A 72,089-nucleotide genomic window follows, 5' to 3' on the forward strand; every position below is an offset into this window, starting at 1 on the left:
AATAGAAGGCCACAATATACTTAGAAAGCCACATTTAATGTAATGCTACTCTCAGATTAGACATTTTGCTCAACATTTGCAAAGCAAAGAAGACAGCAGACTACTCTAGCTGCAGCAGAATTATAAACAGAGCAGTAGGAGAAAAGGCGTCCAGAAAGAACAGTTTCAGAGGATGCTGCCCAGCTTTAGTGCAGGGGACACTGTAGCAGCTTGGCAGACCAAGCTGGTATCCAGGCCATGCTAGCTGTGTGACTTCGGTACATCTCCTAACCTCTCCGGGCTTCACTTTCCTCATCAATAAACTAGGTAAACAAAGGAGTATCACTTACTGAGCTTTCTCAGGATTAATTGGGTTAGAATTAAACCTGGAACATTTAGTATGTATACAATAAATGCCAGCTATTATAATTAGTTAATAAGTCAAATTTTTATCTAATACTTACTCTCTGCTCTAGGACCTGAGACAAAATAAGGCCCAAGCCAACTCTCAAGGTACTTAAAGTCTAATTTGGGAGAGCCGGCAATACAAGGTGTGAAAAAGTATTGTTTGTGAATTGCAAAAATAGCAGAGAGAACATGATTTTTGTTCATTTTGTTTTGAGTAAAGGCCTTATGAAGACTGGAAAGTGGACTTCTCACAGACAGTAGCAGCCTTGATAAACAGAAAGGGCCAGTGTAAAAGAAGTTTGATCTACAGGGCAGCAGACAAAACACTGTTGGACTCACGTGGATCTTTCCAGCCAAGCTAATACCTAAAACAAAAACCATCACAGGTCATAACATCTTCTAGGACTCAGAGGAAATATGATTATAGATAAAATGGATCAGGCTTTCTAGTGTTTGTTTAGATGCTATTTTTCTATCAGCAAATAACAGAAGTAATCAGGCATTCATTCAGTTGTTCTTATTCAGCATTTGTGTGATAAAAAAGGAATTGGGATGAAATTAAAACCCCAGAATATATCAAAACAAGTTGCTTCCAAAAGTAAATCCAGAGTAGCCTGCCTACATGGTATAGCATTAAAGGTGACCATAGGAAATGTGATCATAGGTACATTCAAAGATGCATTACTGTGGCAACCTGAATCTGGCAAGAAAGATCCAATTTATGTGGAATTTCATGTTACTGTAAAAGTGTTAGAAGAATATTCATTTTAATAAGACATTGCCGTGAAAGATATTCTAGAGAGAATATGTGAGACATTTCTTAACAAATCCTCTTAGGATGAATGAATTTATTTCTTTTCATGTAGCCATGTGCTTCACAGCAAGGAAACTCTATGATTATTTAATAGTTTAACTAAAGCATTTTTACCTGGGATTGCAATAAACATGTGATTCCCAGAATTCAAGAGAAACGGTACATTCAACCTACCTTTATTGAGTCTCTGTTATAAGCTTGACACTTACCAGGTACTGTAGGACAGGAATACAAAGTTTAAGATGAGGTTTCCGCCTTTAGAGATTTTCAATCTAGTTGGTGGGGTAAATTATACATGGATGAAGGCAAATAATCAAAGTTAAACAAGACAAAAATATAAGGTAACATATGATTTTATATATATATATATATATATATATATATATATATATACTAGATTTTAAAGGTTATATGTTATTATTCAGAGACCTGAGATTGTTAAGGCAGGACATAGACCAAAAAAAGAGGGAAAAATTTAATTGAAGGGGGTGGGATGTTGACAGGCATTGAACAGAATTAGTAGAGAGGAAGAAAGGGGCATTCCGGCAGTGGGAAAGAGAATGATCAAAAGGTATTCAAGAGAATCTATAAAGCTAATATTGCTAAAGTAGTGAATATTCAGATGGACCCAATAGAAATAAGAAAGAAAATGCCCTTTTGGGACAGATTGTTGAAGTCTTTGAATACCTGGATAAGGAGCCAGTATGTATAAGGGAGTACCACTTCAGGGTATTTGGCAGGGAAGTAAAAAGATGAAATGGGTCTGGCAACAGGAATGCAATAATTTGTATGGAGGGAGACAAGTTGGATGAGAATTTTCCAGAAAGTCAGGCTTGATGTGCCCAGGGTCTAAACTAGACTGACGGCTGTGAGTAGAGAAAGGGGAACGTGGAGGGGAAAGGCAGTTTTTAAGGAAGAAAGGAGAGCTTGGTGGTTATTAGGAAGTAATTGATAGCAATGTAAAAATGGTGAAAGTATTTTTCATTCCTAATGAAATAGAAAGAGAAAGATGGGGGTGGGGAGAAGTTTGACTACTTTTCAGATAGATTCCAAAGAGGAAAAACATTAAAAATTGTGAGCAAGATTTTTGTATCTTAATTTTCTAAAACAGTAAGCTAAGGCAAATGTATGTTTTTATTTTCTAAATAGCAACAAACTGAGAGGAGCTTTTTGACATTGTTAAGTTGGCCATTAAGACTCTTGGATTAACACTCCGCAGAGTTCCACTAGTGGTGCTTTTGGTAAAAGAATGGTTGACGACAAGTAACTAATTGCTTCATAATGGTCGTCTAAAGTTCCACCCATTATTGGTTCAAGGGATGACCCACTGTGTTGACAATTGCAGCACCACTGACTTTATAGAATACTTGCTGGAGCTTCGTTGCATTTCTGTGATTTTTCTGGATCACTCACATAGGCAAATATCAATTTACCATAAAATAATCTCAGTAAATAAGCCTACAGTAAACATCACGAATACAGAAAGAAATGGAATGCATGCGACAAAGTGGATTTCCAAGTGGGAAGGATGTGAAGCAGTTTGCACTGACAACAAGGAGTATTTAGGAAAGGATTTATTTAATTTTCCTAGACCACATTCCTTCATGGCCAGTAGTTTGTGAGCAATAATAGAAACAGGAATAAAATGAAAAATATTGGTATATTATCCATTGAAAAAGGGGTTAATTTAGCATGAGAATTAATTTATGCATGTGGCTTTATCAAATATATTCCCTGAATTACTTGCAAGGCATCTTCCCATGGATTAAAGGTTAACTTGTAACTATGATTACTATCAAAACTAGGCCTAACTGATGAGTCTCTCCAAATGTCAACTGATGTATTAAATAAGGAGCTACCAACATGGGGGGGGCAGGTACAATTTCGGTTCCTCTGTTAGGAGCTGTCTACTGAAAACTATCAGAAGAGTTAAATGGTAGAAGGAAGACTCACTAGAAAGAAAAAGAATGGGTAACTGAAGGAATGAATGGGTGAATGAATGAGTTCTCCTTGATGTAAGTTCTCTACAATGTGGAATCTGTACAATTTTATACTGTTGCTGGATATTGTGAGTTCACTCTTAAAGCAGTGCCCTTTCAGTTCTGATACAGATGACTGTAAAGCAAAATGCAGTGCCCAGCTGGGAAAGCAGGTGTAAAATGGCCCAACTAATTACAGCCTTGTCAAGTAATGGCTACAAGGCAACCAGCGACTGCCCTCCTAGTGAATTTTGGGTGATTCCGACCAATTGGATTAAGAAATAACACATAAGGGGAAAACATAAATGTCACAGAGAGAAACAAGACCAAGATTGTAATGTTTTTTTGATCTGAAGAGAGAAAGCATAGGAATTTTTAGGAAATGGACCATTAAGCCAAACACGGAAAGAGAAAGATGGATAGCTTGTTTCAGGGCAACCTCCTACTCTATTTTATTTGCTAGAACTACATAGTTAGACTTGATCAAAAAAGGAGCCCCCAGATGGGCAATGCAGCTTTCCCATTCATGATCCACACTGGTCAATTCAGCAGGCTTCCCAGCAATCTTTTATGAAACTATAACTATGAACACTTTCTGGATCACAACCGGAAAATAAACAATCTCTAGTACCCTGAAATACTCAGTGGCAAACAAAACTTGAATGTCTGGGACAGTAGCCACATTTCAATTCCCATATCCTGGGTCTTTTCTTTAAAATCTTCACAAAATGGAAGCAGACTGTAAATCCCAAAGGGAAAGAAAAGTTATTACCAGGATCTATAGGGCTGCTTACTCCCCATACTATGCTTTGCCTGGAGGCCAGGAATATAGCATTTTATCAGAGCCCTGCTCAGTGAAGTGGAGGACACATATCCAGATGGCAGAGTCACCTGCTTCTAGGCAATGCATAGAAGCAATTATTGTTGTTTGGCTTTAGTCCAGAGCAAAAATAAAGAGTTTAATATGTTAGGCCTAATAGCTATATTCCAGTTGATCCAGGAAGTTTTAGGAAAATAATATATTTTCAGGAAGGAGTTTAATTTTGAATTATGATGGTAGAAAAAAATACTTTTCATAATAATTGTGCTGGATTATTTTGAATCACATCATTCTTTAAAAAAAAACAACTTCAAATCAGTATTCTTTGGTAGTATTTTTAAATGTGTCTTTATGTCAACTACAAAGATGCCAACTACCACTTCTAACAAAAGAGACTGACCTGTAAGATAGTAAACATAGGTATGTTCACACTTGGAAAATAGGTCATTTCAGCTAGAGCCAGGGTTGCTTGAGAATAGTTCAACATCTCTGTAGCTGCAATTCTTGTTTTACTAACTTCATTAACGACATATGAGCTAAAGTTTTCTTAGCAGAAAATTATTTCTACTATACTCATGACCATAAATTGCCTATCATTTCTTACATCATGTATAATTTTCTAATTAATTTCATTTTTTAAATAAAGAAGAAAGATAGCCCTCTTCCTACCTTGTTCCCCAAAATACTTGAGGCATGCAAAAATATGTAGGAAATAAAAAATGAATAAACAGATGACGAAATTGAGAAGGATGACAAGAGACATTTCCAGGTTGTGCTTTAGAACTAATGATTCACACTTCTTCCCCCATTCTGTATCTTCCCTCTATTCTATAACTACCTCCATCCTTGGGGGGGAAAAGTGTGCCAAACATTATGTTTGTTTCTACCAACTACAGAAGTCTCTGGAGATTTTGGGTCTATGAGAGATATATGACTTGCCAGTATAAACATTAGCCAACTGCTTTCTAATACTCTCATGGGAATGAAAGTTTCCCCAGATCCAATTCACCAACATTTAGAATAAAAATATTCTTAACATTGTGTTACTGGTAAAGTCTTTTTAAAAATGAAGTTTTAAAAATATTTTCAGGTTATGCACAAACAATGAATCGTGGAACACTACATCAAAAACTAATGATGTAATGTATGGTGATTAACATAACAATGAAAAATTTAAAAAATATTTTCAGGTTAACTCTCAGACATTTTTTTCAAGACAATAAAACACTAAGCTAAAGTACTCTACTAAGATCCTTCCTTTCTCTTTTCTCATTTAAATCGTAGTCTCTTCCTGTCTACAACATCTGCTCCAAAAGTCAAGCATATATTTAGTTCCTGCACAAATGTCTGTTGAGTATTTAGTATGAATTACATACTAAGCTAGTTCAGCATTGTCCACTGACATAGGCAAGCAGATAAGAGGCAACTAATTATCTCATATTTTCTCTGTTTCATCCACTGACTCATTTTCTTTTTGTGACCTCCCTTTATAATGATTAGTACAGAAATTGAGAGACAAGGAGAGTTGGTAGTAAACGAGGGGCTACAGCAATGGCAAGTGGAGCTAGAAAGTTGAGGGCATGAAGAAGGTAGAAATCAGCATGTATTGCTCACTGTTTGCCTTGGGAACAAATGGAGAGAGGTATCAAGATTCATTGACAGCTTTTGCCTTTTACTGAAGATTCACTGACAGCTTTCTAACTTACACAACCCAGAGCATGGATGCCATTCACCAAACAGGAAACACCAGAGAAAAAAACCATTGGGAGATAAGGTGGGCAAAGGTGAGCTCAATTCTCCTTTCAATATGACATTTAACCTATATGAGAACATTTAAGTTAGAAATGTCTAATAGAGCATGGATGTGCTTGTATGGGTCAGAAGAGTGAAGGGGACAGAAGTACCAGATTGAGAGTTTTCAGCAATTATATTATGAGATGAAGCAGGAAGGAGAATGGTGAAGAAGGGTTCCAAGGTTGGAACCCTATGGAATACAACACTTAAGGAACGGCCAACAGAAGAACACATTTAGGAAGCTGAGAGTAAAACACAGGAGTGATCTGTCTTAGCCTTATTTCACCCAAAACTACAACCTCAGACAGTGCTTTGGTGCAGGTAGTTTATTTTTTTTTAAGATTTTATTTATTGGGGCACCTGCGTTGCTCAGTCGGTTAAGCATCTGCCTTCTGCTCAGGTCATGATCCTGGGGTCCTAGGATCGAAGCCCACATCGGGCTCCCCAGTCAGCAGGGAGTCTGCTTCTCCCTCTCCCTCTGCCTGCCACTGTGCCTACTTGTGCTCTCTCTCTGTCTCTCTGTCAAATAAATAAAATCTTAAAAAAAAAATAAAGATTTTATTTATTTATTTGTGAGAGAGAGAGCACAAAGCAGTGGGAGCAGCAGGCAGAGAGGGAGAAGCAGACTCCCTGCTGAGCAGGGAGCCTGATGTGGGACTCCATCCCAGGACCCTGGGATCGTGACCTGAGCCGAAGGCAGACGCTTAACCAACTGAGCCACCCAGGCGTCCCAGTGCAGATAGTTTATCTTGGTAAGTTTTCTAGAGAATAGGAGTGGGGACTGGGAAGAGCTGAACAAGGAGGAAGAGTCAATCTGAGGTGTCTCATTGAGCTCACCACCACTATGGGCAAAAGGGGTTCCATGCTGCTGGGTACCTCTAAGGAGCCATGTATAAGGCACCCCAAAATTGTGCACCCCAGAGGTCATAAAGAGGAAGCACTTATTCTTTAGTTCTGGTCCCCATGGTCAAGGTGTGCCCCTTGGGTTGTTAGATCTCTTGTACTTCCAGGTTTATGCCTGTTTCAGAATGACTGAAAGGGTTCACATAGGTATCTCATGAGGTGGTAGGAGGGAAGTCCCGGGATAGAAATAGAGAGATATATGAGGCGAGATGTTTTCATGTTACCAGTGTGTGCAGCTGGGTGCCATAGCAATACCTGGAGTAAAAAGGAAGGCCAAGAGGAGAAGCAGTGGGGCACATAGAGGTCTATTCCTTAACACCACTCACATCTACTCATGTACCATATTAAACACAACCAACACGTACTTTGATTTTGTAGCTGTTTGCAATCTTTAAAACAAAACAATATACAAGGGTAAGTGGAACAAGCTACAGTCCCAGCTAATGTCCTTTTAATGCCTCTATTAGTATCCATCATCTTTTTCTTCTACCACCCACTCAAGATTTCTCTCATCCTAAGTCAGCACTTAAGTGCGTGTAGCTTGTTCACTTGCCCAATGTGATGACTTCATCCATGAGGCGATGGAGCTCACAGTTGCTTGTTCTTGTTGCACTGTGACTGCTGCAGTTGCTCATTTATAGTTATCACTGGGTAGAAAGCTAGGTGTGCTCCTTGGGATCTGACAGCAGTCAACTTGCCACCAAGTGACCGGCTGGAGTTCTCAAGGGTGGAGCCTGAATTAAGTCTCTGCATTGGTTTCAGTTGCTGCTGAAAGAAAGGCATTCAGCAATGCCAGTAGCAAGGTCAAGCTTAGAGAGAGGGAGACCATTCAGTTGGGCCCCTGCATAGCTCTTTTTCCTGCGACCATGGTTTATTAGTCTGGGTCCAATTGGGAAAGATAAATCATACCATAATTCGAACAGGTAAAGTTTAATATAAAGAATTATTAACTACAGCTTGATTGTGGTGTTCATTTTACAATGTATGCATATATCAAAACATCAAGTTACACACTTTAATTATATATATAATTTTTATTTGTCAATTTTATCCCAATAAAGCTGAAAAAAAAAAGAATTACTAGCTGTCAGGGAGTATTTGAGTAATATGGGATAGACTAGTAACAAATAAAGAGAAATCTAAAAAATACAGGGATGGCAGATATAAGGAGTAGCCATGACCCCTAGGACTGAGATAGAGCACCCAAAGAAAAAGCCCCCAGATCCCAGGGCTATAATCAAGATCTTATTGATGAGAACACAGCTATAGCTTACTGGATGGCAGTAAAGTCACCATGATGTCAAGCCGGCAGAACTTGCTGGAAATCTGTGCTGTAATGTGTTGGGGAAAGCTGTTCATGGAGAAGTGTACCCCACAAGCACTGAGCTACAAAATCATTGGAGAAAGAGGAACCTATAGGCTGCTGGGTGCTGCTGACAGCTTTAAAATGCAGGGGCCAAAGCTGGAGAAGCCCGCAAACTACAGGGGTCTGGCAAATGAGTACACTGCAACCAAGAAGGAACACTTGCCAGGTCTCTCCCACCCTCTAAAGTAACAAGACTCAACCCTGTGCCATCTGGCAAAGGACAGATATTTAAAAGGCCCAGATTTGTTTTCACAAAGTAGGCAAAAAGGGTAAATTTGGAGCCGAGAGGCCGTAGTTCCATACCCAGCACACATGGCCACACTACTAATTCATGGGCTCATTGCACAAGCACTGGGTCTCAGAGAGAAGCAGGCTGACATTCACAGGACAAATCTACCCATGTACATTCCTTTTTAATGTCCCCTGTGGAGGATAGTCTCTGATACACATTAACACCATACACAAAAGTTTCCACACTTTGGGGCCCTTCCCAATTGTCCATCCACATGTCTCTTTCCCCAAGCTTCTTTGTTTCCAATCTTCCAATGTTGTTCCCTCCCATCTCTGGATCAACCAGCTCAGCCATTCTTCCCCACACAAGAGACTTTGTATATCTGTACCTCAGTCCACAGCTGCCTCTAAACAAGATGAGTAAATAATCAACTGCACAGCTTGCAGTTCTGCCCACTGGAAGGGTTGCCCTTTACCACTGTCCTTCGGGGTCACCTCTGAGTTGGGTTATACTGCGGTGACAGGGTTGAAATATCAGGAATGACCCATCTGTGAATTAGGCCTATGTTTTTCCTTCTCTGTGAATTGGTCATTGGGACCCCCACCATGAAGCCATAGGAACACTTTAAAAGAGAAGCATCAATGTGAGCATCATTGCAACTGCTATTGCTGCCACAGGAATCTGGGCTCCACGCTCCCAAAACTTGCATGTTTCTTCCAGACCTGCATCACTCATTGTATAATAGATTGCTATTACAATAGCCCAAACTTAGAAATTGAGAGATCTGCTAACCCTCCACTAGCAATAGTGTCTCTGATCTCATAGTCACTTAGTTTCCCACAGTGAAGCACTCAGTCTCTACTGATCCCCATGGCATGCCAAGAACTGCTTTTCAACACATGAGTAGTACTCTGCAACAGAGACCATGCCCCGCTCAGAACCCAGCCATCTGTACTAGAACTAGCCTTCCTAATAGGGTTCACCAAAGAGGCATGAGATTTTTTTTTCCATTGTAAGGTTGGATTACATGGCATGAGGCTGCCACTGATCACTGTTGCCATTGCTACAGTGAAAGAACCGAGAGGAGATAAGGTGGCACATAAAATGTGTCCAATGCAAGTAGGAAAGGAAGTACAGAATGGGATTATAGAAATAAAGGGACATAAAATATTTAGGAAAAAGAGGCCAACAGTAAATTCTTATTTTCTGCAAAATAAGGTCAGCAAAACATATGTTGGATAGCAAAGAAGTCTTAAGGGAACATGGGTGAAGAAACGTGTCAGGTTTGCATTGTAGGCAGAACACAGGTTGGCATGAGTTGAATTGAGCAATGTCCCTCAATTGTACCTCAGCACAGTGGTGAGCCCTGGCAAAGTTATGGGTATAATGTTATCGACTCTCTCAGCACTTTGGGACAGCCAGGAGGGGCTGGGGAAGGTGGATCCTCTGAGACTGTCCCCATACCCATTGACAGCTTTAGCTACTTATCATTTTCTATATGCACCATGGCATTAAAAAAAAATGAAAGAAAGAAACTATGAAGTACTGGGAGGTAGAAAGCAAATAGAGTGTATCTGGTAAAATCTTTTATAAATGATGTTAGAGAAGAACAGAAGGGAAGCACAAAAAGAGCCTGTGGAAACTCAGAATTTAAAGTTTGTCTTTTTAATATTTAGTATGAAGAGATTTGTAGTGTGTCTGTGTACTTAAAAAGAAAAGGAAGAGAAGGGAAAAGGGAAAGGTAGGGAAAAATAGCCATTAGGGAAGGAGAGGTGGAACTAGGAACAAGATCCAATGTGGGGAAAGTTTTCTTGGAAACAATCCAGTACATTGGTGAATAGATTATTCTTAAACACAATGAAAGATTCTTGGAAATTTTTCAAAGAAGATTTCAGAACATAATTTTTGGATAGTGCTCTTCATGTAACATCCAAAGGAGGTGCCAATCTTCAGGGGGTTCTTAAATATGACTTGACTGGATTAAAGACGTCCTTCATTTCTAAACTTTGAGTATTAATTAGAAGTTCATGGAAATAGTAGTTAAGGTGTCCCACTCAGCTGGATAAGAGACTGTAGAAGTTAACACAAGTTCCAATCATATCCAGGACCAACAAAGGTCTAAAAACTAGCAGTGATTTATTGAAGAGGTAAAGTCATATTAAGCCCACATAAGATGTTGATAAATCCAGAAAAAAACTGCTGTTTCTAACCTCAGCGGACATTCTATGGTGATACAAGATTATTCATTACCTGAAAACGTGTTTGCTGTTTCTGTCATCACATTAGTTTTACTTGGCTTGATTTTCTGAATTGATTGAGTTAATTGAGGGCTTATAGGCCATAATGCTATCCTATTAGATACTTGGGGGCTTTTTTCCTTTTATTGTGGCTATGTTTGCCTCTTAAGAAGTCATTACTCGGAAATTTTTTAAAAATTAACTAATTATTCTTAGTTAAAAATTAATAGCTCTATAAACATATTCCAAAGGCCTTCTCTGTAGTTTTTAAAAATCAGGGTGTATCTATTTTTATTAGCCGGAATAGATTCCATATGTGTATATATATGTATTTGTATTTATATAATCTAATCTATATATTATATTATATTATATTATATTATATTATATTATATTATATTATATTATTAGTATGTATCATACATTATTGCAAGCTTTTGTTTTCCAGTAGGCAGAGCTGCCAAAGGTTCTAAAGATAGGGGGCGCCTGGGTGGCACAGTTGGTTAAGTGCCCCCACTCTTGGTTTTAGCTCAGGTGGGTTAAGCACCCAGCTCTTGGTTTCAGCTCAGGACGTGATCCCATGGTCATAGGATAGAGCCCCAAGCCAGACTCCATGCTCAACACGGAGTCTGCTTGGATTCTCTCTCCCCTCTCCCACTGCCCTTCCCCCCTGCTCTCTCTTGTGTGCTTTCTCTCTCTTTCTGTCTCCCAAATAGGTAATTAACTCTTTAAAAAAATAAAAGTTCTGAAGATAGGACAATTTTGGCATTTTCGTAAGATTCTGCTTTCATTATTGCTGTTGATAGGTTCTGTTGTAGTTAATCTCATTCTGTTGATTCTGTTTTCCTATTTTGCATACTGACATATTTGATTCTGGAAAATGCATCTTTTCTTGTTTGTCTGTCTCATTATTAGTATCTATCTACTGTGCAGAGCTCACAAGAATTCTTCACTGTTTGCTAGATGAGATGCACATAAGTCTCTATCCTCCAGGCAGCTCAACTAGAAAGAATCAAATTACTTTAATATAATAAATACAATGTACCAGTAAATATGTAAAACAATGTAAGCAATATGATAGCCATGGTGAAATCCTAGTATAAACAACCATTTATAAAAAATCAGAGAAAATTGAGGTTAATTTAGAAGCAGCGGTAGACATCAGAGAAGGACAGAGTTTGAATGGGGAGTGAGGGCAGAATGAGGGGGGCGTGGCAGGTGGGTAGTCACAGCTTAGTTGACAGAGAACAAAGTAGCTAGAATTATAGAATATTAGGACTGAAAGAAACTTAGAGATGATTTGGTGTGTTCCCCTCCGTGCCCTGAAGAATACTGACATAAAAAGAGCCACCAGGTGCCCTGTTTGTAGTATCAGTCCAAGAAGTTGGGTTCAGTAATGTGTTTTGAAGCACTTCCAAAACCATAGGAGCATTATAAAAATCACAATGTTTCATTACATATGCAGCATTCCTGTATCCTCAGGAATACAGGATTCCTGAATGTGTGTGCCCCTCCTGAATGACTATAGGTCTGAGCAAAGATTATTTAATGTATACAAACTCTTTATGAAATTGGTGTTTTTTCACCTATGAAACATGAAGTATTGGCCTTCATTGTACCGTATGCTTCTCCCTCCACAAAGTTCTCCTCTTTCCTATTTGCCTTGATATGAAAACTTGTTCTTTCACATACACACAAGCCATGTAAGAAAAAGCAACATTTTGCAAATGGGAAATTTTTTTTCTTTAATCCTCTGTACTTCCCCTTAACCTCAATGCCTTAAGTAGAGGGCATCTCAACTTTAGAAATATAGTTGTAGCTCGGTCATACTTGGGGCCATTTACTTTTTCAAAGCACAATATTGACATTTGCCTTCAGATCAATGGTAATTTTATAGTTTTTTCCCCTAAATATGCTTTACATTAATAACTATAGGGCTTTTTTTGGGATTTTCCCTAAGTGAAGGACTTATCCTCTCTACCTCCAGAGACTGAGTAATATTGGGAAATTTAAATAAAGGTGTTGGGGGTTTTGCCCTTATATTTAGTATGCTTGTGAAACCCCAGAGCCCAATCATGGAGCTTATAGGTATAATTTTGGAGAGGAAGTAGTACAGATAGTTAAAGACAAAGGGAAGGCAGAGTACCTAATGGTAAGGAATGTCTTCCTGGAATCTAATTGATTACTAGCAATGTAATCTTTGACAAGTTACTTTACGTCTTTTACAAGTTACTTTACTTTCCAGTTTTATCTTCTACAAAATAATAATATTAGTCATAAAAATGGTAACTGCAATAGCAATAGGTATTGCCCAAAGTATTTGGGGTACGAATATATGTAGTGATATAAATTAAGTACTTAGCATAATAATCATTTGACAAATGATCACTATTATTATTTTTCTGTAGAGAGAATATACAGGGATATACATCTATACTCATGTATATTTGTACATAAAGAGTTGTAATGAAACAAATTGACGCTTACATACTGATAAGCTTTTTTTGAAACAAAAATGCAATCATACATTCACATATTCTGTTAATGTAGGGTGAATATTTCAAATAAAAGAATAGTTTTAGGTATAAAGAGTTAACTATGTTGCATTAATACCAAATTTTTAAAATTATATTAATGACTAGACTCCATATGACATGACTACTGATAATTTATTGATCATAAAAGTAAAATATTAGTCTTTAAATTTTATCTGTCATTTTAAATTGTGTCATCCAAGGTCTGTGTGCTATTAAATCCATAACATTTAAAAATATTTCCTCATTAGTGACACTGCTGTAGTTACTGCTTTCATTCATGATCTTGGTTTATATTAATAAATGTTATATAAAGTTCAGTATCTATTGCTGCTCATTATTTTTAGTCATGTGAAGGTAAGCATCATGATTTGTTGAAATATGAGTACCACAGTTCAGATAACAAAAGACTGTGCCTTAAGACATTTGAAGATAAGACCAGTTCTTATCTAACTTTATTTTTTATATTTTATTTTTTTAAAGATTTTATTTATTTATTTGACAGAGAGAGAAAGAGAGAGAGAGGACAAGCAGGGGGAGCTTCAGAGGGAAAAGGAGAAGCAGACTCCCCACTGAGCAGGGAGCCCGATGTGGGCTCAATCCCAGGACCCTGGGATCATGACCTGAGCCGAGCGGCTGATGCTTAAGTGACTGAGCCATCCAGGTGCCCCCTAGCTTTATTTTTTTTAAGATTTATTTATTTATTTTAGAGAGAGACAGGGAGAAAGAGAGAGTAAGCAAGCGGTAGGGAGGGACAGAGGGAGAGAGAGAGAGAGAGAATCTGAAGCAGACTGCACGCTGAGCGTGGAGCCTGATGTGGGACTTGATCCCCACCCACCCTGCATTAAAGCCATGTGGCTTATGACCTGAGCTGAAATCAAGAGTTGGACGCTTAACCAACTGAGCCACCCAGGTGCTCCTATACTAACTTTATTTTATGTAAGTTCTGTATTGATCTAAGTACACATGCATGTGTATGCTGTATATTATGATTATTATTAGTAGTAGAAGTAGTATTAATAGGCACGAAGGAGAATGGTAAGAAAAGTATATCCTACAATTAAAATGTAATACCCAGGTCTTGCCCCAGAAAACCTAACCATCATACCTAAAGATGGGAAGAATTTTGAGACAAATGATTTTCTTCTGCAACTTTCCCTTGTTCCTTGAATTATTTTAGTTATAATGGTATAGAAATCCCTACTAACTTATGCAGTTGGAAAATTTTCAGGTTTATTTCTGTTAAATTTTTCATTGCAAACAATAATGTTTTTAGTTTCTTAAAGAACAGGAAGCAAGTCTAATACTTCTTTTCTCCCAACACTCAATAAATATCGCTATGTAAAGTTACCATACATGTTAGGGGTTGTTAATAATGGGTTTTAATGGAATCACCAGTTTTCATGTAAAAATCATGAATCTTTCATAGTTATATCAGGTTCTCACAGTCTTTCCATTTTAAAATAAAGATATTTAGATATTTTTGAAATATATTTTTCATACTATGATTGATTTCTCCTTTTTGTTGTTGATATTTCTCAAACTGCTTATATAAAAGTTGACCAAATTATAAAGGTTACATGGGGAAAAAAATGGCCTTACTACAAAGTTTACAGAGGCATTCCTGTAGCTACCTGATTTTACAATTCTTCCCCATGAAAAATACCAGCTCAAATCAGAGGGAGTAATACCTCATCTACATGCATGGTCACAGCGGGAAGATGATCAAACAGGAAGATATTCAGTGCACAGAGTACATTTTTCCAATCAGGGTGTTATTTTGTTTTGGTTTGTGTTAACAGCAAGCCTTTCATGCTTATAAAATAAATACCAGCTTAGAGTGGTGGCCAGAGTTGTCCAAGTCTTTTTTGATGTAGTTTTACACTGTCTCCTGACAGATGTAACTTAATTGCTGCAGAATTTTTTTGTAAATTTTTTCTAATAGAGTTTCTATCACATTGATTTTTGGTGTTGTATAGAGGTAAAACTTGTAAAGCCCCTCTCATGCAGCAATTTTGAATTTTAAGCCCATCAGAAAGGAAATATGCTTATCAGAAAAATACTTCCCTGGGGTTTTCAAAAATAAGTTCTGAAAACAATTAAGGATGTCTCTCCAAATTAGGGAGAGGAAATAAAACAAAGAGAAGAAGGTTTCACCGAAGACCCATAAGGGACTTTTATGGCCTCTATTAAGCATTCAATAAACATTATGAATTACTTTATGAATCAGACTTCTATGACAATACAAAATGAGCTGGTCTTTCAGATGACAGAATTGGCTTTGCATTAAAGCCATGCAACTCAACCTTTGCAGAAACACCACTGATAATTTGAATTAAATATAGCAGGTAGATTTTACAGCCTTATTTTGGGTATGTATACATTTTACTACTGACTAGTGCTTCCAGATGAATAACTAGAACTGTTTGTGTAGTCAGCTTTTGTTGTTCTGCATGTAAGAAGTAAATTTTGAAGCACAAAGCAAATTGCATTTGGAAAGCCTGGTCCTAGTACCTTGCATGTTTGTGTCTCAGCTTAGTTTCTTTTCTTTACAACATTATCTTCAAATTACTTCTGTATACTACCTGAAGATGAGATAAAAGGAAATAATTATTTCTTTAATTCATGCTTATGGACATGAATTCATAAAGTTATAAAAAGAACTATAAAAGTTAAGTAATTGGCAAGAGTAAGACTACTCATCCAGGAAAAAATGTTTCAGTGTTTTTCTTTTTTGGTTTTGGTTTTGTTTCTGTTTATTTTCTCAGAAGACATGTTGTTTATATTTTCACTTACTTAGTCTATAAGAAGTATTTGTTCCAAGTAATATATTGAAAGTCAGTAAAATTTTTCAGGCAAAAAGAAAAAAAAAGCCATCAGCTCATGATTACATTTTAGCCCATGACTGTCAATCATTAAAATTCATGTTATTACAGTTATTTCTAAATTCACAAAAGACCCCTTTGTGTGCAATGGCCTGGAGAAGTAATGTAATATATAATTATGGCCCTTCTGAAAATGCTAATTATAGGACAAAGCTAAATATCTTCTCTATCATGACTGGAATAGCCACAGGATTCCTCCCTATTCCGCGGCTGATCAGGGAAGCCTACTTTTGGCTTTTAACAACGGACCCCAATCCAATCAGTTGATGTAATTGCCTTTTTACAGATTCATAAATATATGCTGGATATGACAACCTGATTATATATTTTTAGTGTCTCATATCTCAAAAAAAATTTCCCAAATAATAAAATAGGGCACAATAAAAAGACAAATGTGTAGAAGAATCCTTAGAATAAGGATCAAAAACTAATAGCCAAGTAATGAAGGAAGTGACAGATTTGAAAATCTAAACCAAAATAAGTGCTCTGTTTCATCATCAAACTCATATCCAAAGCAAAAAGAACCAATAAAAGCAGAATGATTCATCAGGAGAAACCACTTTTTCTCAGCCTTATATGGCCCATGGAAGTCTATTTCCCAACCTGTTTTTTTGTATTAGAACTGATGAAATAAACTGAGAGTTGCTGGAGAGGAGGTGGGTGGGAGGGTGGGGTAATTGGGTGATGGCCATTAAGGAGGGCACATGATGTGATGAGCACTGGATGTTATATGCAACTAATAAGTTATTGAACACTACATCTGAAACTAATGATGTACTGTATGAAAAATAATTGAATTTAAATAATAAAAAATAAATAATAAAATAAATAAAATAAGCTAGGTGAAGGGTATATAGGAACTCTGCTATTTTCACAACATTTCTGTAAGTCTAAAATTATTTCAAAATAAAAAGTAAAGTTTGGATATGAATCTAAAAGGAACTAAAAAAAACTGATGAATACATTCATAGGATTTATAATTGCTATAGGATTTGATAAATTACAATTATGCAAACTTTATTTATTAAGATAGTCCTTAAATCCAGGTAAATGTGCACAGTAGGATTTGGCAGGATGTTGTCAATCAAGTAATATTTGTTAATGTAAGAGAATAAGGTTTACCTTCAAAATAACATTCCTCACAGACAGTCTAGGAGTTATGATTTTTTAATTCATGCTTTGGTTTCTATAATATGCCCCCCATAATTTCTGATCATTTGGAATTTGGAAAATGTGAAAGTGAATTTTGTCACCGGACTAAAGCTTGTGTTTCCTATTCATGAACCTGCCAGGTAGTCCAAATCAGATAGATTCAACTCCAGAACAAATTAATTAATAAACAATTAATTAATGAACAAATTAGTCAGTGGTATTTATTAATCAACCTCTGTGTGTTGTGCCCATATCTGGACATGAGAGAGGAGTCAACAAATCAGGGCTAACAAACTTTTCCAGTCTGTCAAAGAGTCAAATAGTGATCTACTTAGCTCTTCTGTTTTATTGCAAAGTAGCCATAAGCAATCTGTAAACAAAAGAATGTGTCTGTGTCTAAATACTATTTCATTTACAAAAACAGGCAGTGCTTGAATTTGGCTCACTTGTCATTGTTCCCTAACCCTTGATCTAAATAAATAGAACAAATATTCATCTTTGAAACGCTACTAAAGAAATAAAGTTGTTTTTTTTTTTAATTCTATCTAGGACTTACTTTCAGAGTATATTAATCGCTTGTATTCCATTGAAGTGTCTTATAATTTCATCCCGGGTTGAGAGGACTGTCAGGAGAAGTGCAGTTGAAGAGTCCTTCAAGAACTTCTCCAAATCCCAGCCCTCAGTGACTTTTTTCTTTCTTGATACGATTATGGAAATACAGTCAATGAGATTTCCTTTTTATGTGCTATAAACTTTGGAAGAATGTGAAGATTTCTAAAGTTTTCCCATATAACCACTTTGTTTCTCTAAATTACTTAACAAATGAAATGCTCCAACTGAACCCTATGAGCCTAGCACTATACCAGTTTTTTTTAAGTCATGTGGTACTTAAAGGGTTTTTAGTATCATTGGGGCATTAATACATAGATACAAAGATATTACAAGAGAATATAGTGAGTAAAATAAAATAAAGATATAAATTATGACAAGGAAGTTGATACTTCTGTGTTGGAAATCCAGTTCATTTTGGATGACCTAACAGCATCACAGATGACCAATAAATATCTACTGATATGACACAGAGGTTTGCAGAAAAGCTAAGACTAAAAACTATAAGAAGTGTTCTTGTTTTGTCAGGTTTTTCCCATGAATTATTTTTGGTCACTATCATTATGTCAAATAGAGAGTGTTTAAAGGAAGGCAAGTTTTCTTGTAATTGTAGACATTTGTTCCTTGTGGATGTGAGTTTGTCTTATTTTCTAACTGAATACCATTTCATATGTCACATCGCCTGCTAACCACTGAATTGAGAAGCAGAGAGGATGAAAATCTGGCAATTCCAATGAATTCTCAGATGTTACAGTGGAATCTATATCTATTAAATATAAAATGAGAAAATAGAAAATCAACTTCAAATTAGAAATAAATCTTTATCCAAAATATTTGGGATTTTCTGTCTTTTAAGAAAGACCAAAACAAGTTTTGTATCCCCAAGTCTGAATGTAAAATTCACGTGTTGGTGTTTTCTAAATGCTGAACCAACACTAAAATGTCATTTTTCAACTTGTGCCAAACATTATATAAGTTTTCATAGGAGACTTTTTAAAAATAAGAGCAAGATATTATATTTACCCTCCACAAAGTTTATAATTTCTTTGGTGAAACAAAGCAAATGTAAAAAAGAAGATGCATGTAACCCTGTATTTAATCACTGATAACATTGATTCTTGAGTATATGCTCAAATTCAGAAAGGAGGTCAGTGTTGCCGGATAATAAAAGGAGAAAACTTCGTGCAACTGAGAACTGAATTTTAAATGGCTGTTAGAATACAAGTATGGTGGGGCGCCTGGGTGGCTCTGTCATTAAGCGTCTGCCTTCGGCTCAGATCCTGGGATCAAGCCCAGCATTGGGCTCCCTGCTCAGCAAGAAGCCTGCTTCTCCCTCTGCCACTCCCCCTGCTTGTGTTCCCTGTCTCACTGTGTCTCTCTCTGTCAAATAAATAAATAAAATCTTAAAAAAAAAAAAAGAATACAAGTATGGACAATATACAGATCCCTGAAAGTACAAAGAGCAACCTGCCCTTGACATTTAGTTAAACGGGATCTCTCCTCTGAAGAGGAGAGCAATGAAACAAATTCATACTCATTTAATTATAACCTTTCGAAACTTAAAAAATTACTAAATGAATAAACTACCTATGTGTATATATGAAGCTCTTAACACACAACAGAGCTGAATAAACCTTGGCTGTGATTATTATCTCTTCGTATAATCTCTTCAACGTACAGATAAGAATGCCAGGTCCCTGAATGGTGTAGTGTTTTGCTCCATGTCATACAAGAGAGTCACTTATAGGGCAGCTCTATTTCTACTAAATCATGATTAAGAAAGATAAGCCTAGACTGTTCAGAATGGCCTTCCCAGAGTTCTACAGGAATTGTGTTAGTGGCCTTGCATACCAATGGCTTAAAAATAGGGGTGGAATTTCAATGGAGATGGAAAAGACAACAATCAGGCTTCTTCTTCTCAGGCCACATTCTAACCCCCAAATCCCTATTGCCAAAGTAGGTATTAACGTGTTTCTACTTAAGATGTTAAGCAGCTTGGGTTTGAATTCTAACTCTACTATTTAGAGGCTGTGAGACCTCTAATTTACTGAACAATTTCCTCATCTTTAAAATAGAACATACCTGGGGCACCTGGGTGGCTCAGTTGTTAAGCGTCTGCCTTCGGCTCAGGTCATGATCCCAGGGTCCTGGGATCGAGCCCCCCATGGGGCTCCCTGCTCTGTGGGGAGCCTGCTTTTCCTTCTGCCTCTCTCCCTGCTTGTGTTCCCTCTCTCGCTGTGTCTCTCTCTGTCAAATAAGTAAATAAAATCTTTTAAAAAAATAAAATAAAATAGAACATACCTCATACAGATATGAGGATTAAATTATTTAATATCTAAAAACAGATTAAAAGAGAGTCTGGCATAAAGTAAGCACTCCATAAATGATAGCTATATTTATTATTTGCCTTTGTTAATCCCAGAGTCTATCTTAGACTTTGCTCATAGGATACAGCATTAAACTGCCTCAATTATTTTGAGTCATACTTAACTCAGCATCACAGGTTCTTAGAGACTTTAGAATGCTGCGGAAGGAAATTCAGTTGAGTAAGATATAGCCATTTTTCTGAAATCCTGCTATTATGAAATTAAAGGAAATAGGGAAGAAAGTATTAAAAAGTATACAAAATTTTTAAATGAGGAAAATGGTAAAAAGAGAGGAGATGAAAACGGATGAGAGATGTTAATATAATTTTGAAAGTTGGAAAGCAGAAAATTGAAGTGTAATTATTAGTTATTCACAGAGCAGCAACATTGAAGCATCACTTCCTAGAGTGGGAGCCAATTTTTATCACAGAATTTTAGAAAGAATCAGAAATTGGAAGCACCAGTTACCTCTGAAAATGATAAGGGGTCAGGTTGAAAACAGGGTAATTGTCTGAAAGTTTATCTAAGGAACAGTTAAAATCCTACTTTCCTTGGCCCCTTATTGACAACCCCCAACACTCCTCCTGCCTCAGAAGACTTGAAAAACTCTCTGCTGAAGGGCTCCAGGTACACACAGCAGGGTCTAAAAATAGGATACTGTGAAACTTACGGCTTTCATCAACTGTCTGATTTTATGCATGAATTTGATTGGAGGTTAGTGGAATCCAGCATAATCCAGTGCTCAGAACGAAAGCTTCTATAAATATATCTTGATTTTAAATAATATATCTATTAAAGGTTATGGTCAATGAAAATCTTTCAAAATTTATTTACCTTCTTTATTCTCTTTGATTCCAGTTAATAGTTTATGTTAGTGATTATTATAGTATTTGAGGACTGAATAGGATACCTCAGAGAAGTGTAGAATAATCCTTGAGTAGAAAAGATTCATGTCTGCTTCTCATCTGACATCTGTATAAGCACAAACTAAACAAGTTCACTGCTCAAATATCATGGGAATGCAAGTGGCTGCTTTGGGTGTTACTTCTCAGAGAGTGCCTCAGGCAGTCTCAGACATTCTCCGTCGGCACTGGAGGCATCTGTGTTTTCTAGAAGACAGAAGTTAGTTGAGGGAGGGCTGGCAGACCTGGTGGTGACATATGGTCAGGTAAAGGAGGATAGACATCCCATAGGAGATGGAAGTCTCATCATATCCTGCATGAACAGATGAATGAACCCTACTTCAGGTGCGTGAAAATCAAATAGAAAGAGCTCAACCCATTCTGACAACTCAGGATTAGATGACCCGTTCTCACTAATGCTTTGGTCCCATGTGTGCCTTTAAGGACTAAGATGCCTCCCAGGGGTGATGCACAAGTAGGGAGAAATCCTGAATAAACCTGAAATGACTGAAACAACTTGAAATTTATTCACCAGTGTAAGGTTTTTCTGCCTTACGGGAAAAATAGGAGTTTGAGATTCTTAAGTTTAGTTATGGAAAGATAAATCAAATTATATTTTTGGCAAACTTGGGTACTTTTTTACTAGAAAATTCATACCCACTCGCCTTGTGACTCCTACTTGGAACCCATTCCACCAAAGATGCATTGCTTTTAATTTCTGTATTTCCTCTTTGGTGGTGTACTCTGTTCCACCACACTGATGCCCCTCTATGAAGATGAATCCAAACTGTCTCCATTTTTAGCTTCCATCTTTTCTCTGAATCCAAATCCAATTTCCAGCAGTTTATCTATACAGTCACCTCAGACTGTCATAAGGTACAAAGCTGCTTTTCCTGTTTGGGTCCTCTAAGCTGGGCCTACATATTCACTCTGGCCAACTGAGACTCAGTTACAGCATCTTCCCTAGACCCTCCCCTTTTGCTCCTGGCTTGTATACACTTTTCTTTCCTCGGATCTAGATTTCTGCTTTTATACTCTGGATTTAGCACCTTCATCTGCCACTTTGACCCCTTTACTTCAGTTGTGTACCCTGTCTTCCTGCATATTTGGCACTTATGCTTGCTTTCTCAGTTTTGTACTTACTATACTACTGCCTCAAGGGATAATCTTCCTTCCCATTATTATTATTCCCTTCCCAAGCACCAGCCTGGAAGTGACAAATTCTGAGGATCATAGCCCCTGTGTGTGCAATTCTCTAAAGTTCCCACCTTGGAATTCTCCTCAGAAACTTCCTTTTAAGAAGCATCTGGGTCTTCTCCCTCTCTCACTCTTTACACGCATTTGGTGTTCAAGGACTCTTAATTTGGTGTCCATAGTGTATTTAACATTGGTTTCCTCTTTTGAATTCTCATTGCCATCACCTTAGGGTTCTCACTTAGATGACTGAAATGGCATCCTACCTGATTGTTCTACTTCCAAGTTTCCACCACTGATATAAGATGCATTGCTGTATGAAAGATCTTCCTAAAATTTCTTTATTTATCCTTAATCTCATTTGTTAAAAGACTTATGTGGAAAATCAAAACAAAGATTTCCTTCTACCAGTCTTAAATGGCTTTCACTTGTTTACAGAACAAACTCCAGACAACACTGTTTTTATAACCATATCCTCATCATACCTCCATAAATTCAATTTTCCAGGTCTACTATACCCTTCTGTTTTCTAAACATTTGCCCCTACTTTTCCATCTTCCAAGAAGCGTATTTCTCTCATTTCTGCCTGTTGAAATTTTTCTGTCATTCAAAACACAATGCAAGTGTCCCTTCCTTCAGGAATGCTGTCTTGATCTTTTAACTATAACTAAAGTTGTTACCTGAACTGCTCCCATCCACCCCAAATTTTGTGTGTACCTCTGCCCATCATTGATCACACTGCAACTGACATAACTTACTTATGCATGTCTCCGTCACTAGATTATTACTTCCTTTGATGATAACTACATGGCATTTAAATCAGTACCTAGCACATAATGGATGCTCAATAAATATAAATTGAGCTGAATATACTAGAATTTCAGAAAAAAGTGTGAGTAGAAAACACTATACCTGTTTAAATACAATTGCCTACCCTCTCTAATCCCTATTCCATGCTGTTTCCACAGCTGTGTGGAGCTAGAAGATAAAAAAAAGTTTGGGTCTCTTGCCTTTGAGGCATATCCCAAATGGTGTCCTAAGCTATCAGTCAATCAAAACAAATAGGTATCACTAACATAGAAGCAAAGGAAGTGGCGTCTGATCTTCAAAGGTACCACAAAGAACTTATAGAGAAAGGATATTAGCTTAGTCTAATTATTTATTTGTAAGGAAGGAGTTTACGCATAGCCATTATGTTTAAGATGACTCTATCTCATCCTGACACTTATTCCAAAGCGACCACAAGAGAATTTGTGGACTGGAAATGATCCATGCTCCACATGTGTTGCTATGACTTTAATTTAAACCTGACAAAAATGGTCCTTTTTATCAGGGTTGATTTTAGTGAAGAAACTTTAATGGAGCAGTAAACTATTTGAAATGAATTCTTTGCTTGCAATTGTTTTTACTTAGAATTAGAGAAATCCCACATTTATTTTTGTTTAGTGGATGGGAATATACATAACTTTCAAAACTCAGAATATTTATTCAGTAAGAAGATTTAAATGAGCATGAGTAATTTCTAGAACTAAAAAAAATATAGACTTTTAAAAAATTTTTATTCTGAAAGTATGGTTACTTTAGCCATTCATTAAATGTTTACAATTTGTTAGGCAATTTCTGTGTTAGGTGAGTGTTAAAATACATCCACAGTTTACCCAGACTTCACCAACCTTTAAATAAGTGCCATAAGCACACAACGTATTTGACGTACATTTTTCGCCTGTTGCTCAAGGAAGATGTTGCTGAATTGGATCTTTTGTCTGTATTTCCCACATTCTGACAGTAGAATCAAGTGTATTAAATCACAACTGAATCCTAAAGAGTTTGTTCAAACAAAAGATGAAACATAGAAGTCAAAGTCACTATATTATCAGAGGTGTTTTTTGGGGTTTTTTTGTAGTTTTTTTGTTTGTTTGTTTTTTTGACACAGCCTTCATTCAAGCTTTTCTGAACCAACCAGGAGAGCCTATTTCCACTAATCAGTTTGCTGTGACCTCTCTCTGCCTAGTCTTATCTAAAGTAATATTATGAGATAACTCAGTTCTGCACAGAATTAGTATCCTAACCATTTGTACCATGAAATCCAGAAGAGATTCAGTTGGCGCTGATGAGGTGAATACCCATGGTGCCCACTGTTCTCTGTATAGGTGGAGGGTTAGAAAAAGAAATGGAAAGCTATGGCTGCAGCTGGGGAAATGGAGGCTCAGATTTCCTGTCACTCTGGATTAAGCCCAAATAATTGTTGTGGAGACCTCTTGCATGATGGTCTATATTCTGTTTGGGTTTAATTCCACTAAAAACAAAACAAAAACCACAACTCTTAAAATGCTATGTGTGGGGGTGCCTGTGTGGCGCATTCAGTTGAGCATCCAACTCTCATTTCAGCTCAGGCCATGATCTCAGGGTCCTGAGATCAATCCCTGTGTTTGGCTCTGTGCTTTGTGGGGAGTCTGCCTGAGATTCTCTCTCCCTCTCCCTCACCCCTCCTGCTCATGCTCTCTCTCTCTCTCTCTAAAATAAATAAATAAATCTTTTTTTAAAAAGTGCTATGTGTGAAGCACCCTTCCTGAAAATATACTTTCCATGGGGATTTACATTTACCAGTCAAAATCCCATGTACAAGAAACTTAATTCTATTAAAGGAGATAAATATGAACAGAAATAACTATAAAATGATAAATGCTCTAATGCCATAGGAGGGAAGGGTGGTATTTGTGTGATTTGGGGGAATTAAGATTAGGGGAGGTTTTACAGAGAAGTTGGTGTTTAAACTGGATTCTAAAAAAATGGTAAAATTTTAAGTGGAAAGTGGCATTGGGAGTGAGAATTCAGAAGCAGTTTCTAAGTGAAGGGGACATATGTGAAAACCAAGCCAGTACAAGACAAAACATAGAGGTTCTACAGTGTTACCTTTCTGTAAGTAGGAAGGGAGGATAAGTGAATTCTCCAGATCATTTCTATCTGCCTTATAGAAGGAATTGAATTTGTTAGCGTGGAACTGTATAACACTATTCTTCCAATATGCGTGTGAAGTATATGTTGATATGTCCCATGAGTTCTGTAAAAATTTAGACTGAATTACTAGTTATCAAGTTGTAAAGTATTGAAGATACTTTTCTTCTTTTCCAAGCCTACAAAATAAACTTTTAAAATAAAGCAGTACTAGGTGGATAAGACATTTGGTACTAATAAGAACCTCAGTGGTGTCCATGGTCTAACCTCAACTCTGAGACAGCCTCAGCCTTTTTTACATCCAGCAGGCAATAGTCTAGAATAGATGCAGAGTGAAAAAGAATGAACATCTGGACTGAGAAACGTTTGATGGGAGGCAAATAAGCTACAACATGTGTACATTCCAGCTGTGAGCGTGTTGAGCCAGTCTAACTTAAGTTTCTGATTTATGTGGAAGATAAGAATTTTCTTAATGTAAGCTCATGCATTCATTACTATATGTTGGTACTATAAGTTCTTCTAGTTATGTAGCAGCATGTTTTATTTATTTGGAAAACATAAAAGCTTATGAAAAATTCAGATCTGGGAGATTATTTGAATTCATTTTAGAGTCCTCAGAATATAATTATGTCAAGCCTAAATACAACCACATATATGACCAAGTCTTACAATCTCCATGTATGCCAAATCCTTCAAAATACTTCTTTTGAAAGAATTTCTATATTTAAAATTTTCAATAGAGTCAAAATTTATATGAACATGAGGGGTGAAAGAACAAAATGCCTAAATATTATTACTATTTCTTTAAGAAAGGAAGAAACATGCTAACATAGAACATTGGGGTATTTCCATAAATGTCTGAACCTCTCAAAATCTGAGTAAGCCAACATTGAAATAATACAGAAATATGCAGGCCTAGCTTAACAAAGATATGCCTGAACATAATCACTTCTAAATGACATGGATGGAAACTCTCCTATATGGTGATTCTTTAAAAGGTAGTAGTACAACTATCTCTCAGAAAGAGGGAGCGGAGTATCGGGAATCAGACAACCAGGTAGTTTGCCAGGCAATTTGGCAAGTTTCTGAAACCCTCCCAGGATCAGTTTACTCTAGCACAAATTTAAACAAGAATTAAATAAAATAGGTATTGTGCTAATTCAATGCTTGGCACGTAGTAGGGATTTATTAGATGTTAGGGTTTTTTTTCCTCTCTCTCTTCTATGATACAACAACAAATAGAGAGGGTTGAGTTGGTACTAAATGAACATTTGGCTCTGTTTTTAGGACAGTGTACAGGGAATTAGCCAACACACAATTACAACTCAGTTAACAATAAGGGGATTTGCTTGCAGGCCAACTTCCTTTCCCAAACCTTAACAACACAATCTTTAGCATACTACTGTTCAAGCAGCCTTAAAGATTTAAATGCAAACATCTCCTGTTTGTCCATGAGTCTACATATTTGCTGACTCAATTACTTGCTTTTTGAAAGGATGTGGGATAAATTTACATTAATCTTTCATATTTGGAGCACTGTTCCCCCTTTGCCCCTCCCCTACCTCCCAGTGAAATCGAGTGTTCCTATTAACTTTGGCAGGACATAAGCAGCCCACCTTGAATGGAATTACCCTTCCTTTTTACTGGGGATCTTTGACTTATGAATGGTTAAAAAATTGGAACTGTATTTGGAGATCAGAAATTCTGGATAGTTATTTCTTTTTTTTATTATTAACATAGGTCTCTCCAACATCTGTTAAAGCTTGTTGAAATTCATCAAGCTAAACACAGCTGCTATTCCATTGGAAAGTGGGACTAAGGGGTGGAGGAAGTGAGAAAGGAATTTTTTTTCAAAAGGAGGGTGGTTTCTGGAAATAGGAAAGAGTATATGATATTTTACTTTGGTTTAACTTGGGTAGCCTAGGATTTTTCTTGGACTTCCTAAGACCGTAGTGTCAAAATACATTTCAGGCACCTTGTAAACCAGGGAGAAGTGTACTAAATTCTGTTTCTGCTTCTCAAAGAAATGTTCATATCTTTGTGTAATAATTTATAATTTCTCTTTCCTCCTAAAAGTATGAAAATTGGTCTTATATTGTGTTGTTTCCTCAAAAAACGGGATCACACACATATAAAATGAAATGGTAATCAATAGCTTCAGGCAAGGAGATGACCAGTGATACCGCCTACAGAAGTGAGAAGTTATTTGTAGCTACTAAGTCAGTATTTCTTATTCTTTCCTATCCTGTTTCTTCTAGTCAGCACTCATTGATCTGTATTAGAAACTAGAGTACATTTTTAAAAGTCATTCCATTACTGAACAAGTGTCTTAAGGTAATCTACAAAAATGAACAATAACAAAATTTCAAATTTTACTTCCTTCCAAAGCGTGAACCCTGGAAATTACCAGATGGCACCATCTTCCTCCCCACTTTCCTTTCCTCCATTTATTTTTAGAAAGGTAAGTGCAAGGTAGCATCTTGTTTTGTTCCTTATATGAAAGCATAATATTAAATGAGTGAAAAGCCAGTGCCATTCATCTCCATACTCCCTAAGAACTTAGCTTAAGATATCTGTGAACTGTAACACTGAAACCAAAGCAGCATTTATCATGTTTTTCTTTGAAACCCTAATGCAGAATAAAAGGGGGATGAGCTGGTCTGTAATATGTTTAAGAAACATTTCAAAAAGTGAATAAAATCTTGCTCCAGGGAAGAATCTATTATAGAAAACTTAGGATTCATTGTGGACTTGGAAACATTCAAATGGTGATTTAGCACTAAATTTCAGAGACTTGAATGATCTTGATAATCAGTGAAAACCAGCACTAGGGCATAAACTGTTTAATCCAAGTGTCAAGCTTTTCTTCTATTCTCTCCCTTTTATTGCAAATCTGTTTACTCTATGTGAATGCTAACACATAGGAGATCCTGAGAAACAAAATGGTCACAAACTTTTATGATTCAAGCACTCCCATTCACATTTCTAAGAGAAGAAATCATTCTGATGGACTGAAAAAGCAATATAAGTAGGGAAATGGATTGGAGTAAAGCTTTCCATCTGTAATGCTGAAGGCTGCTCTTAACTTGATGACATATTTCTGTAACACCCTTGTGCACACCTGCCATTACATTCCTGTTTCCCTAATCTCACTAGGATCATTAGGGGATTCTCTGAGCAATCAAACAAGCAATTACTGTAATGCAGTCTCAACACTAGCTGGTCAACGTGGGATCAACAGCCAATGTACTTAACTCAAATAACACTGTTGCCAATAACGGGGTTTTATGCTTGCAGAGGATGAGACTATGCAGGAGAAACTAGATTCAAAGCTTTGTAAGAGAGCTCCTTGGTTTATTTCCATCGAAGGTTTGGCTCTGGTGAATAGTTAGGAAAACAATATTAATGCTGCTGCTTCAGAGGATCCTCAGGGAAATCTGATAAATATATGATTAAATTTGTCTCCAACATAATTTCATTAAAGTCAAACTTGTTTAACTTTTTCTATGCTTGGTTATCTCCGCACAGCCAAAAAGATGTTAATTGGCAACCTAGCTTCTAATGTATTTATACCACTGGTGGCTTATTAAGTGCAAATTTTTAATGCAAATGAAAAGAGATTGAAGCTATTTTTTAGAAAGTTAATTGAACTTTGAGGGTTTTTTTAAAAATGAAGTCTGTGAACTCTTCAGTCTACATTTTTTACTATTAATCTTTTAAATAATGTCCATTTTTAGAAGATATTATATGGGCATAGAAGTATTCATTATATCTCCAGATATTAGAAAATAGAGCCAACAAAATTTTAAAATATGAGAAAGACCCTGCCCTCCTCACCCTGCCAGCATTAGAAAAGGACTTTGCCTTGAGGCTTTACCACAGGGAAATGTTTTTTACACATGAATTCCTTCCCCAGCCCTTTCATTGGTTATATCTCTTGAGCATACCCTATGAAAACTTGTAATTTAACACAAAGTACAAGAAATAAAAAATAACATAAAAATAAAGTTTTTAAAAATAGAAACTCACTGCATTAAATTACTACATATGCAAAAACCAAATTGCTATCTATAGTCCTAAGTTTTCCGGAGCATACTGACAGATTTCTATATAGAAATGAAGCAGGTTGTTAAAATGGGAATTAACCTGTTGTCTTAGTTTTGTTTTTTGTTTTTTTTTTTTTAATTTTATTTATTTATTTCAGAGAGAGAGAGAGAATGAGAGATAGAAAGCACGAGAGGGAAGAGGGTCAGAGGGAGAAGCAGACTCCCTGCCGAGCAGGGAGCCCGATGTGGGACTCGATCCCGGGACTCCAGGATCATGACCTGAGCCGAAGGCAGTCGCTTAACCAACTGAGCTACCCAGGCACCCTGTTGTCTTAGTTTTGAATGGGACCCTAAAGTTAAGGCAGTGTTCAGAGCTCACACATTCTTAATAGCAGTGCCAAATGCACAATTTGCTAAGGGTTGATGCCAAATCTGATTCATTATATCGTAAACCATCACTATCTCCAGGATATATAGAAGGGATGTGACTGATGAAGGTGTATTGGTAGAGAGGGTTTCTTTAGAGACTGTACTCTCAGAGCACTGTATTGTCTGTCTCATCTGAACACTGGGAGATAATGATGCCTGTCTTCAAGTAGCTGTCTGGAGGAGCCCGTGGCTGCATGCTAAGAAGCAGTGCTCCTCTTAGAATAGCCTGTTTCCCAAAGTGTAGCTGAGCAAGAAAGCTTGTATTTCCTGTGAGCCAGATCTGATCCTAGTGTAGAAGGGTGGGGAATTGGATCACTTCAGAGGGGCCTTTCCCATGAAGACCACTTGAAGTAATGATATAGCCCTTATAAGGATGAACTAAAGGAATCCAGGACCATGTGGACAATTGAAGGCAGCCAGCGTGGGAAACATCAACCTATCATGGAACCAACAGTTGGAAGATTTCCATTAGGGATCACTGAGGTGCCTCAGATTGCCCTGCACCCAAAGGACCGGCTGAACAATTCAACACTCCTAGAAAGCGTGAGTAACAGATTACAACTATAAATTACAAACTTTTTCTGAACCTTACTTCTCCTCCCTCGCCACCGAGAGGCTATATAGTAAGAAGAGCTAAGAGGGGAAATCATGAAGAAGGACACCACAAAACACTTCCCCAGTATAGTTTCCCCAATCTGAACTAGGTTTAGATTGGGGGAGGGCAGAAGCCTCAATCTGGATGAAAATAATTTTGATATTACATTAGACTGAATGTAAATGAGCTAACAAAACTAAAAGTACCAGGAAAAGCTATGGAACTGGCCTAGGATTTCATCCACGGCTCCGCAAGAAAGAGTCTACAAACCAGGGTGAAATGGGCTGTTCTAAAAAAGGGAATTCTTTGAGTCTATGTTGTATAACCTGTTAAACAAGTTTTGAGAGGCGTAGCCAAGAAGTGCTGAATTACTCTGAATAACAGGGAGGGAGGAATTTGAAGTTTATGAAGAGAAATTTGAGAGACAGAAGGCAGAAGAAATCAGTACATTATGGGGGGAAAATGTCAGAAAGCAAAACCATTGTTAGCAGGGCTGCTAAGAAGGACCTTGACAGAACAGAAATGTCTAAGAAGAATTTCCATATTGTTTTCAATGAGGCATATGATATTAGCCTTTCCCTTCTGCTACAAAATCTCTTATAAATGAGTGTATGTGAGTGGAATATCTTAGGAGAACTCAAAGAGATGAAGTGTTTCATCATTGGGTCACTATGGGGGCCAGGAAAAGATAAGCCATCAATATTAGGATGGATCCACCCAAGAATGTATTCTGGGGAAGGTGGTGGTAAGCAGATTTCTCTAGCAAAGAGAAAGCTTCTTTTATAGATTCCACAATTTGTCCATTTATCTCAGGAAGTTTCATTTATCTTTCTGTGTTCAGTATTGTCCATCAATGTGTATTTGATTGTGATGATGATGATGGTTGTGATGGTGGTAGTGGTGGTGGTGGTGGTGGTGGTGCTGTTGCTAATGGTGATGAAGACAGTTCTTACCATTTTTGCTTATCGTGGTGTTTTTCATGAATTATTTTAATCCTCTCACTAAACATGAAATAGAAATTTTTGTCTTTTATAAATGAGGAAACTGAACCTCAGAGAGATTTGATAAGTTTTTGGTGATTCCCAGATATTAAATGGTAGATACGGAATTTGAGCTTCTTTGTCTAAAATATAATAAAAAATTTAATTTGAACTGAATTTCCTCTGTAAATATAATTCTGACAAACGCAATATATGCCAAGGCTCTAGTTCTTTTCTTCTGCTTACTTTGGGTTTCATTTTCTTTTTTTTTTTCCCTAGGTTTTTGTTGTTGTTGTTTGAGGTAGAAGCTTAGATTATTGACCATAAATCTTTGGGGTTTTTCCAGCAATGCGTTAAATACTATATATTTCCGATGAGTACCATTTTATGTGCATCTGACAAATTTTGATTGGTTGTAATTTATGGCCCAAAATATGGTCTATCTTGGTGAATTTTCCATAGGGGATTGAGAAGAATGTGTATTCTACTGTTGTTGGATGTCAGTTGGGTTCAGTTGATTGATGAGGCCATTTAGTTCACTATGTCTTTTTCTGCCTGCTGGATCTGTTGATTACTATTAGAGCGATGTTAAAGTCTCCAAGTATAATAGCAGATTCATATATTTCTCCTTGCACTTCTAACAGTTTTTGCCTCACATAGTCTTAATGCTTTATTGTTATGCAAATATACACTATGGATTTTTATGTCTTCTTGAAGAATTTACCCTTTTATCATTATGTAATACCCCATTTTTTCTCTGATAATTTCTCTTGCTCTGAAGTCTTCTTTATCTGTAATTAATATAGCTACTCCAGCTTTCTTTTGATGAGTGTTATCATGGTATATCTTTCTCCATTTCTTTATTTTTAGTCTGTGGCTTTATAATGAAAATGGGTTTCTAGTAGATAACATATAGTTAAGCCTTGGTTTTTTATTAGTTCTGATAGTCTGCCTTTTAATTAGTGTATTTAGACCATTGATGTTTAAAGTGATTATTGATACATTTGGACTAATATGCATAATATTTTTTACTTTTTTCTATTCATTGCCCTTGTTCTTTGTTTCTTTTATTTTGTTTTCTACTCTTTTCATGTTTTCTCTGGTTTTAATTGAGCATTTTATATAATTCCATTTTTTTCTCTCAATCATACTATTAATTATACTTTTTTTTCACTTTTTCTTAGTGGTTTTCCTTGAATTTGCAATACATATTTATAATTAATCCAAGTCCTTCTTCACTTCATGGGTATGACAGTTGCCTTATAGCAAAGAATTCTAATTCCCTTTGACAATGGTACCATTTATTTCACTTATTCATAAGCAATAATCACCAAATACATTGTTTCTAGTATTCTTTTGAAAAAACTTCCATCTGTTAGATCAGTAAAGAATAATAAAAATAAAAAATTTATTTACTTTTATTTATTCTTCCTCTAATGCACTACTTTATGTAGGTCCAAGTTTATCATTTTTCTTCCTTCTGAATAATTTAACATTTTTTTTGGCAAGGTAGGTCTTATTGGTTACAAATTCTCTCAATTTTTTGTTTGTCTAAGAAAATCTTTATTTCTCATTCACTTTTGAAGGTCAATTTTGCTGGATACAGAAATCTAGGTTGGTGAATTTTTGGTTTGTCAACACTTCAAGTGTTTCATTCCACTCTTCTTGCTTGCATAATTTCTGAAGAGAAAGCCACTGTAATTCTTATCTGTCTTCCTCTATTGGTAAGGTGTTTTGTTTTTTGTTTTTTTTCCCTTTCTGGCTTCTTTCAAGATTTTTTCTTTGTCTTTGATTTACTGCAGCTTGAATATGATATGTTGGATGTAGATATTTTGGAATGTATCCTCTTTAGTATTCTGTGAGTTTCCCAGATCTGTTTCCTGGCTCTGTGATTGATTTTGGAAAATCCTCAGCCATTACTTTTTCAAATATCTTCCTGTTTCTTTCTTCTCCTTCTAGTATTTCATTGTTTGTTGGTTACTATTAGTAATAGTATGTTACATCTTTTTTAATTGTTCCACAGTTCTTGGATATTCTGCTCAATCTTTTTTAATTCTTTTTTTTTTTCTTTTTGAATTTCAGTTTTGGAAGGTCCTGTTGACATATCTTCAAGTTCCCTGATTCTTTCCCCAGCTATGACCAGTCTACTGATTAGTCCCTCAAAGACATTTTTTTATTTCTATTACAATGTTTTTGATTTCTAGCATTTCCTTTTGACTCTCAGTTTCCATCTCTCTTCTTGCATTACCCATCTCTTATTGCATGTTGTCTATTTATTTTTTCCATTAGAGCTTAGGAGAATTAGCTAAGCTGCTCCATGGTATTGCTGCTCTGACATTTGTTTTGTTTGCCCACGTGGCCTACACAGGCTTTAAACTGACACCAGCCCCTTCATGCAAGCACATGCCCCAGATAACAGCCCACAAAGTCACAAGCAAATATAAGTTCTTGATATGACTTCCTCAGCAAATTCTGTGATCAGCAGTCACCCCTGACTCCCTAGGCCTACCCCTTGTTTGTCCCTTGGATGAGACCCCCATGGAGCTTACCAAAACACTGCTTTTTTTGTTTTGTTTTGTTCAAATTGACAAATCTGGCCTTAATTCAGGAATCCCAAAGTACCCTACCCACAGACTCTAGTAAATACATGCACCTCAGGTCCTGCCCCTCTCTCTGCCTGTACCCTGCCATGACCTCTCCATATAGTCCCTCAAAGTATGCCAGGTACTCCCTCTAGGACTCATGAGTAATAAACTCTATTTCAACTTCTGTGTGGTCGTTTGTTGAACTGTGGCTCACCATTGGCACCCTGTGCTCCATTTAATAACTTAACTTTAAAAAGTCATAATAAACCCTTAGTATACTAATCATAGTTATTTTAATTTCTTGATATAATAATTCCAAAATCTTTACCATATCTGAATTGGATTCTGAAGCTGTGTTTGTCTCTTTAGGCTTTTTTTGCTATTTAGCATTCTTTGTAGTTTGTTGCTGAAAGCCTCACATGATATATTAGGTAAAAAGAATTGAAGTGGATAGACCTTTAGTATGAGATTTCATGTTTTTCTAACTAGTAGCTAGATTGTGTTACCTGTGTGCTGTAGCTGTGGTGTTGCTAAAATTTCCTCTGGTGTGCTGTTTTTGCCTCTACTGTTGTCTTTGAGTTTTTCTAGATCCTTAAATAGAGTTTAAGGGTTACAGGGGTTTTGTTTAGCTGCTAACCCCTGTTATTATAGAGGATCCCAAATGATGTGTAGGTAAGGTGTGGGGGGCAGGGACAGGCTCTCTGTTCCCATGATTAGGTCTCAGTCTTTTAGTGAGGTTGAATTGGGTATTTCCCTTCTCTTGCAAGTCAAAGGCTAGAGGCACTGGGTTTGGTGTTTCCATTTCTCTAGGCTAGTTATGTTTAGGTAAAATAGTTTCCCTTAGGGGGAGATCTTGTAAAGGAGAACAGAATGCTCTGGGCATATTTCAGACTTGTTCCTTTCCCCCAACCCCTTGCTAGAAGCAGAAGAGGATTTTTCTCATGTCTTCATGGTAAGAATCTGGTAGAGCTCTTGGAGGTTAAAACTGTCAAAAGTCTGAGTGTCCTCATAAGACTAGCTTGAGAGTTAAAAACTCCCAGGGGGCCCAGTCATAATAGAGCAGAGTTTCTTCAACCTGCAACTCAAACCACATTGGTGGGGGTGGAGTACAGATGGTAAGGTTCAAGAGAACCTCTTAGGGAGTTTGATTTTGTATCACCTGGCATTTATGCTGACCTGAACCTGACTTACCAGTACCTGAACCTGACTTACACTTGAAGAGTCTAAAAACAAGAGCTGTTCTGATGACAGAATTTGATGGGGCAAGGCAATGTGAGTTTTCTGAGTATCTACTGAAGACCCAGTAGAAGGAAACCAGACTAGTCATTATGGAAGGAATTCCACTCAAATGGAATGCCAGGCAAGATGATTCCCACAGTGGGTGAACCATCGAAAATCAGAGAGACTGAGGATGGAGCCACAAGTGTCCAGATACAAAATCATCACCTGTATTAGTTCATATACAGGTGAAGAATCCCTGACAGGACCTATAAAGAATTCCTGACAGGATCACCACCAAGAAGAAGATCCACCATTTGGCATATTTCATACTCAGAAGACACCAAGACCAGATTACAATAGTACTTGTCAAGTAAGCTATTCTGCTCTGTGTCATGTTCTTTTCTCAGTTCAAACTCTGGAGCAGCTAGATGCAGCCTGGTGGGTGGAACAGGAATAGTAGAACAGTTAGGTGGGAAAAATAAAGAAACTTTGTCATGTTCCATGATAACAAGTATAGCTGAGGTAGAAGAGATTTAACAGGAAGATGGTTTTGAGTCATGTGATTATTGGACTAGATTAAATCGTTTATTACCTAAATCTCACAATAAAAGCTATAGAAGATGGCAGAGATTTCATCTAAAAGGTTGAGGAGTTGGAGATCTAAATTGGGAAAGTAGTTTTAAAGGAGCTATATTGTGAAAGAATGGAATTACTTTCTGCTCCTATGAAGACCAGTTAATTGGATAAGCCAGTCACACTTGTAATAAGGCCATAAACAGCAAACTTGAAGACTTGGGTTAAAGTAGCTTGTGTTACAGAAGTATCTAGGTATGCAGAAGCCTTAAGAGTGCTAGATCTTTTGCACCTAATATGTGAAATAAAGCCACAGTATTTCTGGATCTACTGTGCATCACTGGGACCAATTTTTGGCAGAGGAAATAACTGCTCCCTTTGTGGAATGAGACTGCCAAGCCCTCTTTAAACAGATGGCTGTTATTTCATTATTCAACATGTCTTCCCTTGACATTCTTCTCTCTGCCAATTATTGCTGCAGATATAGTCTTTTATTTAGGGGAAGTTATTGAGATAGTTTTTTGAGAAATAGTGTCCAGAGATGTGAGGGATTTCTCTAAATTTCTTTATCTACCTACCATCTGCACCTGAAATTAGGTTGAAGATAAACTAAGACTGATTTCAATCCTTGATGAATCACTGAGAATTCTATAAAACATTTTCATGACTGATCTTGGAGACTTAATACTAGTACTATCTCAAATCCTCTTTGGAACAGAGTAGTGATAGCTACTTTAGATGACAACTAACTGGTTAGATAGCTATATATGTTACAAAGAAAACCTAGATTTTCACAGTTGAAACAGGAATAGTTAAGTTCATCTATCTCACATCTAATAAAAAAAAAGCCATTTCATGTGACTAATACAGATATTTTGTAAGGAGAGTAGAATAAGAGGAAGCTGGTATCAGGACACTTTTTATTTCTTACAATCCCTGAGCTTTGTTTCTTTCTAGGTAGAGTTTTTCTTGGACAATAATTTCCCCACACAATAGAAAATAAGGCTATGGGTAACTCTAGGCTTGTCTCATCTTGCATCCTAGAGAGAGTGTCACTTTCACAAAGTTTCCAAAAGAAGTCCTGAGGAGGACTTTGACTTGTCATGGAGTTTGTGCCTAGAGCCAGAGGTGGTGTCAGACCCACCCAAACTGGAGGGACTAAAGATGAGAAAGAAGTGCTGATTCAAAGAGATTCTTGTTAGATAAAAACTTATGTTCACTCAACTAAGGAAGATTTTTGGAACCTTCCGTTTAAAAATATTCTTTATCCTCTGCTCATTCTATCTCTTTTTCTTCCATTAAATTTTTTTAAAGCTTATTTTTTTTGTAGTTTCAAGTTTTTATTTAAATTCCAGTTAGTTAACATACAGTGTTATATTAGTTTCAATAGTAGAATTTAATGATTCATCACTTACATGCAAAATCCAGTGCTCATCACAACCAGTGCCCTCCTTAATACCCATCACCTCCTTAACCCATCCCCCCACCTCCCTTCTAGCAGCCATCAGTTTGTTCTCTATAGTTAAGAGTCTGTTTTATGGTTTGCCTCTCTTTTTTTTCCCCTATGTTCATCTGTTTTGTTTCTCAAATTCCATATATGAGTGAAATCATATCATATTTGTCTTTCTCTGATTGACCTATTTCACTTAACATAATACACTCTAACTCCATCCATGTCGTTGCAAATGGCAAGATTTCATTCTTTTCTATGGTTGAGTAATATTCCATTTTATACACACACACACACACACACACACACACACACATACACACACACACCACATCTTCTTTATCCACTCATCAGTCAATAGACATTAGGGCTTTTTCCATAATTTGGCTATTATTGATAATGCTGCTATAAATATCAGGTAGTTTTGTATCCTTTGGGTAAATACCTAGTGTGCAATTGCTGGATCACAGGGTAGTTCTATTTTTAACTTTTTGAGGAAGCTCCATACTGTTTTCCAGAGTGGCTGTACCGATTTACATTCCCACCAACAGTGTTCCCCTTTCTCCATATCTTCACCATCTGTTATTTCCTGTGCTGCAAATTTTAGCCATTCTGATAGGTGTGAGGTGATATCCCATTGTAGTGTTTTGATTTGTATTTCCTCCTCCATTAAATTTCTTAAATGTCTCCCAGAACCAAGTCAATATGAATGGTACCTCCCCTGAATGATATCCCTGCATCTTGGCTTCCAAAGAAATTCCAAAGAATTTCTTGAAAGCTGGAGATATTCATGGAATCTCAGGGGACAGGGACTTTTATTACACTTCACTTCATCATAAACTTCTTTCATTGTAGGTTTGGAGATCATTGTACTGTGGTCTAATACCAAGTTCATGATTGAAAGTTCTAGGGACATTGATGGCATCTTTTCATGTTTGGGCATTAGCAGTTTAAGTGAAATCAGTGATCTCACTCAGGGACTACTTCAATAACTTTGGCTTCACAATTTTTAGACATACACTGAATTATAAAGAATCAGCTGGGAAGTCTCTGGGTATTAGAAATTAAGGCCTCATAGAAGTGGGAGATGATTTTGCCTCTCACATTAAAGTTAGATTGATTGGCCCTTCTGTAGGACCTGCAGTTTCAAAAAATCTAAATGTATGATAGTCATACATTCCAGGTGTTAAGGGTTAGGCCAATTTCAAATATTCTATTCCATTATCACTATAAGTATACTCATATTGTCAGACAATGTATCTGAGACAGGGACTCATACAATATGATTTCACAGTTAAAGCTAAGTTCTTGTTCATAAACGTATTGTATCAGAAGTTCCTACATCCATCCACCATCCACCTACGGGAGCTCTTAGTTTTTATTTCTAAAGAAAATTCAAAATGTTCTGGGGGAGGAAAACATCATCCAGTTGTGCTTGGTGATAATTATCCAGATTTTCTAACCTAGACCATGACATCTTTGCTGTGAGAGACACGTTTAGTAGCATTTCCCTGACTTTGGGAAAAGATTGAGATAAGGCCTATGACAGCCAGAGTACACAGGTGAGTTCAGTATTCGTAGGCACAGTGAAAAGAATAAAGATGAATTTAATCATCTTATCAAGGTGGTTCTACACTTTGGCTGCACATTTGAATCACCTGAGAGCTTTGCAAAATCCCTGACTTCTTCCTTCATTTCTAGCCCAGATCAATTAAATCAGAATTTTGGGGGTGGGGACCTGAAAAGCTTCCCAAGTGATTCTAATGATCCACCAGTGTGGAAAACCAAGTTTTGAGAAATGTACCAAAGTCAGATCTAAAATGTGTTAAGATAAGTATAATGAAAATGACCCAAGGAAGAAAAGATTTTGGCAAACTTTTTCTACTGGCTATTAAGCTTATGTAATATATGCATATGCACTATTCTAGACACTCTCTAAAACATACCTCTGAGGTAGGAATAATTACCCTCCTTTTGACAACTGAAAAAACTGGTAAACAGCTTAAGTGACATGAACAAGATCACATAGCTAGTAAGTGGCAGAGCTAGGATGCCTGATTTATGCTAACAAACCCATGAAGGCAGGTACTGTGTCTTACTCATCTTTCAGTCTCTTCCACTTTCTGTTGTACCCATCCCAGGCCTCTAGCAAAGCGTCTGCTCTAGAATAGGGGTTTTGTCAAAGTTCACTTGATTGAACAAAATGGAGTGTTGAGTATCCTCCTGTGCACGAGACAGGAGGCAGTACTATTTTTTTTCTCTTAAAATGTACTTCAGATGCCTCTTCAGAATAACCAGCCAAGGTAGCTAACCTAGGATAAGATAGAGTTTGTGTGCCTTCCATGTAGCTTAGGCCTTACTATCACGAATAGGTCCAGGATGAAGGCCAATCAGGTTAGTGAAGGTCTTGGGTACTGGCAGAGAAAGAGCACAGCCAGGAACAGGTAGCCAAGGAATAGGTGTGTGAAGATATGAATTCAGAAAGTATATTTAAGGCCAGTGTTCAGTTCAAGTGTAAGTCATGAGTTATGTGAGTCAGGTCAAAGTGAGATCAAGATCTCAACAGGATGTTGAGAAGCAATTTTTTTTCTCAAGTACAAATCTCAGGTAGATTGAAATTAGGATACAATAGTAATCTGGGTCAGGAGTCAAAGAACCCAGAGTCAACAGCCAGGTGCTGGGAGCAAGAAAACACCCCAACAATTGGGGTGCAGGGTACTGAACACTGGGAGATCATGTAAAATTAAATCCCATAAATATTTGTCAAGTAATTATAATATTTAAGCCACTTGGGTGCTGTAATGCAAATGCAAAAATTAGTAAGACACAGACTATATCCCAAAGGAGAGAATAATTGAATAGAGGAACATAAGAGGAAGGTGCTATGGGAGTACCTATGAGGGAGGTAACATTAACAGTAGAGATTTTTTACACTTGCCCATGATTTTCAGTCCTAAGTCAATCTGTAGGCACTGCAAAGACAAAATGTTTTGATTCAAAATTACGATGGGTAAATTCTGTTTACAGTATAAAAGAATCTAAATGGTATTTTAATGAACATGAATTATCTCTTTTAGGGATATTTTCTTTTTAAAACATTGTTTTTGCATGTTCAAGGTGGATACCCTTATTATGAGTTTTTGGTCACAATAAAGTGGCTGTGTGTCAGAAGACTCACCCTTGCATCATAAATATGGACGTTTTGGATACCGTTTTTCTCTCAAATATTGAGATGACTTTTTATATTTCATCATGTCGCAGCAATCTCAAAATTGGTAGCAAGTACTTCATGTGTTACCATTGAAAAAACAGCAGGAATCTCAGTTTGGTGCCAAATTGTAGCCATTCACTCATTTGTCATTTGGCAAAGAACTTCATCCATTATGATTGTACCCTAGCAACTATACTGATTACTTTTCAATTTCCTAATTTTAAACACCTAGGAAACCTGGGTTACCATAGAAATTACTTTTCCACTTATGTATAATTTAACTCGGCTAGGTTATTTTTACTAAGCAATCCCAAATTCAGTCATTGCTAAACTACAATCTTGGTATTCCTATAAAGAATTCCCATTTCTAAGATTCAACTCCTATGACCAAATTTTTACATTGGTATATTTGTATATGTGTCAAGATCAGCTATAGAGGGGCTTCTCAGACTCTGATGTGAATTCTAATGACTTGGAGCCCATGCTAAAATGCAGATTCTGATTCACTAGATCTGAGGTGAGGCCTGGGATTCTGCATTTCTAACAAGCTCCCAAATAATGCTGATGTTACTAATCCTCAGATCACACATTGAGGAGCAAGGGGATGAAAAGTCTATTTTGTTGTTCTTTAGAAATTTTAAATTATTTCAATTATTTTTGTAATACTTTCTATTTGGTGTTTGAAAATATACCAAAGTTTTTAATTTTTCTTTATTCAGTTGGTCACAAAATAAGTTAATAGAGCAAAGATACATATGACTATATCAGTTTGGAAACTGAGAACAAAGCAAGCTAAATGACATAGTAAGAAACACCATATGGTCATATCTCTTTATTACATTAGCATTCGAAGATCAAGTCACTGATGTCTTCCTCTTGGCATTTTAAGAACAGCATTCATCATAGGTATAAATTCTCCTGACATAGTCTCTTCAGTGTAGGAATGTAAGAAAGAAATACCTTTAGAAAAGGAAATGTTTATTTTGTAATTAAAAAAACAAGAATTTCTTTAAAACATTTTTTCTTCTGGCCCAAAATTTAAATATAGAATACTGGTTTTCAAGGCATTCATAATGATGTTGGTGTCTGACTCCAGAAACTTTCTTCTGATGCTAGCTGGTGAAGTGTTACTTCTAGAAGACTAAAAATATTTTGTAACACCACCTCTGCAAAAACAGGTAGAAATGTGCAGGTATGATTTCAGTCTTTTGGAGGCTAAATAGCTCTTCCCCAAGGAAACATTTAAAGAGCTTGAATCAAGGCCCTCTTCTCAGTATAGCTAGAGAAATCCATGTGAAGACATGGAAATTGACAGACAAGTTTTAAGGGCCTGCCAATCACTGGTTCTCTTGCTGAGACTATAGGGTCTAGCTGCATGCTTCAAATTCTTGTTTCCTGTAACCAAGTCTTCAGTGACTCAAATTGAAGATACAAGCAAGACAATCAAAAACAGTTCAGCCTTTGCATCTCTCAGCTGAAATAGCAGTAATGATTTTAGATACTGCCTATTCAATAGCTTAATACCAGTAATGTCATCTCCCATTTGAAATAATGTTCTTGTGGAGTAAATACTCTAAAGCACATAGAGCCACAGTACTATGGCATTGGATTAACATATATCGATTATTCCTTAAGGAAACATGAAGTTAAGGGCAGACAAACCATGCAGAGAGAATCTTTGCTTTAGGTTCAGAATATGGTTCTTTAGGCAAAAACTTCTATTGCACACCAATTCATCCAAAGCAATCTTCAAAGATCCTTACATCAAGAAGAAAGAAGAAAGAAAAAAACTTCCACTTATCTATATCCAAATCATATACTCAATTTTAAAAGGTTAAACATTTTTTATGGAAGTTGAGTTTTTCATTTCCAGCTGATCAACTTTGTTTTTACTGTTCCCCATCATTTTCTGTTCTCATCTCTTGAAGACATCTGTATTTGCCTTTCCCTGCCTTTAACTCTAAGCTGCACAGACACGTGACTATTTACCTTGGTGGTGCTGGTTTAAAAACTTTGATGTTTCTCCACCACTTAATTCGAGTCAAATACCAAAGATTGGCATAAAAGCCCTGTCATTATTTAGTACTCACCTACTTTTTCAGCTCAATTTTTGTCATTCTCAACACCTCTACTTTTTTTAAAAAAGATTTTATGTATGTATGTATGTATTTATTAACAGAGAGAGTGCACGCACAAGCAGGGGGAGCGGCAGGCAAAGGGAGAGGGAGAAGCAGGCTCCCCGCTGAGCAGGAAGCCCAATGTGGGACTCGATCCCAGGACCCTGAGATCATGACCTGAACTGAAGGCAGATGCTTCACTGAGTGAGCCACCCAGGCACCCCTCACCATCTCTTCTTATCCACATTATGGAAGAAGCTCTGGCCCTTACTACAAAAGCAGCCAGGAAGTGAGGGGAGGGGCCAAACTCAAGTACATCCCCATGGCAGCTGTCTCCTTCAGTCTTCTTTCCTACAAAACCAGCTGTAATCTGTATTTAAGAACTTTCACATTGCCTCTTCTTAGAAAGTAAATTTTTTTTTTTTGGAGGGGGACCCATAACTTTAAATGTTATTGAAGATTTGAAGGTATAGATCATTGTTCTTTTTATAAAATTCAGCCTTCCTACCAATCTGTTTGTGGCCTTTTCTCTCCATTAAGACCTTGTGCTTCTTACAATCAGATGTGTATTATATTCATGTTTATTACAAAAACAAATAGCACAGGATTCAGCATATAATGTTCTTCAAAAATTCTTTAATGCATAAATGAATATAATACTGTTTCTCCTGGCAGATTGTGTGTACAAGAGTTAGGAATTAATTTGTCATTTTCACTGAAAGCTTGTCAACAATATGTAGATCTCCTTGAAAGATGTTGCCTTTAAGTACAGTAGACATTAGGTTCAGAGTGTCTTGAAACATGAAGCCTTTTTAAAATTATGAAATCAGGGGAGTGCATAAAACCTACATGGATATTTTAAAGAATAATAACAAAGCCAAAATCAAAATAGTCAATACCCTCATTAAGAAATAAGCATCATCAGTAATGCACATGTCCCTGATCTGGTTGTCTTTGATGGCATATTCCTCTCTTCCTATCCCTAGGAATAACTACTATCTTCACAAATGTAAGAATGATTATCTCGCTCTTCTTTATGATTTTAGCCTTTTGTGTATATGCCCCCTAACAATATATTGATTGGTTTTGCTTGCTTTTGAGCCTTATGTAAATGGAATTATATCATGTGAATATTTTGAATGATCTGTCTTTCGCTCATTGTGAAATTCATTTCTGGTGATATTTGTAGCTGTCGTTCATTCATTTTCATTGTTCTATTATGCCATTGAATGATGACATCTCTCTTTATATATTCAGTCTACTCTATTAAGATCTACACTGCTATAAATTTTCTTGTACGCATCTTTTCTATGCATGAATAAGAGTTTATCTATTTTACTAAAACCTAATGAATTGGAGCATCAAGGGGCATCTGCATTTCATATTCAGGTTAAACCAATCTTTTCTAAAGAAGTGTTCTAGTTTATGATTCATCTAGCAGTGTGTGAAAGTCTCTGTTGATTCATACCCTCTCTGATATTTGGCAATCTGTAGACTTAAAATTTTTACTAGTCTGATGGGTGTAATATGGTATCTCATGCTTTTTATTTTCATTTTTCTGATTATTACTGAATCTAAATATATTTTCATATGTTTATTGTTGATTCAAGTTTCCTCTTCTTTGAAATGCCTATTCAAATCTTTTGCCCAATTTTCCTATTGAACTGTTTGAAATTTTCTTCCAGATGGTAGTCATTTTTAAACTTTATGTGATGTAACCATATTCTCAGATTTTATGGGTTAACTTTTCACTTCCTTTAGGGTATCTTTCTGAGCAGAAGATCACATTTTTAATATAACCACATCTATAACTCTTCATTTTGCTTTTCACACTTAGTTTTTTAACCTACCCAAACTTGACTTTTGTTTGAGAAGAGTTAGGAATATAATTATTCTTTTTTTTATTGCAATATCTATTGCACTTTCTCTACTTGATTTCTAATAGCATATCTGTCAAGTAGCAAGTATGCATTTGCATGGAAATCTGTTTCTGGGCTCTCTATTTCAGTGGCGTTGGTTTACTTGTCTCATATGGTAATTTAACTAGAGAAGAGAGAAGTAGCACAGGAAAAAGAGGGAAGAATGGCATATACTTTAGAATTAGTTTTCTAGTTGATTGTGATATATGTATTGGGACTATTTATTTTTTAATACCAAAAGCACCACCTCATAGACTAATTGGGCAGATCTGTAAAACAGATAAACATGATCATCAACATAATTTGGAGAACCCCATGCAAAATGAAAATGCAGACTCCTTGTTAAAAAAATTATTTAAAATTTCAAGATGGTGGTTTCAGAGCATTAAACTGGCCTGTACAGCCCCTCTAAGTGTGGGGCCCTGTGCAGCTGCATAGATCATATACTCATGAAGTCAACCCTGCAGGTAAATATTATGAGATAGTTCTTTTTATATGAGAAATATAAAATGATGCAAGAATAAGCTCCAGATTCTTACAGAAAACAGTTCCAACCAAGAAAAAAATACATTAATAAAAGAAATTAAACGCCTAGCATGGAATAAAGTAGAATTTTTACACTAAATTACATTTAATACTAGTCAATATACCTATAATGACAAAGTTTCCTGCTGCTAGCAAGGGGAAGAATTAATCTTTAATTGGTCTGCTTTTATTCCTCATTCTCTAACTACAAGTTTGAATCTCTGATCTTTATATATTCTTATGCTTTTGCTTGACCACAGGGTCATACTACACATAACAGTCTTTTAAGGTTCAGTGCCGTAACACACCAAAATGAATATACTCTTTATACAGTTTCCTGCTATGTTTACTTTATGATGTTTTTAAATAAATGTTGCAAGGAATTTATAGTCCCCCAGTACTAGTTCATGTGCCAGGAGTACTTAACAGAAAGATTATTTGAATTGGTGCCTGTAGATGTATCTTCTTATATAACCTCTTATTAGATGTTTTTATATTTGCTAAAAGAAATGAACTATTTGTATTATTAATAGCTGGCTCAATTTTGTATGGAATATATTAAATAATGACTCATTATGCAGTATTGTCAGAAGCTCTCGTATTCCCTGTAATTGAATTTTAGAGATTACCCAAAATTGTAATTTAATATTCAAAGCTTCAGATTTTTTTAAAAGATTTTTTAAAAGATTTATTTATTTATTTATTTGAAAGAGAGAAAGAGACAGAGACAGAGAGAGAGAATGAGTGGGATCGAGGGGCAGAGGGAGATGGAGAAGCAGATTCCCCACTGATCAGGGAACCCAATGCGGGGCTCGATCCCAGGATTCTGGGATCATAATCCGAGCCGTAGGCAGACACTTAACTGACTGAGCCACCCAGGCGCCCCTCGTTTATTTTTTTTAGAGAGAGAGAGCAGGGGAAGGGGCAGAGGGAAAAGGAGCAAGTAGACTCCCCACTGAGCATGAAGCCTGACACAGACCTTGATCCCAGGACCCTGAGATCGTGACCTGAACTGAAACCAAGAGTCAGATGCTCAACCAACTGAGCCACCCAGGATCCCCTCAGAGCTTCAACTTTTTGCCATTCTTTATCTATGTAAAATTTTTTTTCTGATCTTAATAACTCAGTACCTTGCCTTACTAAAAAGAGTATTTCAAACATTACGGGCCTTTTCTTTATATTTTGGTTATATTTATACCTTTATTTTGTGCATTAATTATTGAGCTAGTTTGTAACAGCTCAGTTGGCTACGTATGTAGTACCTACTTTGGCTGATTTTTCATACCCCTTGACTCTTGGTTAGTTGTCAACTGCTATTTGAATGCATTAGTGTGCTTTAGGTTTGTGTTTTATTCTTAATTTGCTTTTCCTAATTTGATGTGGGCTGGGAAACTGCTTATTAATTATTAGAATTTAATCAAATAAGAGTCAAAAGTTTCAAAGAAACAACCAGTCTACAAAAAAAAAGTGCATAGATTTTTGTAATAGGCCTTTTGACTAAGATCACTAACAGACTCTCTCTACTTAGTTTAGATTCATAGCTTTGCTCAGACTGTGCCTAAGAAAGGGCTCTATTGATGCATATAGTACTGTAATGAGTAGTTAATTCTCAGTATTTGACTTATTCTCAGTTTGCAGACTTCTTATACCTCTAGGGTTTATTACATTTCCCTCCTATTGCTTGAAATTTTGTAGTTCCGATGACCAAATGGTTGTCAAATAGCTCAAGTTCATTTGTTCATATGTATGTATAATTACAAGGAAAGTAATAGTTATTGTATATCTACTATGTACACATAAATAAGATGATTATTTATCCACAAACATATAAAAATAAGAAAAAGTATTACTATCTTATAGATCATAAAACAAAGCTCAGAGAAGTTATGGAAGTCACCAATGTTTATAAATCTATCAGAAATTAACAAAGCATGTGCCAATAGAAAAGGTTCAACAAACATTTCTTAAATATATTAATGTCATTGAATGAAATCTGGCTTCAAACCAACAGATATTTTTAAACATAAAGGGGGTGAGCAGGGATAATGAATTTAGTTAGTCAGCCTTGGGATTATCCTTGCTTTTCATTGAATTATGAGAGCATTTCTATTGCAGAGACAGTGTCAAGAATGGATCTACCAAATTGCAAAATCTTAAAAAGAGATTTAAAATTAGTCTCAGTTATAATCCATAACAGTTCACATCAATAAGAAAATAAGATAATCTAAAATATATACCTATATTGGGGCACTTGGGTGATTCAGTCGGTTAAGCATCTGCCTTCAGCTCAGGTCATGATCGCAGGGTCCTGGGATCGAGCCCCGGCATCAGACTCCCTGCTCCATGAGGAGCCTGCTTCTCCCTCTCCCTCTGCCCCCTAGCTTGTGCTCTCTCTCTTTCTCACTCTCTATCTCAAATAAATAAATAAAATCTTAAAATATATATATATATATATATATATATACCTACAATGTTGGTTAATATATACAAATAAATAATCTCCTATTATAGGTGCTTTTTATAACTGCAGGGCCTTAAGTTCAGAAATGTCAGTTTCCCCATGGTACAGACTGCTAAATAAAATTGAGTAGTTTCTATTAGGATCAACTGTTACTTAGCTTTATTTTATATAGAAATGTTTCAAACGAAAAAAATCACAATTTCTTTCTTGTTTATTGATTTTGGCTTATATGAAGCACCTGCTAGTGCACTGGTCTTGTCTCTCCTGGGGTTAGCATCTCTGGAAGACAGTCCTGGTCCAAGCTTATAAATGAAGAAATGGTTCCTTCAGTTCACCTTTCAGGCAAACTCTATGTATGGTATGCTTTAACTTCCATCCCAGCCAGGTATGGTTTACTTGCAAGTAATAGAAACCCACCAAAGCTAAACTAACCTAAGAAGAAATGCTCACAGAGTCCTTTTAAAAGAAATTTAGCTAAAGGAACTGTGTGTGTGGCGCGCGCGCACGCGCGCGCGCGCGCACACACACACACACACACACACACACACACACACACATACACACACACCTGCATGTAGCTCCTGGGTTGCTTGACCGTGGCTCTTTCAGTGTATTGGCTTCAGGCTTATGACTCTGTAAACTATCTTTTCTTGTTTTTCTATATAAACATGTCCCATGATGCTTGTATGTAGATCCTAAGTCTACATAACATTCTTTTTAGATCTCCACAGTTTAATGACTCCATCAATGTACCCCTCTTCTAAATTTCTGGGAGAGAGGATCTGATTGGCTCAGCTAGAATCAAATGTCCACACCAACCAATCTTCTGTGGGCTGGAAGATGCATTTCTATGATACATTTCATATCTTCAGGCTGTGGATGCTGTCTATATTGAGATCATTAAGCTAAAGTGATGATGAATAAGGTTAGTGTAGCCATGTCAGTTATGATGATCCTCTCCAACAGATTTAGACAAAAATATCATTAGAAGCATTTCTTCCATAGTCAGTCTGATTTTGAGTCTTCGGCTCTGTTTCCTGAGCCTCAAAAGGAAGGAAGCATAGCGTTTTCTCTGGCTACTAACAAATTCTAAAATAGAAAAAGTCCATGGTTCTATATCAAACAAAATATGTTTATATAATTGAAGAATACCATCATTGCTAGCTGTATCATTTCTAAGAAAAGAAACATGTATGAGTTATCTAATGCTGCAGAGCAAATTACTCCAAAACTTAGCAACTTGAAACAACAAATATTTATTATTTCAAAAGTTGTCAGAAATCCTGGAGCAGCTTAGCTGGCTCTTACTCAGGATCTTTCCTAGAGCTACAGTCAAAGTATTATCCAGGGATCTCAAAGCTAAAGTGGGAGAGGATCCACTTCTATGCTCCCTCACATGGCTATGGGTCAACCTCTGGTCCTTTTTAGGCATTAGCTGCTGGCCAGCGACATCAGTTCTTTGCCACTCTGGCCTCTGCAGTATTGTTTTACCACACATTTTGGATAAATAATCAACTGTTTACATAGTTAAGACAACAAATCTTTTCAAAGCTATATCAAGTAGCATACTATGGTCATTTCTCTCTCTTTTTTTTTTTTTTTTTTTTTTTTTAGTTTTTGGTGATCTTATCACTTCTTTTCCTAAATGCTCAACAGATCTATCAGATAATTGTGGATGTTTTCCCAAGTGCCCATATATATGAAACTATTCCCTCTTTTCTTCTTTTGGAGACATTCTTCCCACTGTGTCCTGCCACCTGATTTCAGTGTGTATTGTTGCTCTCTACATCTGGTACTTCCCTTCAGATTTATCTTGAGCTGGATGATCTTTCATTTCTGGATCCCAAGTGTTCTTTTCTCAAATAGCTACTCATTTGTTTTGAAGAACATTCTCCAATAGTTTCTTAAAAATAACACATGATCTTCAATGCTTTTACATAACATTTAATTGATATATAGTGGTTGAATATAGAATTCAGGGTTAAAAATATTTTTGCTCAGAAAGGACTTTTAAAGGCAATACTTCACTGACTTCTAATTTTTAGTGTTGCTGTTGAAAAGTCTGAAGCCATTGTCATTCCAATTATTTTGTAATTTTTTATTCTCACCCAATTTTTTTTAGGATCTTCTTTTTATTTCTCATGTTCTGAAATTGGTGGGATTTTCTAGGGCAGTGGGGGAGGTGGGTATGTTTCATGGTGGGCACTTACTGAATCTTCAATCAGTATGAAAATTATTTCAGTTATGAAAATTATTTGTATGCTATTTCTTAGATAATTTCTGCACCTCTGTTGTTTTTTTCTAGTTTTCAAATTCTGTAACAGCTATTATTTAAATAATGGGCCTTATTGTGTAATATTTAATATTTTCTCCCAAATTTTCCATTAATTAATTGTTTCATTTTCTCTGGGATTTCATCATCCAAATCTTGTACTGAATTCTTTTTTTAATTTTCAAATGTTTTCCTTGTCTCATACCTGTTTCCTCTTTTTGTTTCATTTTGCTTTTGTTTTATTGGTGCAATTTTTTCTCCTGTCTCTCTGAAGATATTAGTCATTTTATTTTGAAGTTTTCACCTGCTGCCTAAATTTTTCCCATTGCCTCTGATTCTTCAGGGTCCCTTCCTTTTACTGTTCATTGGTTTGTTTTGGCCTTTCTCTTTCAAGGAATTCTTTAATTTGGCTCTCCATTCTTACTTAAGTATAAGTCATTGAAATCTTGATTGGTGTGGAGTGATATGGATTGTGGACCAGGTCCACCCCACTTTCATGTTGGGGGAATGCACTCTTTGCATAAACTAGGCGATTAACTTCTCCATGCTCCTGAATTTGACAAGGTGGGAAGAGGGCAAGCAAATTAGAGACAGTTTCTCTCTGGCTAGTAATATTTTGGAACTTAAAGGGGCTAGAGTAAGAGTAGAGTATCTAAATTTTTACTTAATCTGCCTTTTTCAACCCATAGGTCATCCTAGATCTCCACTGCAGATTCCCGAAATCTGGAGACGTTTCTCCAAAAACTTAACTCCCAGGATCCCATGGTTGGAGATGTGGTGGATGAGGAGTTTAGGTGGGAAGGGGTACTAGTCTATTGACTATAAGATTAAGCAGGGTTCCTCTCTATACAGACCTTCCACCAGCTGTTCTGTGTTCAACTTCATTTCTGTGCTTGCAAATTCCCCATACAATTCTGGACTGACCCAAATCATAAGTTAATCTGTATTTAAATAATGTTTTATTTGGCTATTTGTATATAATAATGAGTGACCTTAATCATAATAAGTAAACCCTTTTTTTGTGATAGTGTAAAATCACAGGTGTAAATTTGCAGAGGTTTTTGATAAAAAATAGTAATAAATGCCTAGATTTGATTATTATGAATTATTATTATGACAAGATTATATATTTTAATAACATGTAAAAAGGATCTCTCTTTGATATAGACATTTGATAATAGAAAACATTAAAAGATGAAAACATAAAATAAAAGTAAATGCTAAATAAAAATCATCCAAAGTATTAAAAGATAACAAATACCACAGATACGTAAAATATTTAAAAGTTACATTTTTAAAATGAAAAATTTAAATGCACAAAGCATTAATAACCCTATCCACTAGTCTTGATCTTTATTTTAGAATAAATATTCCTTTTTTGTAGAAAAATTCCCTTCATTTTGTGACAGTGTTGGTAAAGTGAGTCCAAAAGATCTTCAAGTTGAACGTTAGGGTATACACTGCTTCATAAAAGCTCATTTTTATTCTTCAGTGATAAAGATATTTCACCCACTTGCCCTGAATTTGGCTTTGCTATTGAAATCTATATTGCTTTTCCTGATGGAGGTTTTAGATCTGTTACTAATTTCATGTCTGAGTATTCTGCAACAATATTCTTATCTTCTTCCCCTTGCATTTCTTTTGCTAAAGTATTTACAAACCACTATGTGCATGGAGTATTTTCAAACACTTGAAAAATCCAGCTAACATTATTGGGTGGTATTATAGTAACATGATGTTCCAATATCCTAACAGTTAACAGCACTACACAGAATCATGTGTGGAAATTGCCAATTTGAGAACGTATTTTGCTTCTGGAACTTGTTATTTCTTGGAACAACAATTTAAGAATTTGTATAAAGTATACTATGCATATAAATGTATTAATATTTATTTTATTTGCGAGAATGATGCACCCTTAGCAGCAGATGGGGCCACAAACACAGTCACAACATGGCAGCAGCTGCTGATTACATCTTCACTGCTTCTCTCCTCCCTGCTTAAGTCCCAATACTAGAAATGTCAGTCTTATCCTTCCACTCTGCATATCAGTGATTCCTGCTCTTTCTTCCAACTTGAAATCAGTCTATTTCTTCAAACTAGTAACATCTCTATGGTGATTATTAAGGTTTAACTCCAGCAGGGGAATTCTAATTCTTTTTCCTGTTTTCCCAACTGATTTTTCTCTGGATTCAGGAAAACATATAAATTTCCAAAAAAAATAATGCCCTTGTGGAAACACTACTGTGTATGCATAACTATTGTTCTCTCTGAGTTGCCTCCAGTCACTGAGGCTGTCAGAATTCCGTGTAGTAAATTGGCTCATCTATAACTTCCCCCACCCAAAGGTAATTAGGTTTAAATTTTCTCACCTAAATTCACCTTATTATTTTCCTATTGCTTCTCCATCTCCTCAAATTTCAATGAACCTCTCATCTTCTATTTTCTTTTTTTAATTATTTTGTTCTTGTGGATTAATATCCTTACAGGAATACCAGTGATATTTAGGGAGAAAGGAGATTTATCTCCTTTGAAAGGAGGTAAATGTAAGACATGAATCTATCATTTTTACTCATGTCTCTCCTTGTCCTTGGTGGTTAACTTGCTGACCCACAGCTGATAAAAACAAACAAACAAAACTTCATGTATCCCATAACTCTGCCCTACTCTCTAGAAGTCATAACTTAAAGGATAAATAATGACTTCGAAACTCAAGTTGTGTCTGTTATATTCTCTCACCCAGATATTTTAAATTGGTATTAAGTAAAAAATATTAGGCTATGGTAATATCCAAGGTAGGAATAACCAACCTCCATTTTTCCATTCATTTCCATTTTTTAATCTGTTCACTTAGCAACCAATTAATTGAGTATCTACTATGTACCTACTTTTGTGTAAATACTATGATTACAAAATGATTCACAGTCTCTACCATTCAGGAATTCATAGTCTAGCCTCGGGGATGGACAAGTCAACATATAATTAGCCCATCATATCTAGCAAGGATATATCTACCAAATGTTTGTAATGCAGGCAAAGAAGTGCTTATCTGCCAGGAAGAATCAAGAAAGGCTTCATAGAGACTCAGATTGAGCTGCAAGAAATAAGATGGAAGTGGACAATTCAGGCACCAAAAAACTAAAAATCTAGATAGAGAAAAGAGCATATGCAATATCCTAGAGGTGAAAGAGAAAAGGATGCATTCAGGATGAGCAAGAAGTACCAAAAGACTGGAGAATAACATGTTTGGGTCAATGGTAGCATGTTTAATAGTTAAAAGTGCAGACTGGAAAAGATCCTGAAGGAAAGGTTTGGAATTATCCTGAAAATAGAGGAATTTTTAGGCATGAGAGTGATATGATGATATGAGAATGATATGATGTGTTTTTATAAGAGGATAGTGATGTTGTGGGGGGATTGTGAGTGGCTAAGAGAGGTGGCAGGTTGAACATTCTAAGGAAGCTCTCACATTAATTCAGGAGAGAGGACACTGACCAAAATTTATAGGCTTTTTTTCAAGTTTAGTGGGGATATCAGAAAAGTAAGTGGAAGTGTCACATTCTTCAAGAAGGCTTCCTTATCCTCCCTGTAATTCTGGGTGGTGTCCCTCTCTTTCAATTCATAGTCATCACACACTTTATCAGAATTCCATATTCAACTTTTAGGCATATTGAAAGCAATGATGATCTAAGTTTATGTTTAAGACCTAACAAGACTAAATGAGCATTACGTATTTATTGAATAAATGAATAAATGAAAGATAACTATCTGTGAGACATCTCAAACAGACCCTTATACTTGCCCAGCTGTTAGGAAATGGGAAATTGATTTATAGACATCCACAACATATACACCAGAACATCTCAAGAATGATGGTCAGACCAGCAGTGGCTGTATCACCTGGGAACTTTTAGAAATGCAAATTCACTCCAGACCTATTGAATCAAAAACCTCTGGAGTTGAGGGAGCAACAATTGGTATTTTAACAAGTTCTCCAAGTCATTCTGATGCAAGCTGAAGATTGACAACCACTGTTATATACGATTCCAAAAATAACTTAAGTCTTTGCTAAGAGATCATGTGACCTAAATTCTTTTACTGTTCTTGAAATCTTGTCTTGGTGTTCTGTAGCCCCACTTCTATGAGCAAGGTTCTATAGAACAAGAACGGTATAATAATGACTTTTGTTGCTGTTGTCCTGAGTAGAAAACTCAATAATCAATACTCATCTAGTTATAAAAGATCTACATGCTTATTTAATTTATTTGATGAAGAAGTACTCCTTTGGTGGAACTGACTCAATGACTCTCCTGGGGAGTACAGTTGGCCCACACCACTCCTTAAGGGTACAGTTCTGACTGCATTGAGTAGATGTGTCAAATCAGACCAGATTGCCACATTGGCATTCTATGGACTTCTTTGGTTCAATTCTCTAATAAATGAAAATGTGGCAATTACTGTATTAGAGTCAGTACTATTTCATCAAAATGTATACTTGATCGATTTTATTTTCATCTAAGAACTGCCAGAATTTCAGCTCAAGCACAGCAGTCAGCCCTCTGTCAACCAGGCCAGCAGGGTGTCCTAATCTAAATCTGAGTTAAAGTCTTTAATGAAAATAACTGCCAAGATGATCACAATTTTTTTATTAAGCCAAATGAAAATGATTATGCTGGTAGTGACATGTTATTCTCATTTAAGCAAAGAGTGACAGTGAACGTCACTCTAGGAGGGATTACACATACACACACACACACACACACACACACACACACACACACAAATTCTTTTGCTCACTCTTTTGCGTCCTTAGTATTGTAATCATTTCTTGTACTGCTATGTCCCACCTTCACAGTGAATATACATTACGTAGCTCAAGCATACTGATTTTCACTTCGTGAATCTATATACCCTATAATTCTTACCGAAAACCTGGCAGTTTAACCTGTCTTTGGAGGAATGATTTAATAAGAGAGACATGTAATGAGCTCTTATAGCTAAAATGTCAGTGTATTTACAAAATATACTACAGGGCACTACTAATATACTACAAAGTGCTGTCATAAATCATTTAGCATGGGCTACACTTTTAAAAATACATTAATAAAATAGGAAAGTTCAGTATCCTTGACTTTAAAACATGTATTTTTTTCTAATCTCAAATATTTTGAGTCCTCTCAGTGATTATTACTTCATATCTTTTCTATGTTCAGTACTTTCTTCTTAATAGTTTTATCAAGCATTAATGTGGAACTAACTTACTATACACTTTTACTATATTTCTAGATGATAACAGAATGTGTGGGGAGTTAGGGAGGTAAAGAAAGGTATGAAACAACTATTTATTGAATAAATACTCAGTACATTAATAATACTAACACTTCCATTTATTATCATCCACCATGTGACAAGAACAATGCATTGTCTCATGTGCCTGATATTTAATAAAAGAAACCTATGAGGTAGGGATTATGATCTGTTCATTTTGTAGAATAAGAATCTAAGGCATAGATAAGGTAATTGCCCTGCCCCATGCCTCAGGGCTAGTTAGTGACTAAGAGAAGATTTGAACTCGAATCTGTTTGATTCTAAAAGCTAGCATGCTGTGGAGTCTCTCACTGATGCCTTGGGTATAGATAGTGATGAGTTTACATTTGCCCTTTGAATGAGTGGGAGAATGATTAAGTGACCACTTGAGTCAGTGGCATGAAGCTACCTTTCCAGTAGAAAATATTATTTTCTGAGTAGAATCAGGGAACTCCAAGATCTATAATTTCAGAAGAACCAGTATTATGAAAAGAAATCAGAATTCTAACCAAAATTTGCCAAAGAAAGAGGAAGAAAGGATTTGTTTTTTTATGACATCTTTGAAAGTAGAGAAGACAAACAGCTATAGGCCCTGGCATCATAAGCCTAGACACTTAACTCTGTGTCCTGTTATCAGGCACTCCCTTTTAATACCCACACTTTTATTCTTTAACAACAACAACAACGACGACGACAAAAAACACATAATATTCTGGGGTTGGCAGGAGGGATAACAAATTAGAAAGTGTTTCAATAAAACACAGTTATTTTTCCACCTCCTTTCTTATCCTGATTTTTTTTTAAATTATATTGACTTATATCACCTTAGGCCTTTGATTTTCAAAATTACTGCAATCAGACCCTAATCAAATTTTCATCATTAATGTTACTTTCTTCAAAAAACAGAGACAAGCAGATATTAGCTGCTTCCAATAAAAAGTCAAAACTTCTAAAACACTCTTGCCAAAAATGAAATGGAATTTCATCAGATCTCTAGATCTACCTACCAGTATTAAGAAATGTGAAGGATAGAGATTCATGTTAAACAATAAATAGGATACAATCAGCAAAATACACACTCTACAAAACAAAAGACCTAGTTTCTTTGACAAATAAAAGGAAAAAAAGAGATGATGAGGAAACTTTTATATTAAAAGAAACAAATCAACCAGTTGCAATGTAGGGACCTTGTTTAGCTACTAATTGAAATTTTAGAAGAAATTATGAAAATATTGATGTGTAATATTTGATATTATGGATTACTAATTACTTTAGGTGTGATCATGGACTGTTGGAAATTTTTAAGTCATTTTTAGGGATATATACTTAAATATGTAAGTGAAGTAATATGATTCATTATCATCAAAAGAAATCCAGTAATTTTTTTTAGGGACAAGGTAGAAGTATAAGTGAAATATCACTGGCCGTGTGGAGATGATTGTTGGAGCTGACACAAAGGCGTTATATGAGCAATTGATGATTATGCATTTTTCCTACTTTTATATATGTTGGAAATTTTCTGTAATAAAAAGTTTTTTAAACATTGTTTTACCTAATATAGAATCAGCCAATAACTTAGTGTGTGTTTCACATGATAGATAATGTTCTAAAGGGAAAATGCTGTTAAAATCTCATCAGAGATAAGACATATAAATATAGGCAATAAATCACAACTTAGTTTCTTGACTGAAGGCTACTATACCATTTTTAATATTTCAAGAGGACTAAGAAAATCATTACCCCCAAAGCTACACAGGCTACCGACCATACCAAGTTACTTCTCTTTTGACTAAATATCAATTCAGTGTTACCAACCTGATGATCTTATTTTTGAAAATATATTACTTAATATTTGATAGGGAAAATCTTTCATAATAGGTGATATTCCATGTGAGGTTGTGGGATTTAAAAATAGAATCTCTTGTCCCACCCACCAGTATAGGAACAAAGACACTGGCTGAGGGTTACAAAACCTGGCGCCTGCTATGTGTTGCAGTTCACCATAAACTCCAAACTACTGCATGGTGGCACCACTGTCTTCTGCTACAAGCCAGCACCAGCCACAATGCAAGGAAACCCTCTCCCTAAGGATCTGTGCAGGTCTGCCCCCAGGGTCTTTGAAGTGGCGGGCGTTTGAAACATAGCCATGCCTGAGATAAAACACAGCAGTGCTCACTCCTTGGTAGGTGGACAGCTCTGACATAAACAGGGTGAAGGCAGGTATCTGATGGAAACCAGGGACACAGCAGGGGTCATTGTTTGTACATCTGTGAGGGCTCATTAAAGAGGGGTGGTGTGCATTTTCCTGCTCTGGAGAGGAGAGAAGGGGTAAAGCCCTTTTCTCCCTGCACCCACCAGCTTGATCCACCTCAGTGAGGTAAACAGTGCCAAGTGGAAAACGGAGCCACTACACCAAACCCATCCCTTTTGCCCCCATGCCTAGCAGGTGCATCTCCACTAGGGCAATTTCACCTGAGATACAGAGCAGCAGGTCTCTCTCCCAGAAGACCAGCACAAAACCCTCACCCACATCAAATCTGCTGATTATGGAGTGCTGCAAAGCTTCAGCTCTAGGGGAAACAGGATCTAGTGTCCTTGGGGGTTCTTTTTCTTTTTGCTTGTTTCTTTTTTGCTTTTTGTTTGTCTGGTTTTCTTTTTCCTTGTTTTGTTTTGTTTTTAGGATATGGAAAACATTTTTTTATTTTTTGTATTTTATATATAATTTTTATTTTTTTCTCTTTTCTTTCTACCCTTTTTCTACCAAGTTTCTCATAACAAGCAGACCACAGTACACCTAGCATCTAGCTTCCTGTATTTTTTATTTTATCTTATATAACTTTTATTTTTTTATTTTTATTTTTATTCTTAATTTTTCTATTTTTTTCTTTCTTTCCTTTTCCCCCTCCAAAATAACAAGATGGAGGAATTCACCCCAAAAGAAAGAAAAGGAAGAAATGACTTCCAGAGATTTAATCAATGCAGATATAAGTAAAATATCTGAACTAGAATTTAAAACAACAATTATAATGATACTAGCTGGGCTTGAAAACAGCATAGAAGACACTAGAGAATCCTTTACTGTAGAGATAAAAGAACTAAAAATCTAGTCAGGCTGAAATAAAAAATGCTGTAACTGAGATGCAAACACAAATAGAGGCCATAAAAATGAAGATGGACGAAGCAGAGGAATGATTCAGTGATGTAGAAGATAAAATTATGGAAAATAATGAAACTAAAAAAAGAGGGAAACAAAGGTAATGGATCACGAAGGCAGACTTGGAAAATCAGTGACTTACTAAAATGGAATAACATTCATACCATAGGAGTCCCAGAAGATGAAAAGAGAGAAGAAGGGGCAGATTTTTTCAAGCAAATTATAGCTGAAAACTTCCCTAATCTGGGGAAGGACACAAGCATCAAAATCCAAGAAGCACAGAGAACACCCATTAAATTAAAAAAAAAAAAAAATTGACCATTGCCAAGGCATATCATAGTCAAATTCACAAAATACACAGACAAGGAAAGAATCCTGAAAGCAGCAAGAGGGAAAAAGTCCTTAACCTGTAAAGGAAGATAGATCAGATTCACAGCAGATCTGTCTTGTAGAAACTTGACAGGCCAAGAAGCAGTGGCAGGATATATTCAACATGATGAATGGAAAAAATATGCAACCAAGAATTTTTTATCCAGCAATGTTGTCAGTCAGAATAGGAGAGAGAAAATCTTTCCTAGACAAACAAAAACTAAAGGAGTTCATGACCACTAAACCAGCCCTGCAAGAAATATTAAGGGAGACTCTCTGAGTGGAGAAAAAAAGCCCTAAAGCAACAAAGACTAGAAAGGACCAGAGAACATCACCAGAAACACTAACTCTACAGATAATAAAATGACACTAAATTCATATCTTTCAGCAATCACTCTGAATGTAAATGTTCCAATCTAAAGACATAGGGTATCAGAATGGATAAAAAAACAAGATCCATCTATATGCTGCCTATAATAGACTCATTTTAGACCTAAAGACATCTACGGGTTGAAAGTGATAGGATGGAGAAACATCTATCATGCAAAAGACATCAAAAGAAAGCCAGAGTAGCCATACTTATATCAGATAAACTCGATTTTAAAACAAAGACTGTAACAAGAGATGAAGAAGGGCATTATATCATAACAGGTCTATACATTAAGATCTAACAATTGTAAATATTTATGCCCCCAACTTGGGAGCACACAAATATATAAATCAATGAATAATAAACATAAACACATAGATAATAATACAATAATAGTAGCAGACTTACAGCAATGGACCGATCATCTAAGCAGAGGATCATCAAGGAAACAATGGCATTGAATGACACACTGGACCGGATGGACTTAAGAGAGATATTCAGAACATTTCATCCTAAAGCAGCAGAGCACAAATTCTTTTCGCGTGCACATGGAACATTCTCCAGGATAGATCACATGGGTTATAAATCAGGGCTCAACTTGTACAAAAAGATCGAGATCATGCATATTTTCAGACCACAGTGCTATGAAACTTGAAGTCAACCATAAGAAAAAATTTGGAAAGACCTCAAATACATGGAGGTTAAAGAACATCCTACTTAAGAATGAATGGGTCAACCAGGAATTAAAGAAGACATTAAAAATATATATATATATATATGAATGCAAATGAAAATGAAAACATGTCAGTGCAGAACCTTTGGGATGCAGCAGAAGCAGTCCTAAGAGGGAAATATATTGCAATCCAGGCCTACCTCAAGAAGCAAGAAAAGTCTCAAATACACAACCTAACCTTACACCTAAAGGAGCTGGAAAAGAACAGCAAATAAAGCCTAAATCTAGCAGGAGAAGGGAAATAATAAAGATTAGAGCAGAAATCAATGATATAGAAATTAAAAAAAAGTAGAACATATCAACAAAACAAAGTGCTGGTTCTTTGAAAGAATTAACATAATTTATAAACCTCTAGCCAGACTTATCAAAAAGAAAAGAGAAAGGACCCAAATAAATAAAATCATGAATGAAAGAGAAGAGATCACAACCAACACTACAGAAATAAAAACAATTTTAAGAGAATATTATGAGCAATTATATGCCAACAAATCAGGCAATCTGGAAGAAATGGGTAAATTCCTAAAAACATATAAACTACCAAAACTGAAACAGAAAGAAATAGAAAATCTTAACAGACCCATCACCAGCAAAAGAAATTGAATCAGTAATCAAAAATCTCCCAACAAACAAGAGTTCAGGGCCAGATGGCTTCCCAGGGGAATTCTACCATGCATTTAAAGAAGAATTAAACTTGTTCTTCTGAAACTGTTCCAAAAAATAGAAATGGAAGGAAATCTCCCAAACTCATTCTATGAGGCCAGCATTACCTTGATTGCAAAACCAAAGACCTCACTAAAAAGGAGAATTACAGACCAATATCCCTGATGAACACTGAAGCAAAAAAATCTCAACAAAATACTGGCTAATTGAATCCAGCAGTACACTAAAAGATTACTCACCACGATCAAGTGGGATTTATTCCTGGGCTGCAGGGGTGCTTTGATATTCACAAATCAATCAATGTGATACACCAAATTAATAAAAGAAAGGATAAGAACCATATGATCCTGTCAATAGATGCAGAAAAACATTTGACAAAGTACAGCGTCCTTTCTTGATAAAAACCCTCAACAAAGTGGGATACATGGAACATAACTCAACATCATAAAAGCCATATATGAAAGACCCACAGCTAATATCATCCTCAATGGGGAAAAACTGAGAGGCTTTCTGCTATATCAGGAAAAAGATGTAGATGTCCATTCTCACCATTACTATTTAACACAGTTAATGGAAGTCTTAGTCTCAGCGATCAGACAACAACAACAACAAAAAATAAAAGCCATCCAAATGTGCAAGAAGTCGTCAAACTTTCACTATTTGCTGATGACATGATACTCTATGTAGAAAACCTGAAGTACTCCACAAAAAATTGCTAGAACAAATTCAGGAATTTAGCAAAGTTGCAGGATATAAAATCAACGTGCAGAAATCTGTTGCATTTCTATATACCAATAATGAAGCAGCAGAAAAAGAAATCAAGGAATCGATCCCATTTGCAATTGCACCAAAACAATAAGATACCTAGGAATAAACCTAACTGAAAAGATAAAAGATCTGTACTCTGAAAACTATAGAATGCTTATGAAAGAAATTGAAGAGGACACAAATAAATGGAAAAGCATTCCATGGTCATGGATTAGAAGAACAAACATCGTCAAAATGTTTATATTACCCAAAGCAATCTACACATTTAATGCAATCCTTATCAAAATAACACCAGCATTCTTCACAGAGCTAGAACAAACAATCCTAAAATTTGTATGGAACCACAAAGGACTCCAAATAGCCAAAGCAATCCTGAAAAAGAAAAACTAAACTGGAGACATCACGATTTCAGATTTCAAGCTATATCACAAAGCTGTAGTCATCAAGACTCTATGGTACTGGCACAAAAATAGACACACAGATCAGTGGAACAGAATAGAGAACCCAGAACTGGACCCACAACTATATGGTCAACTAATCTTCAACAAAGCAGGAAAGACTAGCCAATGGAAAAAAGACAGTCTCTTCAACAAATGGTGTTAGGAAAACTGGACAGCAACATGCAAAAGAATGAAACTGGACCACTTTCTTACACTATACACAAAAATAAATTCAAAATGGATGAAAGACCTAAATTTGAGACAGAAACCCATGAAAATCCTAAAGGAGAACACAAGCAAAAACCTCTTTGACTTCAGTTATGGCAACTTCTTACTAGACTCATCATTGCAGGCAAGGGAAATAAAGGCAAAAATGAACTATTGGGACTTCATCAAGATAAAAACTTCTGCACAGAAAAGGAAACAATCAAGAAAACTAAAAGGCAGCCTACAGAATGGGAGAAGATATTTGCAAATGATATATTGGATAAAGGGTTAGTATCCAAAATCTATAAAGAGCTTATCAAACTCAACACCCCAAAAAACAGATAATCCAGTTAAGAAATGACATGAATAGACACTTTTCCAAATAAGACATCCAAATGGGTAGTAGACACACGAGAAGATGCTCAACGTCACTATCATCAGGGAACTACAAATCAAAACCATGATGAGATACCACCTTACACCTGTCAGAATGGGACAGTATTTGGAATAAGGAAGTGATCAGGTGATATCCTCAGGGTCCTGATAGGATTAGTGTCCTTAGAGGAAGATATAAGAGAGAGTTTGCACACTTTCTCTCTGCCATGTGAGGACACATCAAGAAGGCAGCCATCCGTAAGCCAGAAAGAGAGCCCTCACCAGAAAACAAACATTGCCAACACCTTGATCTCAGACTTCTAGCCTCCAGAACTGTGAGAAAATAAATTTCTGCTGCTTAAGGCAATTGTTAATTTATGGTATTTGTTATGGCAGTCCAAGTTAACTAAGAGATTTTGGTACTGAGAGTCAGGTGCTGTAACAAAGACCTAAACATGTGGAGGCAGCTTTGGAACAGGCTAATGTGTAGAGTTTTGAGACCATAGAACCATTCAGTTGCAAATATGCACTGTTTTTCAAGAAAAGAGAATGACCCCCAAAACGATTCAGAGATCATGAGGGCCACCTTCTCAGTTTCAAAGGGTGGGGCCATTGCCTCAGTTTCAACAGGAATAGATGGCCTCTGCCTGATCCTTGGATGTAGGGCTGCCCTACAGTCTTTGAGGTACAATCCCCCCCACCAGCAGAGTGTTGAGAGTGTCCCCTCCCCCACCCGTACTCTTGGGTCTGGAAGGTGGGACATGAAACCCAAGAAGACTATTCTTGAGCCTTAAGAACAAAGAGAATTTGCCTTGCTAGGTTTGGGACTTGCTTGGGAATATCATCCCTTTCTTCTTTTATTTCTTCCTTTTGGAATGGGAATGTCTACCCTATGCCTCTCTGCCACTGTATTTTAGAAGCACATAACTTGTCTGGTTTCCTAGTTCATAGCAAGAGAGGAATTTTGCCTCAGGGTGAATCATATTTTGAGTACCACCCATGACTGATTTAGATAATATTTAGATGAGACTTTGGGCTTGAACAGTAGAATTTGTACTGTTGAGATGAAGTGCAAGTATTTGCCATGAAATAAAGACATGAATTTTGGAGGACCAGGTGTGAAATGCTATGACTGAATTTTTGTCTTTCCAAAATTCATACTTTTAAGGCCTAATTTCTAATGTGACAGTATTTGAAGTAAGAAGGGAATTAAATAAGGTCATGAGTGGGGTCCTGATAGGATTAGTGTCCTAATAAGAACACTACCAGAGATCTTTTCCTTTCCCTCTCTCCCTCTCCCTCTCTCTCTCTCTGTCACACACACACACACACTGACACCCATGTGAGGCATGAAGGAGACTGTTTACAAGCCAGAAAGAGAGTTTTCATCAGGAACAAAATTGGCTAGTACCTTGATCTTGGATTTTTCAGTCTCCAGATATGTGAGAAAATAAATTTCTGTTGCTTAAGCCACCCAGTCTATGCTATTTGTATGGCAGCCTGAACTGACACTTGGTATACATAAGAATCACTTTTAGAGATTGTTAAAAAAAGAAACAGAGACAAAAAATGTGTACCTGTGCATTCAGAGCCTGTGCATTCAGGCTCTGTCCAGGTCTCACCCAGGCATCTGGAGTTGTAAGAAGCTCACCGGTGACACAGTGCTTATCAGAGATCATGTTCATACCCACACTTGGTATGTGGGGGAGAGCTTCCACAACCGAGGAAAAAGCTATGGCATATGTGCTATTTCCCCACCTGTTTGACACTACATTCCCAGAAAAGCAGCTAGAACAGCACTCATGCCTTTTTGCAAATCAGGTAATCAATGTAATAATGTTTAAAGAACTTCCCTAACCAAAGCTGCTAGGAAGCCTAAGTGGAAATGTCTGTGAAGGTTCATATAGCACTTTGTACATGATGCTTTGTAGCTTGCCATCCCTTCAGTGGAGCAGAACTTACTCTTAGCTCATGTGTAATTAATTGATAAATTAATGTCCAGAAGCTTGTAGATTCCAGAATCTGAATAGAACAATTAAGCTTTTCAGACATTGAAGGGATGGGTCTGCTTCTCATTTTAGTAATTTTCACTAATAATTTTTACTCCAGATTAGTTTCCCCAGTGGATCAATGGTTCATTAAAGAAGCCAGATTTATAGAGTTAGAACGAGAATAAAACTGTTTTTCCCATACTTAGAAATTACAAAATAATTCAAACATACAAAAAAAGTACAAAGGTCAATATAACACTAATGTATCTACTGATTAAAAAAAATAGCATGTTAAAACTATAATTGACACCTTTATTTGGTGGTTTTAATAAGGCATAATGTATATATAATTGAATTAATATTAAGTATAAATTTAGATAAATTTGAACAAATATATATTGTCACATAATCACCACCATAATCACAATATGGAACATTTCCATCCCCCTCACAAATGTTTCCTTAGTGCTTTTTTGCAGCCAGTTTTCTCTATCTCCTTAAGCTCCTAGCAACCATTGATCTTCTTTAAGTGAAAAGGAAGTAAATCATGGACTGGAAGAAAATATTTGCAAAATATATATCTGATAAATGGTTTGTACCTAAAATATGTAAAAAACACAACTGAATAAGACAACCCATGGTGGGGACATGGGTGGGGGGGTGATGAGCAAAATGTTTGAATAAGCTTTCCCAAGGAAGATGCACAAATTGAAAATGAAAAGATACTCAATATTATTAGTATCAGGCACATACCTATTAAACCCACAAAAACATACCCGTACTACATACATTCTCCTAGTGATAGAATGGCTAAATTAAAAAGTCTAACAATACCAAGTGTTATATTTATATGGAGCAACTATAGCAAGAGTAGTAGGAAGGCAAAAGTGTGCAGTCACTTTGAAAAACTTACCAGCATTTTTATACAGTTAACCTTATTATAAAACCCAGTAATCCCACTCCTGAGAAAAGAACTTAAATCATACCCACATATAGCCATGCACTTGAAAGTTTGTAGCAGTTTTTTTCAAATCTCTTTATAAAAAAAATAAATCCATTATTAGATGCAAATGAAGACAATTCCTCTCCATGCTTCTGTTTCCATTCTCTTTCCAGAGTAACTACTATCCCAAAGTTGGTGTGTTCCCTTCTTATATGGGAGTTTATTCTATTACTACCCATGCATGTTTCCATGATAAAGGAAAAGGGTTTTTTAGTGCTTTTTCAGGAAAATGTATCTAAATCATGTAATTTTAGTTGTAGCCTTTTGCAATTTGCTTTATTCATGTGAGCATTATTTCTAGATTTATCTATGCTTACAATGTAACTCTAGTTCCCTCATACTTACTACTATATAGTATTCTGCTGTATATATATCAAATATGTACCCAATTTTCTATTAATGGACCTTAGATTGTTGCGAAATTCTTTGCTATTATAAACTATTTTTCAGTGTGCAAGAATGCTCATGTTTTCTTGTCCACATGGGTGAGTTTCTTGAGTACATTCCTAGAAATGGTACTGTAGCTTATAGGATGTGCATATATTCAAAGCTACTAAATATTACCACATTTCTCTACATCGTGGTTGTGCTAGATATTTTCCATCTTCCCTTCCTGACAATGTCCATTCTTTCTCACACTGCTCTGTGACACAGAAGACTAACCATTATGAGCCATATCAACTTGGTTCCCATGACCTTAGGTTCATGGTTATCAGTCTCTGCTTCAGCTAGGTGACTCATTCCTAAAAAGACAGCTATCGCCATCATCACCCTTCAGGCCTAAAGGTAGCAACTGCTTCCTACCATTACTAACCCTGTAGTGCTTCACCATCCCTTGTCAACTTCTCTTAACCCTTACTTTCAGCTTTGTAAATAGTCGTAGTCCTTCACCGAACTCCTCTTCAGTTACTTAATTTGAGTGTGCCATCTGCTTCCTGCTGGGATCCTGACCAATACGGTGGTTCTCCATTTACATATAATGCAGGAGAATTCCTGTTTCATCCTTGCCAATAGTTGATATTAACAGATTTCTTCATTTTTGCCAACTGGATGCATGTGAAATAAAAACCCATGATTATCTTAATTTGAATTCTCTGATTAGAAGTAGAGCATCTTTTCACATTTATGTTGGCTATTTAGATTTTTTCCTCAGGGAATTACCTTTTCATCTTTATTGTCCATATCTCATTGAATTGTTTATCTTTTTCTAACTGATTCATAGAAATTATGTGTATGTTCCAAAAACTAATACTGTGTCAATTATGGGTGTTGCAAACGTCTTTTTAGTCTGTGGCTTAAAAAATACTTTACTATGGTATTTTTTTAGTGCAGAATGTTTTGAATGAAGTCTAATTAATCAATATTTATGCTTTCATGGTTTTTGGCTTGCTTAGGAAATTTTCCATACTTCCATATCATTAAATCATCCTCTAATTTTTTTTTAATTAAAACAAAATTTTTCCTCTTACGTATTTTATGCATCTGGAGTTTATTTTTGTTTATAGCATGTTGATACAATGTTATTATCTTCCATATGGATAGCCAATTGTCCCAACATATTCCAATTAATAGCCTATTCATTCCTCATTGAATTGTAATAACACATTTGTCATTTAATAAGTTTCTTATGTGCATTAGTCTGTTTCTATGCTCCATATTTCATTCTACTTTTATATTTATCTGACACTGTGCCAATATCAATGAGTATAAATCATTCTAGCTGCAAAGATTTTTCATCTCTATAGGGGAGCAGGAGCTCTCCATTTTATTTTTCCTTAAATTGTTTTTGACAATTTGTGGCCATTTATTTTTCTGTGTGAATGTTACAATAAACTGGCTAAATTCTCAAAAAATAAAAATTTTGTTGGAATTTTTATTGGAAGTAAATTAAATCTGTAGATTAAATCAGTGGAAATGACTTCTCTATAATATGGACTGAGTGTGTATGTGTATGTGTGGACACACACACGTGTGTGTATATATACATGTCTGCATATGTTTCTCATTGGCCTCTCAGGTTTGAGGACCTTTTTAATAAAAATTTTGCATGTGTTTTGTTAGCTTTATTCCTGAGTACCTTAGATGTTTTTGTTGCTGTTGAGGATGACATCATTAAATTCTTTAATGGCTACATACAAGATTTCTGTTTTGAGACTTACTTCAGCAAACTTTCTGAACACTATTATTAACATGGATTCAAATATTTTCTTATATTGATTTTATTTACGGATAATCTTATCTGTGACAAATGAAGATTTATTTTATCCTTTGCAATTCTTATAGTTCCACTTTCTTTCTTTTTTATTCCTTCATCGTTTTTGTCTTCTTGCTCTGTGTACAATCTCCAGTAAAATGGTGAATGGTAGCAGAAAAAAACAGGTGTCCTTGTCCCAGGCCTTACTTTAAGGGAAGCACTTCTACCCTCTCACCATTAAATACAATGTTCCTTGTAATGAGTGTATTGACAGCTACCTTTTGCAAGGTTAAGAAGGTACTAGGAATTTATATCACAAATTGAGTTGGAATTTTACGTGTACTTTTTCTACGACGATTTATCATTCTGTTTCTTTTTTACTCAGTTAATATTATCTCTGCAATGAATTATATTAACAGATAGACATTAAACTGTTTTTTCATTCATTGGGTAAATGTTTCAGCTATATTTGATGTGCTAATATTTTATTATTTTTGTATCTATGATTATAAATTATATTGGTCACAATTTTCCTTTCTTACACTGCCCTACCCATGTTTGATAATGTATACTTCTGGATGGGGGGAGGGGAGTATAGGAGTTACTCATAAGATTATTTTATTTGTCTTTTTTTACTGTTTGGAAGCTTTACTAAAAGAAGTCTAGGTATAGATTTGTTTTATCTCTCAGATAAATTAAGAGGGCTTCATCAATATGATAATTCATGCCTCATTAATTCTGGAAAACTTACCATTATAACACAGAATACTGTCTTTACCACATTCTCTCTTTTCTCTCCTTTTAGAACTCCAACTTTAGTTATTCTTATTTTGTCCCCCATGACTTTTGACATCTCAAGTGTTCTATTTCTTTATCTGTGTACTAAATTCTAGTTAGTTTTTCAAGTCTGTTTTTCAGTTTAGCTGTGTGAAACAAATGTTAACACATTCCTTGATGTCATTTCAGTGACTTCTATTTCTTGAAGTTATTTTTTTAAATTTTGTGTAGTTTTCATGGTAATCTGTTCATGATTTATTATATTTATCCTATTTTTTTTCCTCCTTGTGTTTTCTGTATCTTCTGACTCATGGACAGGTAGATTCTTATCTCACGCAGATGTGTTTTCCAAGGAAGGTCCATAGAAAAATCCTTATCACAGCATTCTTACGGAGTTAGGTTTTGTTTTGTACCAAAGTAGAGGTATCATCAATCAGGAATTTTTTGTTTGTTAATTTCATAAGTAAAAAATACTACATCAGATGGTTTGCAGGTAATATAAAAGTTGACTTTGATGATTCTGTCGAGCCTTGTTATTTCAACGTCTCACTCCAGGTACTTTCCTTGGTTCCGTGGGGGAAGTCTCTCTAATACCCTTTCATGGAAAAGGCAACCCTTCCAAAGTCTTGGTCTTAGCAGCAGCATGGTTTCCATCCCTTTCTTTGCACATGTCTATTGCTATGCCTTTGATCCTACTTGGACAATAAAATCTGTTTGGGCCTGATATTCCCAAAGCTGTCACAGTGTAGGGCTTATTTCTTAGGCTTTGAGTTTCCTCTTTGCTTCTGGCACCTGAAGCTTTCCATTATTCCTTTCGAGATTAGATAGATAGATAGACAGAGAGAGAGATGATAGATACACTTTGCCGCATATCTGTGTGTTAGAGGCATAGACAGTTCACTTTATCCCATCTTGCCGCAGTGCCAGAACAAGATGTCTGGAATACTCCTGTTCCCAACTGTTTGCCCTGGTTCTTTTCACTTCTAACCTTTGTCAGGTAAACCTGGGCATCTGTATCACTATATAGGTGATCTATATCACTGTATAGGCATCTGTATCACTGTAGTGAAGGCCCTGGCTAATGATGGGAACTATAAATGACATGCTTACATCTTTTCTTATACAAGCTTAGAAGACAGATTCACAACAGAGAATAACACAACTTCACCGCTCTTATTGAATCTTTTGGCATGTCCTAGACTTCTCTATTGTACTTAGCAACAAACAAACACTTTGCAAGTCAAGTAGCTTTGGCTTTGTCCTAATGCAACCAGAAGCAGGAAGTCCCAGGGTACTCCTAAAATGGTCTGTAAAATTATCAGCTATATTTTGAATAGTAATAGAATTCATTATTTCAGATTTTAAAATATGTGTTTATAAGAAAATAAGCAAAGTTCAGTTATATTTCAAGTGTTGATTTATTTTTGTCAAGTACGTTTCATTCATCCTAAGCTTGTTCTATTTTCACTAATTTGTATTAGGGACCAAACACAGCACAAACTGGCTTTGCTTCAGATGTCTTTGTTTGTCAGTGGGAAAACAGTCATCAGGATATTCAAAGGGCATCAAAATTTTCAGAAGCACCAAAAGGGACCCTTGTAATGATTTTAAATTTTCCATAGATTTTCCCTCAATGGTTGTAAAAATCCTTCAACAGCCATGTGAATTACATCACAGTAGTTCAGGGGGAATGTTTGCTTATTTTTCAGCTGTGAAATTTCTATAAACAATAGGTCCCCATGAGAAGGCCAGATTCCCAGTGTGGTTGACTAATAGTTTGCTGTATTTGCCAAATTGGAGAGTTTGGCAATATTATATTCCTCTCTCTGACAGGAGCTATTTTTTCCTTCTAACAGAATGAAATTATTTCAGAGTTATGTGTAAGATCAACAACATAATACTTTTGCCTTCACAGTTTGGATCCTGTGTCTTTATTATGACTCTAGATCCTGTATTTAATACCTACTGAGTTAAATGTCTATGGCTCAAGTTCGCCTGACATAAAAGAATCAGATGAAAACAGGAGGATGTGAGGATTCTCCTTCGAACATTTTGCCTATACATGACACCATTGATTTTCTTGGCTTCATTAAAATATTACTAGTTTTACATTTCCTCTTGAGGGACATTTAAGCATATTCAATTTGAAAGCATAGAAGATGGTATTTATTAAGTAATGTCTTTAAGAGCAAGACACTAGTTTAGGCACTTTCACAGGCCATGTGTTATTTAACCCAAACACACTCGTTTTGCAGGAGCGTGAAGGAAGAAACATCAATCCAAGGCGTTACTTTTCATAGCCAATTCCATTATCTCCTCTCCTATAATTTGTCTGCACTTCTTCTTTGCCTCCCATCCCTTAATGCTAAAGTCCTCATTCATACCTTAGTTGGAACACACACATCAAGTGGCTTTGACACTCAAGTGCAATTATCAATGATGCATTTGCCTCGATGAAAATGTCAGAATGTAGCAGCAGAAAGGTTACCTCCCCGCACTGCAGGGATAATCTCTCTGCAAAGTGCCAAAGCTCTATTCACTCCACGTTCCTTTCAGATCTAATTCCAGAGAGGTTTCTCACATCAGTCACAGAAACTGATCCCTAAATCTGCATCTCCTGGGACAGTCACACTAATTGGCAATCTCAGGTTTTGTTTTCTCTGAAGGCTCAAGAAGGAAAGTTCACCTATGGAAATATTAGATGGGTTTGACTTTGTGGGACCCATTTTTTTTAAAAGGATTTTAACCTCCTGTCTGATAAAGAGCTTCATTCTTTAGAGTGGTCAGTCATCTCAGTTGATGTCTGCGGGAGGGGTGTGAAAGTCTGGGGGGAAATGCCATCTGGATTCATGATGAATGTCTGGAAGCCCTATCTCTTTCAGCCTCTGAAGATCTCATCTCTTTGTGCCTAGCTTTAATTATCGAATAAGGAGAACAGGTTAGCCAAGAGGCACTTCTGGGGGCTCAGGGAGAGAGTGGGAGACAGGAAAACCAAGAAAGGGGGAGAAGATGAAGGAAAACAGCGCTCCGGTTGTGGTTGATATTTTGCTCCTCTCCCCAGTTTGGAGAGGAGGTAGGGACACACATGCTGGCTTTCTCTCCGATGCAGCTGAGACCTTTATGAAATCACTGCAGAAGCAGGGGCGGCAGGCACTATTTTTATCTCCAAATTGATTCAGCTGCAGTCGCTGCTGTGCCTCTGACTTCATTGCTGCCCGGCCCGCCCCTCTGCTGTCCTCACTCACTGCTTCCGCCTGGATTCGGAGACTCATCTTCAGCTCCCCTCTGTGCCAGCTCCTTTCCCTCCCGGCCCCCCGCTGGGCTGGGCACTGGCGGGGGCTCCTGCCAGAGAGGACAGTGACAGGAGCACATGTGGCGCAGGCTCTGACAGCCCACAGGGGCCCGCGGCCAGGCATCGGTGAGCCACTTGGGGTTGTGCCAGCATCTAATTGTTCACCCCCTAATTTCCCCTGCCCTTGGGAACAAAGTTACAGAGTTCCAAAAAGAAATTTCAGCAATTGAAATACGCACCTGAACATTTGCTAAATGTGCCCCATCTGAGGAAGGTCTACACTTTCAGACACTGTTGCCGGGAAGACAGGACATTTACACGCCAGACTGTTCATCTTCTCCTTTCCAGGTTTATGAGGGCTCCACACTGAAGTTCCTGGGGAGGACAACCTGCTGGAAAGGGCTGGGAGAGTTTTGCTTGTCTGGGGAGGCAAAGGAACAGGGCCCGATGTGCCACCTTTGTTTTGCATATGATGTTTGGAGTTGTCTCCCCCCTCCCTCTCCCTTAAATGCTGGGAGCTCTGCCAACACCAGGTAGTTTTCTATTCATAGCTCCATGCCCTGTGCCTAGCAAATAGGGAGTTGGGACTCTGGAATGTTGGCCACAATGAGATCAGTAAGTGGAGGCGTATTTTAAGTACTAAAAAATTGCATTAGAAAAACAAAAGAATGCGTTTATAGGCTGAGAATGGGGTTCTTTGGTTAATTATCCAAACTCTTAGACTTCACATGGATCCTGTACTGAGCACAGGGCCTGACAAGCAGTGTGGTACTCAGTGGAATACCACTGAATTGGCTGGTGGAGTGACTGAGTGACTCTCATTCAAGGTGGGCCGTGTTAGCCCCTCAGCAAATGTTTGTTGGATATAGCAGTCAGTGTTCAAGGGACAACAATGAACAAGACTGGGTCCTACCAGAAGGAGCCTATCACCTACTA

This window comes from Zalophus californianus, chromosome 3 (assembly GCF_009762305.2).
Source record: "Zalophus californianus isolate mZalCal1 chromosome 3, mZalCal1.pri.v2, whole genome shotgun sequence".
In the NCBI taxonomy this organism is placed as follows: Eukaryota; Metazoa; Chordata; class Mammalia; order Carnivora; family Otariidae; genus Zalophus; species Zalophus californianus.